We start from the raw sequence: 72089 nt of genomic DNA, 5'->3' as shown, positions 1-72089 counted from the left end.
TGATAAGGTATAAATCAAGATTCCAGCATACAAGGAAAACAGCACTTGCACTACGCCAAATAAGACCTTCAATAACGGTCCGATAATGCAATTACCGTTATTAGATAGAACACGGAACCGTTATTGCAACGACTGTTGTTAAATATATACCACGGTTGTATACAAACACGCGACCATTATATAACATCAATAACGGATCTATAATACCGTTATCAAAACTCAAGAACCGTTATAAAATTGTTGTTAAATATGTTTATGGCAACGGGTATACTTTTAAGAAACCGTTATTAAATATTAATAACAGTTTCAAACCCGTTGTCCTAGTTTACTATTGACAACGGTTTAGTGGTTCCAAAACCATTGTTAAATATTATATATGATAACGGTTCATTTCGTTATCTTATTTAATTAAATGTCAAAATTTAACAACGGTTATATTGCGTGCTAAACCGTTGTTATATTTATCAATTGACAACGGTATTTAACCGTTATCTATTTTTATTGATGAAACTTTGACAACGGTTCTTCATAAATAAACCGTTGTAAACGTTTTGAACTCGACAACGGCTATCTTTCGTTATCTTATATTTTTGGCGGTTTGAATGGGAGAGAAAAGATGTCAACGGTTATTTATCTAAATAAAATCGTTTTTAATTTTTTTTTTTTTTTAAATGTTTTTAGCTTGTTCTAGCAGCTGCTGAAATGCTATTTTTTCAGCAGCGTTTGTAGTAGCTGTTGGAATGCTATTTTTCAGCTGCTGCTGAAAATAGCATTCCAGCAGCTGTGCACTGCAAAAATTCAATCATGCATCAAAATATTACACCACAGTTTCAAAACAGTACAAACGGGATGATCAAAAGCCAAAACACAACTTCCTCAAAAAAACAAAAGAAGTCAATACACAATGGCTCTATATATACACAAACACACACGTACATAAAGCATGAGCAAACTATTGAGACTCCGCTAATGAAACAACATAACTGACCCACATATTTCTCATCTGGTTGATGTCCTCCGGCGAATATTATGGGGCTTTGTTGAGTATTAGTGGAAACTACAATTCAAAATATACATAATCAAAATAGATATAATACATGGAAGTATACAGAATTTAACTCAATTTATGTCTAAAATAGTTTTTAAATCACACTAACCTGTATCGGAATGGTAGAAAGTTTTCCGTTGATAACCTTCCACATGGACTGGCAAACGTAAAAGGCGCATTGTTTGTCGTCTGGTGCTTTAGGAGACTATTATATAAATCACACACAAATCAGCTGAATTAGATAATCAACCTCTCGCATAAACATTAATTAAATGATACGAGTAATTATTAAGAATACACTTACTAATGGTGTGATAAAATTGGGAACAGTGTTGGTTTCATATTTCCCAAGTGGACATGATCTTTTTTTTTTTTTTTGCTTCAAAAACACAAATTCATAAATATACACACATGCCATTATTATTTGCATATATATGGCTCAAGTCATACAATAACAAATGACATTATTGAAGGTTGTAAACTTACTCAGTTATCATCCTTACACAACTGTCAGAGGGTTTGCCTTCGCGAGAGTCAATCCAGTACACTGTTTTTGTTTCCACTTGGATTGCCAATAGCACCTAATGCTTCCTATTCAATTTGGGACATTGAACTGTTAGTTCATTTACGCACATTTAAGCATGTTAATAATAAATTTCTAGAACCGTGATTCATTACAATAATCACGTACTATACATACATATTCTCATTATAGGGGGCAAGCCATAGTTTTTTGGACGACATCAACCGACGAGCGATACTATTGATTTGTTCTTCGTATGAAATTCTGTGCACAGAGAACGCCTTAGGACTCAAGAATCCGTAGGTCAGCGAACTGATTATTGAGGTACCTATTATGCCACATGGAACAAAGATTGCATTAAAATTGATATTTTAAACAAACATCATTATTCGTAAATGGAAATGACTAAATAGTTTTATTAATAAAACATACTTCATCCAAATCAAAATGTGAACAGCATCTAAATTCTCAAGGTCGAAAAATTCCATCAGTTGCTTCGGGTCCAGTGTGGCTATATCAGTTGCGCCCATAATTTCCTTTTCAATGTTAATCATGACTACATCCCCTCTAGGTGACCTCTTTACAGCCAGGTTGTGCAAAGCCTTCAGCGAAGCAGTTTTCATTTTTTTCTTATATTCACACGATTCATAATAAGAATCATAAGCAGGCTTGACTGCAACAACTTTCGTTGACGTAGTAGTAATTACTTTAGCTGCCATCATAGCTTTGCTTAACTTCTGCAAATGTAAATATTAAAGTACTTACGATATGTTAATATTTGTACCCTAATATATTTAAAGAACAAGTAATAATTAACGTCTACATATAGATACCTCGGGGATGACAACATTGATGAGGTTGTCAAGCTATTGCACGTAAGAGATTAGGGCTTCTTTCAAATAAGTGACCTCCTCATTAGGAAATGGTACTTTTACTTCCTCATACTCGTCTTTATATAATTGGGACACTTCCACTTTCCTGCATTTGTCACGAAGGGGTATACCATGAACCTTAACTTGTTAAAGCCGGTCGTAATTGAACACGTATCCCCTGGCAAGAACAACTTTCTGTTTCCCCTGTAAATAGGACAGAGAACAAGCCACCTTGCAATCACCCTTCATGTCAGCTTTAATCAATTAGTACACATACATTCACTACCTTTAATAAATTTCATAAGTAAAAAACGTGTATAATATGAATAATTATAAACTAGTTGTTATTACCTTTTTTGGTGTTGAGAAGAACATCTGATCATCAACTACCTCCACTTCATCCTGTGTCACAGCCTTCCTGGCATCCTCTTCCTTTTCGACAGCCTGATATCGATCCTCGGCTCCCACCTCAGTCTCCTTTGCCATTTCCTTCTCCCTTGACATGTCATCCTCGGCTTCCTTCTGTACATTAACACTTGTCCATATAACACGTACTGATTTTCCAAATCATATAACACACTGTATATAAGACATAAATATTATTACCTCTTTTTCCTCCTCCTCCTTCTCCTCCTCCTTCTCCTCCTCCTCCTCCTCCTCCTCCTCCTCATCCTCCTCCTCCTCCTCTTCCTTTATGACTTCTTGAACCATATCCCTCTCTTTTTCTGATGGCTTTTCCCCAGTTTCCAACATTCTCAGCATCAACCTAGCTATTTTCTGTAGCTACGTAGCAGAAATTAATGTCAGCATATGTAGTTATAAATTACGTTAGTTCAAATACAGTATTTATACGGTTACCTTATTGGAATCATCACCACTCATCATCCTTCGAGTAGTTTTCCCAAAATACTTAGTGATACCAACATGCGTCGATACCCCTCTCACACGACCTGGATGCTCTGCTTTGCCGATTGCCTTAGCAAGAATGTCAACACGTCCTTCAGGCTTCCATTTTCCTTCATGTACCTCCTTCTCATAGATCCTCTACATACACATAAAACCATTAAGCAACTCACAATTATATAACTCTGACCACCAGTGGTAGGAGTGACATATTTATTCAAACTTACAATTTTCTCTTTGATTTTCTTATCATATTCAGTTTCCGTCTTTCCATTCTTAGGAGTGTGACCTTCCACCCAAGCGTCGTGACGACTGAATTTTCCAAGCTTTGCCAACAATCCATTCATCACATTGATATCCTCTCAAAATATGTATGATTACTATGAACATATATAACATCTGACTAAAACACATAATAGTCTAATACTACTTACATGTTTCATCTTAATCAATCTATAACCACCTCGGGAGCCGTAAAAGACGGTCTTTTTCTTTGAAATGTTCGCCTTGTTCCTCTCACTCATAGCCTTCATCAAATAAATTGTATCAAGAAACGTAAGCATGACCAAACACTAAATTAAGTATACTTCTTTACTTATTATTATTAAGTTACCTTAAACTTGTCAGACTGCCTATAAGCGATATAGCTATCCCAATGGTCCTGACTGACATACGGATACTTCTTTTTTGGTGGTTTCTTGTTCATCTCCCCGGTTTCCTTGTTGAACAAGTGACTTTCAGCAATCTTTAACTTCCAAGATCTGAGGGCTTCCCCTGTCTTTTTTTTAGGTACTTATCATACTTTTCGGGGACAACGTAAGCTAACTTCATATATGATGAGCATAGTTGGTACAAGTGTTTTGGCTAATACACATATCAAGTAGTAACTTAATTTCAGCTAAAACATTTATTATTGTATATACATACCTTTATTCTGTTTATTAGCATGGTGTTCCGTATTTTGCTCAGTTCACTGATATGCGGCGTACCGAGAGGCATATACTGTCTTACACAACAACCAATCCAACTCACAAAATACCCGGCATTCTCACCATATGGCAGCCCCGTATCTTTATCCCATTGTAAAGGATTAGGTATCTTTGAATTTATTGCTTCTAGGGAAACCCTGTAGCGCATTCGACCCGCAGTGTGTTGCAAATTATTCTCATCACCTGAGTCATCGTCTGACGCATTTCCATCGTTTCTTTTCTGCTTTTCGCCATATCTAAAGCAGAAATTAATAAACAAATACTAACAATGCATACTTATAATAACAAACAAATCTCTAGAGAGGAGGGTTTATTACTTCTTTAAAGAGGAGAATCTGGATTGATCTAGCGGCGGCAATGGCGATGATGACGATGACTGCGACGGCGATGGGGTAGACTGGTGGTTGAGGGGAAGCTCAGTGTTTGAGGATATTATGTGGGGGAGGGGAAGCTCAGAGTATATATGTGTGAATAATACAACATTTGCAAGACCTTGTTTATTGGAAAGTAATAAACAAGGTATAAGAAAAACCGTTATATTTTGTTTCTAAACATACTACGGTTTTGTTTGAAACCGTAATTGATTAGTACTATCTACAATGCGTTAGAAATAACCGTTGTCTGTAATATTTTCATTTTGTTTGATTTTCCCGCCAATAAATAAAGCATCATTTTTATATACATAACAACGGCCTGAACCGTTATAACTGTACACGTCCTGAACAACGGTTTAGGTATAACCGTTTTATTTTATATTTCATTTTGTTTGATTTTACCGCCAAGAAATAAAGCATCATTTTTATATACATAACAACGGCCTGAATTGTTATAACTTTACACGTCCTGAACAATGGTTTAGGTATAACCGTTGTATTTAATAATTCATTTTGTTTGATACGATTGTTGCCTAACCCGCTCGCTGCAACAGCAGAAAAAGTTGACAATAGCAGTTTGATATATAACAGCAAGACAATAATTACACATGACGTAAGATATCTTGATTGGATTGCTGATATTTTCACGGTTGCCGGGAACGTTTTTTGTATTTGCTAGTCTCTTCATTAACCCAAATACCTTCATCATGATCATCCCGTGTATATATGTTTGGAATGTTAACATTTTCAACATCATTACCAAATTACGATATAGCACTGTGATCAAGTCCTTGAAATTCGACGTCTTCATCATCTGGAATTCGGCGATGGCAAGATAGAACAACTGACCACTTCTTATCCATAGGATCGGTAACATAAAACACTTTTTTTGCTTGTGACGCTAATATAAAAGGATCGTCCTTGCTTCCAACCTTCTCAAAATTGACTAATGTGAATCCTAAATCATCCTTTCTAACACCATTGTTGTTGTCAACCCACTTTCACCGAAATAGAGGTATCTCAAAATCCATGTAGTCTAAAACCAATATCTCTTGAATAACTCCATAATATTGCATTGTACCCAAAATAGGATTTTTATCCTTTGAACTAGCAAAGTATATTGCCTCAGAATCTACGCAAACTCCACTGTTTTGTACTGTGCTCATCTCATCTTTAATGCGGGTGTAGAAAGTGTACCCATTGATCGCATACCCGCTATAAAAAGTTGCACGAGCATCAGGACCGAAAGCGAGATGTCATAGGCTGGTTGAGCAATCATCAATTGGGTTGTCATCATCGTAAATAGTATTCTTAAACCAGTCGCTAAATTGCTTGTAATGCTCATTTGCATACTACCTTTCGTTCTTATGAGGCTGTTTTCCCTTAAGGTAACTTTGGTGTTCCATACAGTAAGGCTGGACATGATCATCATTAAAAAGAACGTATGTATGAGCTCTATGTCGCATGTCAGATGACATATCCTTGGAAACACGACCCCTTACACCTTTCCCATTCATCCAGTCACTATGACGATTCGTAGGAGCTCCAATTAACTCATCCAACGAGAGGTACGCGTAACAATACGAAAGAGCTTCATCGATAATTGCTCGCTCAGCAATACACCCCTCTGGACGATACCTATTAGATGTGTAATCCTTGTAAACTTTTATCAATCGTTCGAATGGGTCCTGATATCTCAAATACACTGGCCCGAGATACAAAACCTCTCGGACTAGGTGGACAGTCAAATGAACCATGATAGTAAAAAATGAGGGAGGAAAATACATTTCAAATTGACAAAGACTGGTGACGAGGATGTCCTGCAAAGTTTCCGCTTCATCGGGATCAATGACTTTACTGTCGATTGATTTGAAGAAATAGCAAAATCTAATTATAGTATGTCGAACCTTTGGAGGTAGAATGGAACGAACGGCCACGGCTAGTAGTTGTTGCATCAATGTATGACTGTCATGTGACTTTAAACCAGTAAGTTTTAGGTCCTGCAACGAAACAAGGCTTCTAATATTAGACGAATAGCCCTCAGGCACCTTAATACCATGCAAGCATTTGCAAAACTCTTTTTTCTCCTTTTTTGAAAGAGTATGAGCTGTAGGCGGCAAAAAAGTCCGATTTCCTTTTGTTTTAACTGCCAGCTCGGGCCTAATACCCATCTCAACCATATCATCCCTAGCTGCCTTGTTGTCTTTTGTCCTACCCGGAACATTCAGCAGAGTATTGATTATATTATCACAAACGTTCTTTTCAATGTGCATAAAATCTAGGCAATGTCTAACCGGGAGGTCACGCCAGTACGGAAGTTTGGTAAACAATATGGTTTTTTTTATAACCACGAGTAGATAACTTAGGTCCCTTCTTCCCATACGTTATCTCAATATCTTTCACTTTCTCATACACTTTATGACCATTCAAAATCTGAGGACACCCATTAAACGCCTTGTGAAGCTTACGATAATGATGATCAGGGCATAACCATCGACGATTTCCCCTGTACACATGCTTGCGAGAATGCTTCAAATATTCTGATTCAACATTCTCCCCACACAATGGGTAAGCCTCTTTCCCATGTACAGTATGTCCAGAAAGATCGTCGTACGCCGAAAATTCAGTTATTGTACACAATAACATAGCTCTCAGATTGAAACTTTCCTTCTTATAACCATCAAACACTGGTATCCCTCTTTCCCACGGAATCTTCAGATCATCTAGAAGTGGTTCCAAATACACATCTATGTCATTTCCAGGTTGTCGAGGGCCAGATATCAACAAAGACAACATCAGATACTTCCATTTCATGCAAACCCATGGGGGCAAATTATAGATGGCCAACACAACTGGCCAAGTACTGCGTTGGGTACTCATGTTTCCATGAGGGTTCATTCCATCTGTGGAGAGCGCTAGACGCAAGTTCCTTTCTTCTTTGGCGAAGTCAGGATATTTAGCGTCAAACTCTTTGCACTCTTGACCATTCGCTGGGTGTCTTAACTTTCCATCTTCAATTCTTCCACTATTATGCCAAGTCAACATTCTTGCATCTTCTTCATTCAAATAAATCCTTAGGAATCTTGGAATTATTGGAAAATATCACAACACCATAGCTGGGATCCCTTCCTTAGTCTTATAACGCCATACAGAGCAGCGCGGACAATATGATAATTTCTCATAATCTTTACGGTACAATATGCAGTCATTGGGACAAGCATGTATTTTCTCATATTCCATGCCCAAATCATTTTTTTAGCCTCATATGTCCGACTCGGAAGAACATTACCGTCAGGAAGCATGTCACATTGCAAAGCTAGAAGATTCGTAAACCTCTTATGACTCCACCCATTTGCCCCCTTCAAGTTATATAACTTTACCACCGCGGATAATTTGGTATACTTCTTACAACCAGTAAATAAAGGCATTCCAGATTGACTCAACTTCTCAATTAAATCATCGGCATTTATTTCCCCATCACCGGTAGCTTCAAAATCATCGAATCCATCATCTTCAGCAAACTTCTCACCTAAAACAACTTCAGGTGTAGGTGAACGAATGTTTACACACACATCATATGCCCCATCCCCTATGTCTAAACCAGCAGCTTCAGGTGTATGATTATTTACCTCTACATCAAATTCCCCATCCTCATCCTCTAATTCTCCATGAAAAATCCAACGCCTATAATCTCTACTGAAACTATTCTTTTCTAAGTGTATTTTGACATCTGGGATAGGCAAAACCCTAATATTACCACATCTATTACAAGGGCAGGGGATTGATGAGTGGAGATGAAAAATTTCACTAACAAAATTGTAAACTTCAGCAATTCCATCATTATTAATGGGATCACCAATTTCACCATCAATCATCCAAGTACGACCCATATATAAGCCAGTAACTATGAAAATGAGATTACCTTTTTTAAGCTATAAAGATTAATGACGCGGCACGGCAAAAGATGACTTGTTCACCATCAGTCATTCTATTATTAATACCTTTGAAATTTCATTTATTTTTAGAGTTGCATAATCTAAGACGGTTCTTATAAGAACCGTTGTAATTGTGCATGCATGCATAAGGTGAATAATGGTCAAACAACCAATAATAATAGGGCATGCATTGGTAAACAAAAATCACAAACTTTTCAGTTTTCACAGTGGATCTGTTTTTACAACGGTTTTAAGAAACACTGTTGTTAATTGGTGTAATATGACAACGGCTTTAAAATAACCGTTGTTGATATATGTAATATGATAACGGCTTAACAAAGAACCGTTATCATTTTGTCTTACTATTATTATAACGGTTCCAATTCGTATTATCTTATTATGCCGTTTCCATTCTTTTTTATTATTATTATTATAAGTAGAAAGTTAGTCATTATAATATTTTATTTGGTGGATTGCCTTTGAGTGTAAGGACTTAATTAAAACGTAACAAATAACATAAATAATTAAACTTTAATTCAAATAACCACCATAATCAAAATACAACTCATAATGTCAGATAATAACTAAAGACTTAATTAGAATCTGATGAAGAATTAGGATAGTCTTCATGCCCAATTTCGGCACAGATCAGGTCGTAGACCGACTCATCATCACCAGCGGGCAGCGCAGGTGGAATGGCCTCTTTCTCCCATGACATAGGCACGATGGCAGAAATGTGCCTCCTGTAATGTGTCAGAAGATGATGATCAACATCGGTCGCAACCCATAGATAATGGCCTTTTGTCTAGCATCCGAATAGAAGTCATTTTTCCCCGCATCTTTCCCCGCAAATCTAGCCCCTAATTTTCTTGCCTGGCGAAAACTATCATGGCAGTTGGCTTCGTCAAACTCGATAAAAGCGAAGCCTACAAAACCTTGCTTGGTTGTAGACACGGGTACGCTTTTTTAACCGCAGTGAAACCGGAGCCATGAAGCATTTGCGTCAACCACCCAAAATTAGGGTTTAAACCCTTTCCATTCCCATCATAACGAGCCGGGAGATTATGGAGAATGCAAGTAAAAGGTTGTGCGTAACGATAACGTGATTGTAGCTCCGATACACCAGCCATATTTTTTTGAGAGAGAAATTAAAGAGTAAATGTTTGATAATTTAGATTTTGACCTAAAACATTATGAAGACATATTTATTGAATTATTTTGGTCAAATTGAATATTATTGGTCAAATTGAATATTTATTAAAGTTCTGATAAAGTTTTGCATGCAGTGGTCAAACTGAGAAATCTAATCAAATAGTGACAACGGTTGAATTGAAAAACCGTTCTTTCATAATTGAAAATCATAACGGTTACAAGAAACCCGTATCTATAACATAACAACGGGTACCACAAACCGTTGCTGGTGCTAATTTAGTAACGGTTTTTGAAATGCCGTTTTCTTAAACAGGTAACGGATGTCTAACAACCGTTGATAAGAGAGATTTTATAACGAGCTTTTGGAAAACGTTAAACGTTTTTTATAACGGTTTGTTAAGTAGTCGTTGTCACATTATAATAACAATAGTTTTTGTGCGAAACCGTTATTCTCATTATCGCGGTCTAGGTTTCCGCCAATATTTGGAAAACGGTAATCTAAGTGTTGTTATTAAATGCATTAAACCGTTGTGATACGCTCCTTATTGATTGCCAGATTTGGCGTAGTGTTGGTCGAATTGGCATCTACTCGGCCAAGCCATGTTAAGCTCACGCCTTATCTCACGCCAGTCATGGCTCAATTGTCTTTTCTATTATTCGTTATGCCACTAATCATGTTGTAATTTGAAACAAAAGTTTAAAATATACTTGTAATCATATATTAGCTTAGGGCAATACGTTTCTCAAATCACTATACATGCATTCTACTCACATATTCGACATAGCAATTCATTCAATTACATACACATGCTATTAACATTAATCATATGACTTTATATTCTAACAATGCCAATCTATATATAATTATAATACAAGAACCACTATGACACGTGTCACTCTCATATTAATTTTTTTTCCCGCCTAAACAATGCCCTTAATATTATGCTATGTATGTAAGCCCATCCACATATGGAAAATGATAAAATTCGTTTCCTAAATATCTTCATCAACACATTTTTTATTCATGGTAAACACAATATATTTCCATAATCTTTCCTCCCTTGCTCCTTGATAAATCCATAGCCAATAAGAAATTGTGATTGAGCATCAACTTTGCCGTATATGAGCCTCTTTATAAAAAAAATTTGAGCTTTTTTATAATCATGTTTTGACGTAAATAGTTTGTTAACATTCATTTTCAAGCGAGCACAAAATTTTACGAAAGTAATTGAATTATCCTTGAAGAGTTATCAAACAGTAATATGTTAGCTAGACTTATATAGTTTTTTTAATATGTTTATTGCACTTCTTAACTGTTGCGATTAATCTTATTTTTGTTCCATTTACCACAAGTTTTTGATGTTTATAAAGTATTTGTTAATGGTAACACTTAAATTTTTATGACAACAAATATACAACATTTATTCAATTGCTCAGGGTTTTCGATTTTAGCACTTATTTTAGGAGACGATAATGTGGACTTTTACACTAAAGGATCGTTTTACCGTACAAGACCGTCTTATTCTATAATTTATATTTCAATTTATAATCAAGTCAATTTTTACTTTTATTAGCAAAATCAACAGATTTCCTATTCAATAGAGTAATGAAAAGTGACTATTTCTTGATTGTACACCAAATTAAAGGGGATTAATGCAATGCCATGGAGGTAAAAAGGAAAAAAAAAAAAAGGAGACTAGAGCGATAGGTTGGGAATTATACGTTCATATCATCACTAGGTTCGGAACGAAGTATTCTGTGTGTATACTATTTGTGTTAAATTGTAGAGTGGCTCTAAGATTCTGTTTATCCTCATTTAAACATTATGGTTTCTCATTATTATGTTCAACGTATTCCCATCCACACCTTCTTAAACTTGCATTATTGTAAACATTACAATCACGGTGTTCTACGGTCTTATATAAGTAATTTTTTTGGGTCAAATGAGGCGTAAGGCCGGTAAATGAGGGAGAGGTATTAGAACCGAGACCCATTATCACGATACCTTTGCATTAATCAATAGGCTAAGACATCTTCGGTTACGTAAATAATTTGTTAAGTAAGATTATATATTAGATAACTAACTTTATTGTTCTATAACTCATGATATTGATATAAACATCCTTTTTATATAATATTTATATGAAACAACTTTATTAAAAATAATCATTTAATCATACACGTCAGATATATGAGTAAATTATACTTGGATAAATAATGAAAATATAAATGGACGTGATCATGGTGAGCTTTTGGGGTAAGTCACTATGCGAGATGACTTTTTTTAATTATTTTTAATCCGACGAATATCACTAAAATTTATCTAGGGTTTTTTGTCAAAAACTACCTTATATTTAGGAGTATTTGTAAAAAAAGCTACCTTTTATTATTTTTGTTGCTTTTAACTACTTTTGTTTTCTTTATTTTTTGGCCATTAAATACCCATGCTGAAAATCTGACGAGATTTGATCAGTTTAGTGACATTAACGTATCTCACATAACTTTGTTAACATCAGACAACAATTACCAGCTACGACCAAACTGTAATTTAACTTCAGACAAGCAAAAGTTATGTTTACATATGTCAATAACAACTACAAATATTCACTAAAGTTGAGTGTAAGTACATCTTGACTTCCTGAAATCGGACCTACGCAAGATTAGAGTAAGAAAAGACTCTTGTGAGATAAGTTAATGCCGTAAAATTCACCAAATATGTCTAGAATCTTGGCGCAGGTAGTTATTAACCAAAGATAAAGAAAATAAAGGTAGTAAAAATAAAAAAATTAATGTAAGGTAGCATTTTTACAAATACCCCTAAATATAAGGTAGTTTTTGACAAAAAAAAACTCATTTATCTAATATACATTCGCAACCATAATGAAGATCTTCATTAAATTTCATAGAGTAAGTTTAAAAATTCATTTAACTTATATTTAAGATATGAATCACCTAATATGTCATACTTGATCTAATCACTAAGCTTAAATATATCCCGTGCAATTTTGCACGGGTGCTAAGCTAGTACAATTAAATAACAACTTAATTCCACATGATTAAATCACCATAAAAATTATATATATAACACAATGAATTATCAAACACTTCCATTCATACTCAACGCCATTCGGCCATCTCCACACCTCTTTGCACACATTATTTCATACCTGCAATTTCATCCATTCATCTCACAATTCAAGAGAAATTTATAACTAATAGCACAAAGCATTCATCCACTCTAACTGACTCACTCTCCTTAAATCTCACCGCGGTGACCGGTTCAAAACTAAAAGGGTCATAACCCGAATTAAAGACGTCTTTCTAACCGAGCTAAGGGGACTCCTAATAGTTTCTACCAAGCGCTTGATATAGCACCCCTAGCCCAACGTTCTTCTGCTTGGACCACGTTTATCTTCTAAATGGAATCAACAAAATTTGGCGCAATTGCTTATTCTTTAATTAATAGTCTCACGTATCCTTTAAATAATAAATTTAATACCTTAACTAAACTAAGCGCTAACAGACATTCATTTATACCCGCCTCAGTGACTTCCGTACTCGCCTCTCACAAAAGCAGCTAGCACATGTACTTTATCCGGTGGATTTGGAGCTTCCTTAGTTAAATCGAATACCATCACATAGCATCATACGTGATTGCAGAATAAATTAGTAACAATGACACCCACTAATTAGTAGTTACGCATGATATTATATCTTGTCGCGCTATAGGCATGCTTTCAAGACATCCCCCTCAAACATCCTTCTATAAATAACGAGCCTTTGCTTTAAGTAATTCTTCATAATTCCATACTACACAAAGAAAGTACTTCATAATATGTGCAAAGAAAATATGGAGCAACCAAGAGACACCAAGTCTCAACAAAGGCCTAAGGGTGGCCTAATTACTATGCCCTCCATCTTCGGTACTCAGTTCTATTTATCTTTAATTAAAATATATTTTTGAGACGGAACAAAGAAAGTACTATGTACTTTATTTTGAGTTTATTCAAGGATAAGTTATTATAAAATATTCTAATAATATATATATTTATTGTATATTATTGTTTTGCAGCAAATGAAATATGTGAGAAGTTGGCAGTAGTAGGATTTCAAACCAATATGATAAGTTATTTAACGCAACAACTTCATATGCCGTTGACGAAAGCAGCAAACACTCTTACAAATTTTAGTGGAACTTCAAGCCTTACACCTTTACTTGGTGCCTTCATTGCTGATTCCTACGCCGGAAAGTTTTGGACTATAACTATTGCTTCCATCATCTACCAAATTGTAAGTAATTATAATCATACTAGCACTTATGATGTTTTAAATCTAAATGAAACTTGCAAAAAAGTTTAAGTTATTTTTATGATAAAATACTACTCCCTCCAATTCACCATATTTTTCCCTATTTCCTAAAACGGTTATTCAGGTTTTCTTCCCCTTTCTATTTTTGGTAACTTTTTACTCTTATTTTATTCATACCTCTCTCCTATTACCCCACCCACCCACCTCTTTTAATCCTATTTTATTCATTACTTTACTATTTATGGCCCACAATTCATTATTTAACTCTTAATTATCCATCCATCTCTCCTATCACCAAACCCCACCCAACTTTTTATCAATATAATACTCCATTTCTTAATTCTTGTGCCAAAAGTAAAGAGGAAGAAAAAGAGGATTGGAGGGAGTATTATTATTATTATTATCATCATGAGCTTATCTCGATCATAAGCAAATGTGTGAGTAGGAGAGGAGTGAGTGTGACTGGTGAGCGTCGGGTCCAAGACCGGTCGAAACCGATGGTCGAAAATGTTAATAATATGGACTGAAGACCAGACATAATATTTTCGGTCATGGACCGAAAACTATGATTCACGTGTACAATGATTAATCTTAAATTTCACCAATTTTAAATATAATAAATAAACAAGTTGTCATTAGATTTAAATAACCACTAAATATTAATTATGTAATAATGTCTTTTGAATGAATTATTCAATGGACATAGATTTATAATGATTATCTTGAAACATTAAATGAAGTTTATTCGGTTCGGACCTAAGTTCAGTCTTGGACCGTACCGGTAGAGCTGGCAAAAGCTGACCCGACCCGACCCGACCCGTCCGAAACCCGACCCGATACAACCCGAAAATTGAGTGAACCGAAACTGAACTGACCCGAACCAAACCGACCCGATAACCGATAACAGCCTTATTTTCTCCAACCCGAACCCGACCTGAACCGACCCGACCCGACCTGTGATCCTATATTTTCTCAACCCGATAGATGACCCGATAATGAACTAGCTTAATAATGGTTTAAATAACACCAAATTGACATTCATCTTAATTATTTTCACTTAAAATACAATTAATACTACACCTACCTATTATTTAAACATAAAATTACCATCTAAAACGAAATATATAAGATAAAATATATGCTGATAACCTGACCCGACATTGACCCGCTAATGACCCGACCCGACTTGCCACCCGTTGATGACCCGACCCGAAGACGACCCGACATGAACCGAACCGACCCGAACCCGTTACTGACCCGGCATAACCCGAACCCGATATGACCCAACCCGCTTTGACCCGACCCGTAACCGACCTGAGTGACCCGATTGCCACCTCTACGTACCGGACCGAATACCGTAACTTCAAAAACTGAGGACCTCGAACCAGAGGCTAAACAATTTGGTGTGGATTTAGTTCGTCCAGACCTAAACTTGGTCAACCCTATGTATAACTTGTGATTATGTTACTTACCCGTAAATAACATTGTACTCCCTCCCATTCAAATCAAAGGTTACATTTGATCTTGACACACTTGTCGAGCTGTGTTTTGCAACGTGAATATCTTTAGTCACACATTATTAAAAATTATAAAAACTTGATATTCTTATAACATTCATGACGATAAATCAAACAAGATCTCACATGACTATGTTTTCTCTTATATATCATAAATAGTATCAAAGATTTTGTACAATTATGAATAGTGTCAAAAAGTCAAATGTAACATTTGATCTGGATGAAATGGAGTAAATAATATGATTAGTAGCGCAATGAATATTTTCTTGGTTAGTCATGATTTTGGTATGAGCCACGATTTATTTTGAATGACTGTGAGAGAGTAAAAACACTCTTTTTTCACTCCGTAATCCTTGCGGGAAACATGACTATATTGCATGTACGTATAACGTACTATAGTTAAGGTGAATTACTAATGTGCTTTGATCAAGCCTATTATACAAGAATTATACAATTGCATGATTAATCATAAATTTAATTTAATTCCGTATTACTAGTAATCAATTGTGAGATTTTTGTAATTCGGAAAATAAAAATAGCTCTATATCGAATTCACAATATCAAATCTGGGTGTGGCCGCGTTATGACAATAGCTTTAAATGAACAGTAGTTAGTAGTTCATGCTTAAGACGGTCTTAAGTTAGGACCTCTCACAATCCTGATTTCATAAAACATCTAACACAAATTTTTATTTTAAACAGTCAAGTTAAGATATGGCGCGTATCATATATATATATATATATATATATATATATATATATATATATATATATATATATATATATAAATGAAGTTTAATGAGTCCACAAAATGGTGAGTCAAAACTAAGTCTAATCCTACCTTTGATCTCTAAAATTGATGGTTGAGATTTTCTGATTAAGATGAAAACTTTAATGTTTTATAACCTAAACTTTAATTTATTAGTTTAACTTTAATTCTTTACAATTATAAGTTTAACTTTTTACGAATAAACTTTAATCTTTAAAAATTGAAACTTTAATTTTTTTAGCTAATTTTTAATATTAAACTTTGAATTTATTTATTTTTACTGATTTATAAATATAACTTTAATGTTTTACGAATGAAACTTTAATCTTTAAAAATTGAAACTTTAATTTTTTTAACTAATTTTTAATTTTAAACTTTAAATTTATTTATTTTTACTGATTTATAAATATAACTTTAATGTTTTTTACGAATGAAACTTTAATCTTTAAAAATTGAAACTTTAATTTTTTAGACAATATAAAATATAAAAATTTGAATTTAGTTAATTTTACTTGGTTTATAATTTTTTAAATTGTCATTTTTTTGAATATAACTTTAATGTTTTAGAATTTGAAACTTTAATCTTTAAAATGTGTAACTTTAATTTTTTTAGACCATTTTTTAATATAAAAATTTGTTTTTATGAAATAATGTACTTGGGACTAATATTTATTTAATTTAATTTCATTAATTTATAAATATAACTTTAATGTTATAGGAGTGAAACTTTAATGATAAAAATTGAAACTTTATTGTTTTTTGCCATTTGTAATTTTAATGGTTATGTAACTTTAATACCTGATCATGAAACGTTATTCTTTTACGAATGAAACTTTAATCCGTGACTGATTTTTTATATTAAAAATAGGGTGATTTTGGATATGTTAATTTGAATTTACATAAATTTAGTCCGTTAAAAATTTAATTTAAGTCCTTATCCATGTAATTTCAGTCCATATCGTTGAAACTCTAATCTTAACCACCCCGCCTTTCACTAATAATTAACAACCACCACCTTTAATTCTTGGGAGTCGAAACTTTAATGCGAGTCCTTTTATATATAGGCAATAACCACCACCACCGCCAACAATAAAAACTCCTTTGTCGCTACCACCGCCAACAATAATAACAACAACCGCCAACACCACCCTGACTTCACCAAAAAAAAAAAAAATTTAGTAGATCTGAAAAACGAGTCCACCTACGACTCCTCCAACCATCGACACCCACCACCCTCGGCTTCTCAAACCACCACCAACAAAAAACAACTCCTTTGGCTTAGATCTGAAAAAAAAAAAAAAAAAAAAGACCAACAGTGCTAAACAGCCACCGCGCGACTACGACCACGGCCACCACCTTCTCTCCCCGTTCGCCATCAACAACACCACCTACATCTTAAAAAAAAAAAAAAAAAGGAGGGAATAGGCGGCAGAACTACCGCCACTCCATTACCCACCGCAACACCAACCACCAACAACAACAACAAACTTTTTAAGATCTGAAAAAAAAAAGAAAAACAAAAAAAAACGAGAAGGGGAAAGAGGCGGCGTCTGGTGGCGGCGGTTGAGGAGAGGAGAAGGGACGACCACGACGAGGGAGAGAGCGGCGTACTGTAGTGGCGTGCACTGTTGTGGTTGTTGTCGGTGGTGGTAGGGTGGTTGTTTTGGTGTTTAGGGTTGGTTGGTGAGTGAGGGATGAGAGAGGCTGAGAGAGAAAGAGGGAGGAAGAGAGAGAAGTGAGAGGCAGTGAAATGGAAAGAAATTAGGTTTTGTTGTCTTTTATATAACCTCATTATTTTTAGATTTAATCTCAACCCTTGATTTTGTTACAATCTAAGGGTTAATATTAGGACTTATGGACTTTCCTTTAAGAGAGGTGGGTCATTTGATCCTAATTACATATATATATATATATATATATATATATATATATATATATATATATATATATATATATATATATATATATATATACACACACACAATTAACTCTGTTTTTGTTTTTATATTTTGTCCGTACAAAAAAAAAAACAAAAAACAGGGCATGATAAGTTTGACTATATCAGCAATATTACCAAAGCTAAGGCCATCCCCAGGACAAGAAGCAAGTGACTCACAGCTAGCAGTTTTGTACCTATCTTTGCTCTTGGCAGCATTAGGGTCGGGTGGGATCCGACCCTGTGTCGTAGCATTTGGAGCAGAACAATTCGATGAATCTGATCCAAACCAAAAGAATGTGACATGGAAGTATTTCAATTGGTATTATTTTGCAATGGGAGCATCCATATTGGTAGCTGTTACGGTCGTGGTTTATATCCAAGATAACGTTGGGTGGGGATGGGGCCTTGGTATACCGACTTTGTTAATGTTTCTCTCAATAATCACGTTTGTTGTTGGGTACCGGTTTTATCGACACCTCAACCCTTCGGGCAGTCCGTTTACCCGACTTGTACAAGTATGCATAGCTGCCTACAAAAAGAAGAAAATGATTATGGTAAATGATCCTAAGCTACTTTATGAGAATGAGGAGCTTGATGCTTCTATTTCTTTGTATGGGAAGCTCATTCACACCAACCAATTGAAGTGAGTTCTCTTTTTACTTTTTCTCTCCTCTCCCGACTATTATTTTCATTATTGTATTAATTATTTACCCTGGAATGTTACCTTGGTTTCACTTGCATGTCTTGTGGTCACTTTTGAGACAAAATGTTAGAAAGTGATCCGTAACTTGTATCATTATTCCTTGAAATAATGGAGAAGACCAATCGGGTGTATCATAGTAGAATGTATGCAATATGTTTAGTAATGAGTACTTGTGTTAACATATGTACGTCAAAAATACCCGATTGTTCCTAGCTAATAATCTTCTACCTTAGGGGGGGTGGGCTTGTAATTAGGCCCGATAAACGAGATAATCTGTTGGATTTGAATTGTACTCAGTAAAAGCTGGGTTTATCGAGTTTGTTATATAATCAGGTTAGATTGGGTTGGAACTCGGATGTGGCGGGGTGGGTCATTTAATTTCGGGTTTAAATTATTTATTCGGGTCGGTCCTTGTCAAGTATGAGTCGCTTAGAATCGGTTCATTTTCGAGTTAGTATTGTAGAAGTTATTTTTTTATCTAAAAAGGTCTTTTGTATAATTATATACATCTAATTGTTTTTATAGTTGATTTGTTTTTTTTTTAAATGTAGATAATACAAAATGTGATTTCAAATTATCTATTTTAGGTTAGCTCGGTCATTTCACATTGAGTCATTTTTGTGTTGGGTGGTACTGGTATCGGGTCAGGTTGGGACAAGTTTGCTCGAGTCGTTGCGCGTCTAGCTACTAAGCCCGGGTCAAGTTCAGGTTGAACAGGTCATTTAGGTGTTTAGGTTATATTCAGATGCTTCGATTCGGGCAGATTTTGGGTCTCATGCAAGTCTTCTCAAGTCAGATCATTTGTGTCGAGTTGGCTTTACGAGGTTGGCTTCTAATATTGTATAAAACCTTCCAGCTATAACTTATTATATTATTTACAATTTCCTTTAGTGATTTTTAATGGGTGAGACCGATCAACTAAAAAGTTTCTTTAGCGAAAGTAATCTAAGATGAAAAAGTTATTTTTCATAATGGGTGTATTACTTTGAATTTTTTCTCGAACCATACACCTGGTGTCCGCTGGTCAGAAACATGATACCGTACTTTGACAATATTATCAATTTTTAAAACTACATCATTTTTTTTTTAAATTATCAAATCAATGCAATTGACCAAGTAGTTAAGTTGGGGCATAGAAAATGCATCGACCAACAAAGATTTGAAACCTTCTCATTTATTTATTTTTTTTCATTCCACTTTTATTATCCTTTTTTTTCAAAAATTATTTCAAAATAATTATCCTAATTCTAAATTTTACTAAAATGAATAGAATACCACTATTAATCTTTTTAACTACTAAGTAGGTTTGTGACCCGTGAAATTCACGGGTTTATCTGTTTTAGCTTTATTATTTTATCGTATTGTTAAGATTTGTCCGAGCAATTAATTGATCCATTTAAAAAGATATAGTCTTGAAATACATAAAAGTTAGTTCGTTAATGCTTTATTTCTTTGACAACTTTGATTTATTTTCAAAATTATATATTGTACTTTAATTGTTATTTTGATTGATATATTAATAGCATGTGGTTTTTTTTTTAAAAAATACCTTCAGTGAGTCCAGTAATTCATAACACCCATGTGGAAACACATTCAACAAATTCATGAGTAACCCAATCAATTGATCAACATCCGAGTAACATGCCCTAATCAAATAGATATTGTAAATTAAATAAGATGTTAAACTTGGTTCGGATGATGTTTATGTTACTAAAATTGCTAAAACTACGCATATTGTACCGGGCCGTCGTCACATCCCATCTTTTAATTGTTTTGATTTCTCTCTTATAAACTATTTATATTAAAACGCCTTTGAGATAAGAGTTATTTTAACTTGGCTTGAATGAGAACGTGCCAATAGCCATTGAAACTTTACATTATTGATTCTATAATTATAAATATTCTTCATGTAGATCTCTTTCTCCAATGAACCAACCCTACAAAAATAATCCATTGAGTGATTAATAACAAACAAAATGGTGGAATTTAATTTATGTAATATTAACCTTAATATTATCGTTATTATTTTAAGTTTTCCATTAAATAATGAAAGAAATAGGGCATTGAATCATAAAAGATGTAAGTATATTTACCTTGAATAACACAACTCTACAAATCTTGATAACCCCTAAATAAGAACAAAACAACATATATATGAAGTTTAAAAGTGTGATGAGTACTTCATAACCAATGGAACTTAAAAATAAATAAATAAATTATTAATTTAAAATATTAATACACTTACCTTGATACAATGATAAGAAAGATTATTGACACATACAATTCTCTTGGTGATGTGGGTAAACGAAATATTGGCTTGAATTTTGGCTCACAAATATTGCCTTCTATTAAACATTTAAAGTAAGTTGAGGTCTTGAGGATGCGTTTTATGACTTTTCGATGTCTCTTTTTATTATTATTATTATCAAATTTAATATATTCATAAATATGTAGCAAAGTTTTATGACTTTTGAGCATCTTTTTTCTTTATTAACAAATTTAATATAGACATAAATCCACCTTGCATGAGAGTTGTTTAGGGAGTTATCTTATGAAACTAAAAGATGGTACATACTTTTCCTTGCCTTATATATATATATATATATATATATATATATATATATATATATATATATATATATATATATATATATATATATATATATATATTTAGGATCCGGTGAGAACGAACATTCGGTGAAAACGGTGAGAACAAGCTAACTATATAAAATTTATAAACAAGTCACGTGCAACTGCCATTTAATCTCAAAGGTAAAACACAAATTATCACCAAACAAACCAAATCTCATCCTTGTCCACCATCAGTCATCACCACTTGAGACCTAAGCGACACCACGAACAAAGCCACCACCACCGCGACAATGCCGACGAGCACCTCGACCACCACCACCGGACGCCGGCGACTTCTCCTATCACTGTTTCAGTATCTTTCGCTTCACTTTTTCCCCTTATTTCGTCCCTTCCCTTCACTGGTGATCGCCAGACCACAATCGGCGGCAAATATTCGTTTCGTCTCCGAGTAATGACTCAATTGACGTCGTGGATTGAATTGTTGTTGTTGGTCGTACGCTAAATCAGGCGAGAGAAAGTGGGTGTACAAATTTGGAGATCGAAAATGGGTATGATGGTTGTATTCACTCAACAACCTTTCGTCTTTGAGATTTTCTCGTATCGCCTATTTCAATTTAACTACTCTAATTTTTGATGTATCTCACCAATATTTTAATGTATCTAAACATAGATACGCAAAATTACTTACTAGGTACACTAAAATTGCTTTGAGATACATCATTGTGAGCAATAGTTAAAACTAAATTACTACGGAGTATTAGATTAATAGAACGTGTCTTGACAATGGCGTTTCCTTTCTCGAAGCTGTTGTTGGTACACCCTCCCCCATTTCTTCATTTTTTTTGTTTGTTATTAATCACTATTTGATCTTGTCATATCCTGTTAAAGATTGATTGTTTATTTTTTCGTGTTTCGCCGTTTCGGATTATACTGCGTGGTTTAATTGAGGGCATAGGTATTGATGGAGTAATGGGTTAGAGTCGCCAGTCTTGATCCGTTTGCCGTCGGGATAAGCAGATGAATATTGGGGTGTGAAAATTTACGGTTTGAAGTGTGATCGAGAACGTGTGCTTATCCCAGATTTGTCATGTCGGAGATGCATGATGGTGGTTGAGCTCAATTTGATTTAAACAGAAGTTAGTGTATCTGATTACTATCTTAATGTATCTCAATTCAATTTTAATCTACCCGATAACTAAATTCTTTACTTTCCCAAGCCTTTGGGATTTGTCATGTCGAGCCTCATTTACTAAGGATTTACGGGTTTCGAGGATAAACTGAAATGCAGTACTATTGCGGGTATAGGAAGTTGAGGCAAGTTCATATTAGGAAACAAGTCGTGAAAAATTGGGCATTTCCGAAACTGACTTTGGGATAGGCAGAGACGAGAGGTTAGGAAATGGTGGCCAATTGATGCCGGATAATCCCGACATTGTCGGCAGTTCAGATTGAGAGACTGCTGCAAAAATATCAGTTAAACGACAAGCTAAACGGAATTCGTGTTTGATATGGATGTATCTCAGATCAATTTTGTTGTACCTACTAACTGATTTTGTGTATCTATGTCAAGATACATCAAAACAGTAGTTAGATACATCAAAGCTTACTGTAGATACATTGAATAGATGAGAACAAACGAAGGGTAAGGATCCACTGGAGTAATGATTTGTCGGCGTTTATGGAGTTCATTGTCGACAGCGACAACAAACGATAATTAGTTAGGTTTGGGTTAGATAATTAAGACACTATTAAAACGGGTATGGTGATGCGCCGACGAAAGGTCGACGAGGACGATGATGTCGCCGGAGTTGCGCTGGCGTCAGAGGGTGCTCGCCGTTGGTTTTACGTTTCTGGTTATTGTCGGCGGTGACGATGACGGGGCGATGGGTGGTAATGGATGGAGATGTCATATAGGTGTCTGTTGAATTAAAATTAGAGGAGAAGAATATGGGCTGGGCTTTTTTATTTAAATTTGGTGGGTAAAGGGTAATTGTGTGTTCAGTTTGCTGGGTACTTCCTATTTGGTAGTGCGTTCTCACCGAGTGATCGTTCTCACCGGATCCCACCTCTCTCTCTCTATATATATATATATATAATATATATATATATATATATATGCAATTTAATGAAATTGAGCAAGTTTATAGCAATAAGACTTAAGAGAGAATTGCACACATAAACAGTTTAAAATTTGAGTACATGATGTAAATTTTTATTTGTCGTTTAACCTATTCTAGTTTTAAAAATTAAAAGACCAATGTTTAATATTAAGTATGTTATTATTTGCCCTTAATATTTACAAATTATTTATTATTTTATAAATGGTGTAAAATTAGAATTAGGGGATATTTATTTGTTGCTTAAAATATTCTAACAAAAAACTTCAAAATTTAAAATTTGGTATTAATTTTGATTTTTATTTGTTGTTTAATTTATCTAGAAATTTAAAAGGCGAAAGTTTAATGTTTGTTAGCTATTTGCATTTAATGTTTCGATTTTTTTTTTCTTTTTTCCTTTTTAAATAAGAAATAATCATATACTTGCTAGGATTCTAATGGTGAAATAAGATACTTTTGGCTTACCTTTTTATTTTATTTATAAATGAATGAATTAAATCAATGTCATATAATAAATTGATAATCCATGTCACATTAACAATGTCATGTCACATCAAAACTTGCCATGTAACATTATTTTAGTTAGCCTTTTAATTAAATTTTATAGATTTTACCCTTATTCCTTACATCTTGCAAAATGGAAACAAGAGTAATAAAAGTGAAATGGAGGAAGTATATTTTATTGTGAATTTGATTTCTCAAATGTTTTCTATCATATTTTACACTCAGTTTTTTTTTTCCAATTTTCAGTTTTTTTTTCTTTTTCAAAAGAGTATTTATATAGCGGGTGAAAATCAAACCGCCAACTTTATAGTTTGAGAAAAAAAAACCCTCTTATTTTCAATGTTTTACTCTTAGGAACGTCATTGGAATAATCATGGTTTCGTGGTATTAGGCAGATTATTTTCGGTGTTACTTTTTTGCATACGGGCTTTACTCTTTCACATACACTTTTTCATTAAGTTTTCGTATTATACCCTTTTCCTAAATTTAAACAAATTAGGTTTTAGCTATACTTTTTTCCCTAAAATTGAATCTACTTGTTCTTAAAACTTGAATAACTAGTATTGGTGTCCGGCTTCGCCCGGGCTACCTCTACTTACCATTAAATTTTTTTTTCATTAAATAAAATTATTTAAAGTTGTATAACCCATAAATTTATCATTAATATATTTTTCTATGACATATCATAAAACTACGATGAAATAAATTTTGAGACAAATTCACTACTCCCGCTAATAATATTTTACTCTTATTAATGAAACAATAGTAATAACATTTCACTACTTGCCCGTAATCATTGTTATTTTCACTACTCCCGCCGTAATTATTGTTACTGTCACTACTGCCGCATTAATATTGATAACTTCACTACTCCCGCCGTAATTATTGTTACTTTCACTATTGCCGCATTAATATTGATTATTTCACTACTCCCGTTATTGTTTCTACCACTTTCACTAATCTCGCAGATAATATTGTTACTTTTACTATTCAAATGAGTGATTACTATCATATAACTATATCCAATGTTACTGCAATTCTTTTCTTTACTGGCGAAATTACTTTTACTACTTAGGCATGCAATTTTAAGAGGATTATATATTTATATAAACTAGTATTGGTGCCCGGCTTCGCCCGGGCTACCTCTACTTATCATTACATTTTTTTTCATTAAATAAAATTACTTAAAGTTGTATAACCCATAAATTTATCACTAATATACTTTTCTATGACATATCCTAAAATTACGATGAAATAAATTTTGAGACAAATTCACTACTCCCGCTATTAATATTTTATTCTTATTAATGAAACAATAGTAATAACATTTCACTACTTGCCTGTAATCATTGTTACTTTCACTACTCCCACCGTAAATGTTAAATAATTAACATCTTTATACATCTAATAAACTATAAAGTTTAATAAAATTGAATAGATTTTAAATTTTAAATTTAATATATAATTTTATGATTTTATGATGATTAATAATTAATACCATAAGTGTGCTCTATGCATCTAGTCTTTTATACATATTTAGGAAAATTACCAAGCATCTTCTTTCTTTTAGTCTCCTTGAAACTGGTCATCTTAATTAATTATTTTATTTTAAGGAAATTAACCATCTTAATTAATTAATTATTTTATTTTAAGGAAATTGATCATTTTTTAGTCTTTTACAAATGTTTAGGAAAATTACCAAGCTTCTATATAATTTAATTTTAACCTAAACTATATAATAATTGATATCCCTTAATCAGGTCCATCACACGGTACTATTGATTTAAAACTATATAATATAATTAATTTGTATAACTTTCTTTAATTACATTGAAGTCCCTTGGTTTCTGGATTTAATATATAGTATTGATTGATGGATTATAATTCTTCAAGTAGTGAAGTAATTATTTGTTTAGCAATTATTAATTGCTTGTTTATCAATTATTTTGTCCTAAAATTAGGGTTTTTAATTGTCCAAGTTTTTCAATTAGGTTGATGATTTACCGGCGAGTGAACCGACCGGAATTGGTTAAAGAGGTGGTGTTGGTAACAAAACACACGATGCACATGTACTAAAAAAATCATTTACATCTAATTAGAATTTCATTGTTTAATTGCTTAATGTTCATACTTTAGCAATTACCATCAAATTGTAAATTAAAGATTGGCCTAATTATAATGTCGGTAACATCACGTACTATATCAATGACTCCAAAGGAAGAAATTGTACCTCACAACCATCATCCTGGGTCATGATTAGGGCAATCCCACCCCAAGTAGGTGTTATGTTATTTTTGTCATTAAGAAAGTTTGTCCTTGAAACGTAGAGATAATTCCGAATAAAAGTCACATAACCCAATGTCATAATCATCCTTCTTCTCAGTGATGAAGAGAGATGAGCAAAGGGTGAAAAAAAAATTAAGTGGTGAAAGTTGAAAAAATAATAAAGGTAAAACTGTAAATGACTATATAAAATAATAAAATTCGTATCTGAAAAATCAATACCTTTAATTTTTTTTATTTTTTGTTTTGAGGTATAGAGTTGGACAGATTTTGGGTACTACTTTTACGTAGGCGGTGCCCACAGAAGTTTTGTTGGGTATGAATGAATTAAAAGGGAAATGTCAGATTCAAGTATATCCATGTCCGCAAACAGTCTAAAAGACTCGTAAGTCGTAACGTGACACACTTATTTTTCACCCACGGATCCACCATCACATACGTCTAAACTCTTTCTGCATAAATCAATCACTAAACTCCAAAATAAATTCGACCCATAGATGTTCTTCTTAATTCACATCCATATGATTAAATGGGCCATGTGATATGCTTGACCTTAAGCCGTAGCCCACACCAGACATCCTTAACAACTGACTTGGGACCATTAGAAAAGTATTACAGACTCAATTATTGTACTCCTTACACTTAAAGATAATACACCAAACAATAGGTCTTGGTATAGACGGGTGGGGCGCATTGACGGGTATAGACCTCTAATAAAATGGATAGGGGGGATAAGGTGGGGCACCCCCATGTGCTTCCCACTTTATGGCAAATGGGTATTTTATGAGGAGAAATGGTATCCGTCTATATGTATAGACGGATAGTGTCCGTCTATAATGAGAATTTGTGTACACCAAATGAAATACTCTCTCCAATTCATCATAATAATCCCCTTTGAGATTGCCACAATACTTAAGAAAAATGAATAAAAATGAATAAAGGACAAATGTGGGGTTTGTTGATAGGAGAGAGAGATGAATTATTAGGAGTTAAATAAGGAGTTGTGGGGCCAAAACATTAAGAAAAGTAATAAAATAAGAGTAAAAGAGTTGTATGGGGTTTGGTAATAGGAGAGAGGGATGAATAAAATAAGAGTAAAAGTTACCAAAAAAGGAAAGATGAACATTACTTGAATAATCCGTTTCGGAAAAGAGGGAACATTATAGTGAATTGGAGGGAGTATTATAATAACTCAGGTGTAAGGAGTACAGTACTCGCGGAGGACACAAGAATTTTTCATTAAAAAATGTGGTTTGATTACATGTAGGCATTGTAATTTAAGTAGGCATTCTCAGTTATCCATAGGGCTTAGGTAAGCATTTTCGTCCATTATGGAAGAATTGATATCTATGTAGGCATTGTAATTTAAAACTTGGGTGAAATTTCAAGGGTTTCACGTTCAATCCTCCCCAAGAGCAATCTTATGGAGTATTTATGACCTGAGGCTATAACTTACCTGGTATACATGGTGTATGCTCTACTCTCGAGTGTTTACCAATGATCGCCCAAGGTAAGAGTTAAGATACGGTAAACAACTTAATGGGACACCCAAAAATGAAATAGCTAAACAAATGCTCGGGACGAAGGTAGTAGCAAATAGTATGTTACTAATTACAAGTAAATTGCACCAGATTTCTGGACAAGGCAGCAATAGCAAGTGAAGAAGACGACAGAAAAGCACCCAATCTATGGAAGCTAAACACAGTTCACAGGGTAGAAGAGTTGAAATCGGTGATCCGAATGGGACCGATATGGGCATCAGGAATAATATTAATCACAGCATATGCTCAACAAAGTACATTCTCCCTTGAACAAGCTAAAACCATGGATAGGCATCTCACTATATCTTTTCAAATTCCTGCTGGTTCAATGACTGTCTTTACTTATATCACCATGCTCGTCACCATCGCCTTTTATGATCGTCTTTTCATTCCCATTGCCAGGAAATATACAGGCAAGTCCCCATCAAATTCACTCTTTTTTTTTTTAACTCAATTTGTACTGTGTTTTTAACAACAAATTTACCAGGTCTAGACAGAGGAATCACATTCCTCCATCGCATGGGCATAGGGCTTGTGATCTCAGTTTTAGCAACCTTAGTTGCAGGATTTGTCGAAATCAAACGAAAACAAGTAGCATTAGCTCATGGACTAGTTAACAATAGCAGTGCAACAATCCCAATCTCTGTGTTTTGGCTAGTGCCACAATACGGGCTTCATGGTGTAGCCGAAGCCTTTATGTCCATTGGACACCTCGAGTTCTTCTACGATCAAGCACCAGAGAGCATGAGGAGCACAGCAACCGCGTTGTTTTGGACATCAATTTCGTTTGGGAATTACTTGAGCTCGATGTTGGTGTCAATGATACACAAGTACTCGGCTGCTAAAGATGGTTCAAATTGGTTACCAGACGATAACATCAACAAGGGAAAACTAGAGTACTTTTATTGGCTGATCACGGTGTTACAAGTTATTAATCTTGTCTATTACTTGATTTGTGCCAAATTCTATACTTTTAAGCCAGTTCAATTACAGATCAAGGATGAAGCTGACAAGAGTGTCGAGGAATTAGAGCTTGGAAGTAGAGGGTAGCTTGTCTAATACACTCCGTAACTGATAATGTTCGAGTGTCACACACAAATAATGTTCTGTATCATGCTATACATTTGTATTACTACCTCGATTAGCTGTGTATATATTACGGAGTATAAATTAATAAGCTCAATGTTTCATTATTTACGCCAAAATTCAGTTACAAAGGATCTAAACATTCCTCCAACTTATCTAAGGAATAACAAAGGATCTAATAAACATTCTTTTTGAGTTTAAAAAAACTTGTGCAGCAGGCTATCTTTCAGGCAGAAGAAACATGCCAACTTATCTAAGGAATCTCTGGAATTTAATATATATATATATATATATATATATATATATATATATATATATATATATATATATATATATATATATATATATATATATATATATATATATGGAGTAGATGCCTAGGAAATACGTTAATCAGTGGAGGAGGCTATGATATTATTATAATCTAAACCAAGTGAGATTATTGATTAATAATAATATAAATCTGCAAATATATAAAACTTGTTTCTTAAATATAAGTAGAATCAGATTCCGAAACGAAAACCTTGTAACAAAACAGAATATATTTGATATTTATCAGCTAACTCTAAGCCTCTTACATATGACAGACATATCATTATTCATTTGTTCCTTAAAAAAATAAAGAGCAGAAAAGTGCAGGCGAGATGTCTATGTCGACAGCAAAGGCAAGATTAAACTTTTTCACTCTTTAAATTTTGATTTGTAAAGTTTCTCAATCTTTTAATTCAATTTTGAATTTTGCAGTATTGCTGCATGCTTATGAGAATTTCAATTGATTGCAAAGGATGTTACAAAAAACTAGGAAGAACTCTTCTCAACATGAAAGGTGAGTTCATAAAATGAGTTCAAACAAACGTTTAGCCAAGTTACGGACGTGTTACCTAGTACGTTACCCAAAAAGCTTCAAACGACCTTTTTGTTAATCAAACAACGCCATAGTGAGAATTAAATTGAAGGACACGTGTCTTAATGCGCATAATTCACAAGTCATGTTTCTTTATTTCGTCATATATTCCATAACAAAAGAATGATGTCTGAATTCAAACCTGTTGAAGAGGTGGAAACTCATATGATAGAGAGACAGTACAGCAGGGTAAGCGCGTGTGGAAGGTTCACGCCATCAGATGTAGCCATAAAGCTCAGGAGAAGAATGAATCGACGAGTCGAAATACTGGAGATTCAAGAGTTTGGTGATCAACAGTTTCAGCAGCCACCTCTTGTTGATGCTCATGCTCATGCTCATGCTGCATAAACCCAATTACTTGTATATTTTGTATATAAACGTTCATGATTGTGTTGACATATGCATTATAGAAACGAAAATTTGTAAAGCAAAAAATTGGGAATTCGGAATTGTGTAATGTGCTCAATCCAGTGGAGTTAAAGTCTCGCCAGTTTTTGGCTTTCAAACATATACTTCAAACTGTGCATTTTCTATATAACGAAATCGTTGTTGGTCAGTGGTCGATTCAATTTCGACTCATCTGTGGTATTATATCTCGGTTTGAACTTATTAAAATTTAAATCAGTCTTAAACTCTTTATGACATGTTGGTTATCGGGTAATCCTGTAATAGTGTGTGTTCAAGGCCGGCCTTAAGGGTGTGTCATGTGTGAGCGTTGAGGTTGCAGAAGCCCTCACTAGTTGTTCTATTATCGAAACTTTCAAACTTTAACCATATAAATATACTAAAAACAATATATACGAGTATCATTTTCTGTATAACAATTACATAGTTACATTTGTTATCAAAAAAATATTCTGTGAAACTATTTTCAAAGAAATTATAATAATATACAATTTATAATCAATACTATATATATATTCCAACCAAAGTTGGTTGGTGTGACTTGTGAGTAGTAAGGGCTCTCATCTCTTAAACAAGTGGCAGGGCCGTCTCGGAGTTTTCGGGGCCCCTGTGCGAAATCTAAAGATGAGGCCCTATATAATATTTTACGAAACTATTTTATAAAAACAATGAAAAAAAGGGGCCCTATATATCATTTTACGAATCTGTTTTATAAAAACAATGAAAAAAAAAATACATAAATGTTGGTATTGGGTTTTGAACTTGAGTCTTGTGTTTAAAAATCTACTTACTAACCACCAAGACACTAGCTTTCATTAGTTTTCAAAGGCTCAAAGTTTATTTATCCTTACTTTACTTTGGTTTTCTGGGCTAAAAATTTTGGGGCCCTGTGCAGCCGCGCGGCCCGCACGGGCCCAAAGACGCCCCTGACAAGTGGTCAAGGGTTCGATTCCCGACTCTTGCAAATGAAAAAGCCAAGGGTTCGATTCCCGACTCGGAGATTGCCCCAGCTGTCGGTAGGGGATACTTCGGAGATTGCCCCAGCTATCGGTAGGGGATACAAATATGTTATATTTTGGAAACTATTAAAAGGTAAATAACTAAATCTAGATTTCCAAAAAATATAATATTTCATAATTCATTAGATTTGTAATTTAATTTGTAAATAAGAATGATTGCTCTTAAATAATATTTCAATCTAATATTTCGTATTTATTTAAATATATAACTCTAATACAACTAGATAATCAATCAATACTATATATTAAATCCAGAAACCAAGGGATTTCAATGTAATTAAAGAAAGTTATACAAATTAATTATACTATATAGTTTTAAATCAATAGTACCGTGTGATGGACCCGATTAAGGGATCTCAATGCAAATCTTATATAGTTTGGGTTAAAATTAAATTAGCTTGGTAATTTTTCCTAAACACGGCCAATTTCCTTAAAATAAAATAATTAATTAAGATGGTCAATTTCCTTAAAATAAAATAATTAATTAAGATGGTCAATTTCAAGGAGATTAAAAGAAAGAAGATGTCTGGTAATTTTCCTAAATATTTATAGAAGACTAGAAGATGGTCAATTTTCTTAAAATAAAATAATTAATTAGTATAAACATGCACACTTATGTATTAATTATTATCATCATAAAATTATATATTAAATTTAAAATCTATGCAATTTTATTAAACTTTATAGTTTATTAGATGTATAGAGATGTTAATTATTTAACATACAAAAATATAATAAGTAGGTTATAAATAACTCAAGGTAGATTCCATAATATATAATATTACATAATTCTTCCGATTTGATTTGATGCATGTAATATATTTATATAAATATATAATCCTTTTAAAATTGGATGCCTAATTAGTAAAAGTAATTTTTTCAGTAAAGAAAGGAATTGTAGTAACATTGGATATAGTTATATGATAGTAATCACTCATTTGAATAGTAAAAGTAACAATATTATCAACGAGATTAGTGAGAGTGGTAGAAGCAAAAATGGGAGTAGTGAAATAATCAATATTAATGCGGTAATAGTGAAAGTAATAATAATTACGACGAAGTAGTAAAATTATCAATATTAATGCGGCGATGTAGTGACAGTAACAATAATTACGGTGGGAGTAGTGAAAGTAACACTGATTACGGACAAGTAGTGAAATGCTATTACTATTTTTTCATTAATAAGAGTAAAATATTAATAGCGGGAGTAGTGAATTTGTCTTAAAATTTATTTCATTGTAATTTTAGGATATGTTATAAAAAAATATATTAATGACAAATTTATGGGGTTATGCAATTTTAAGTAATTTTATTTAATGAAAAAAAATTAATGATATGTAGAGGTAGCCCGGGCGAAGCCGGGCACCAATACTAGTCAACTAATATGATGGTAACCACCCACCCATGTGAGTAGTAAAAGTAACAATAGCGGGAGAAGTGAAATATGATGGTAACCACCCACCCATGTGAGTAGTAAAAGTAACAACAGCGGGAGAAGTGAAAGTAATAGAAGTCACAACAGTAATGTAGTGAAAACAATAATATTAACAGCGGAAAAAAATAAAAGGTAGTCCGGACATAGCCGGACACTAAACCTTTAGTTAAACATGTAAAAGGATCGTAAATGCAAATAGTAAGAGGAATTTTTTTTTTTTTTTTTTTTTTTGGGGTACTCTAAATAGTAAGAGGAATTAAAAGGGATAAAAACCCAAGCTACAAGAAAACTTGCTCAAACTCGAAGTTCTAGAAGTAAAAACGAGTATTTGATTAAAATAAAATAGTCCTAAGAAACTAGAACTTCCTTCCAACACCACGTTTTACAAAATTTCCTTATTTTCAAACCCTCCCTCTTCTTTATTGTTTTCTTCCCTACTCAGATCACCGATTACACCGTTGTAGTATCCTGTTTTATTCCAACTCTAGGCTGAAAAAACAGAGTGATGGGGAAGATGCTAGATGCCTTTACTAGGGAGAAGCTTCAAACCTTCCAAATTCAGGACTCTCGTTAACCTCGCTATCTCACGCCTCGCTGTCTTTAAGAACCAGAAGCAAACGCGCTGCGTTATCAGCAGGTCTGATGCTGTTCAACTGCTTCATATTGGCGAACATGAGCGCGCTCTCATTAGGGTATTTTTTCATGACTTTTTAGGTTTTATCAAATGCCTTAGTCAAATTTGCTTTCAAAAAAAAAAAAAAAATGCCTTAGTCAAAGCGTTGGAGTAGAGGTTGTGCGATTTATGTTGTGTTGTTAAGGTAATTGATAGGTTGAACAAGTGATCAAGGAGCACAACATGCTGGATGTGTATAACATGATTGAGGGATATTGCATTCTTTTGAGTGAGCGGGTTAAAGTTATCGAGCATGTCAAGTAAGCTGTTCTCCAAAAGTATGTATATATAGATTGACGGTTATTATTAGTGGTAATTACAAACCATAAAGGATTTATGACATCTTCTGTAACAGAGTCTGCTCTGATGAGCGTAAAGAGGCGATCTACAGCATAATTTCCGCAGCATCAAGATGTGGGGAATTTCCAGAGATACAAGAGATGCGCAGAGTTTTTACATCTCGTTATGGGAAAGAGTTTGCTTGTCGTGCCACAGAATTGCGCAACTGTGGTGTAAGCACTACGGTAATTGGCGAGTTTATTACCCTCACATCTCACATCTCAATCATCAACATAAAAACTTACTAGGGTTTTGCTTCTGCAGTTGATCCAAAAGCTATCTACCACGCAACCCAGCTTGGAAAGTAGAATAAAGGCGCTGAAGCCTGAAAGAGATTGCTGCCGAGAACAACATAAAATTGCAGCTTCCTTCAATGATAGCAGTGGTAAAGTAACATTTGGCCTTAATTTCTGGCCTGAGACTGTCCTTAATGATTAATTTAACTTTTACTTACTATCACCACGGCATCCCACATCAAACAACTTTACCCTAATGACGGCTCATCAAGGAGCAGTGATCACCAATGGTTACTTTATTTTGGCAAGAAGTTCATCAAGGACTAGTTGACTTTAGAAACAAATGATTGTGGATTCCCTAAACATTTCTTTTCTTCAGTTTTAGTAATTGGATGGTTTATTATTTATGCTCTGGTGATCAGTCTCTCAGTAAACCTGAAACACTGTTACTGCAGGAAAAAGTTAATGAAGGAAAGAAAAAGCAGCCTGAACTTGTGACAAGCTGGCCAGGTGATTTGGACAGTTACCTTGGGTCGAATTTGAAGAACTTTCCTAATGAAATGGACAAAGCTGAGAGTTTTGCTTATTCGGTGAATAAGCAAAAGCAGTATGAACATGCAGCTGATGCTGCAGAAGAGGCTTTCCTATCAGCAACATACGCAGCTGCTGCAGCAAGGGCAGCTGTAGAGCTATCTAGGCGTAATTCCGGTCATAAAGATCCAGTCAATGTCGAAAAACAACTCTTCAATGCAAACTATGAGATAACATCTTCAAGGGAAACTAAAGACCGGATGCTAGGGCTTGATAAGGCTAATATGGTCGAAAATTATAATGTTCATTCTGAGGATGATGAAGAAACTATCGAAAGTGAAGCCGCTCAAAACATCGGAAACGAGCAAAAGAACTCAAAAAGCTATATGTCCCCACAACATCAGCAACGGAACTTGAAAAGGATGAACAATTTCAACAAGAGGTTAAACTTGATGAGACAAATTATGAGACGGAGCATGATAAATTCAATACAGTCAGCATTAAAGCTCAATGGGGAGAAAGCGAGGTTGGACTGCAACATTATCCACAAGAGCAGACCCCTTCAAGAATTCAAGGTGATTTAAGGACAGATGACAAATAACACTGTTCTGAAAAATCAGCAGTAGAGAGAGCACACTGGCTGAATACAGAGAAAAAACTGATGTCTGTGAGGACTAGAAGATAGCATTGACGATTTCAATATGAAACGATGTTTACTACATGATGAGATCAGTTCACTTGGAACATCTAAAACTTTTTGATTGACAGGATGACAAGATGTGCATGAAGGACGGCGATGAGGTTTACTGAGTGTTTGATGCGCATAGTTAGTTATATATATTGTAGCCTATAGTTTGAGCAATGTTTTCAATCACAAAGCACAGAATTTTAAGTGGAAGTTTGGCGATTTGCACTGATATAATAGCAACTACTCTATTTCAACCAAACGCATAGCAGAATAAATGACGGGTAAAAAGAAGTCTCACAATCAGAAGAAAATGAGTAATCCCTCCGTCCTGGTCAATTGTTGTCATTACAAGATGACAAGTGGATCAAATTGAGTGTGAATGATCAAATTACTAATCAAATGCAATCCTAAAATAGAAAGGACAACAATTGACTGAGACACCCCAAAATGGAAAAGGACAACAAATGACCGGGACAGAGGGAGTAATAGAACAATGGGACAAACACTAAACGAAATTAATAAGATTAGGTATATCTATAAGAGAACTGCAGGATGAGTGAGCAAAGAGCTAGAGTAAAACATGTTCAGTTTGAATGCTTTCTGGCACCTAAAATGATGAGGATAAACTAGGCTTCAACTTATACACCGCGGAAATTATACACAGCTAAATAGTTGGAATGCCTGATAGATACATTAAGCATCAAAGAACTACAGATAAATGCAACAAGCAAACTCCAGAGAGCCTTCAACTTTTAGGGCCTTGTAACTTTTACTGACCTCTAACCCGCTTTCTGTTTTGTGGCATTAGGTCGTCAAATGATTGCAAACTCACACCAGCATCTTCGTCAAATTCAAGACCGAGTTCCTCCTACATAACAAAGTAGAAGTTGCTAAGGAAAAAATATATTTTGAAGTTTAAAATATTAGCACAGAAGGAATGAAAAAGGAAATACCTTAAAATCTTTTAGGTTCTTTGGCATATTCTCAGTTATAGAGTCCCATATATCTCTGAACATTCTCTTGCGTTTTCTCCAATGACTTATAGCACTCATGTACTGATCTTGAATAGCCTTTTTCTCCTCTGGTTTCACAAGGGTTACTCCACCACGCAGTTTAGTTAATTTGATCTCCATTTCCTCAACCTGGCACAAAAACAGTCAATTGAATTTGTTGTAGGTCTACTCTCGCGGAGCTATTACACAACTGTTTGTAGTACACATAGTCAGACAATTCTAAATATATTACCTCCTTATTCAGTCTTTCCAGCTTGGCCTGCATATCTTCTAGTGTCAGATTTGAGTGTAAAGTTTTGATTTCTGGAAGTAAAGGAAGAAAAAAAGCCATCAAAATTTAACCCAAACAAAAAAGTGATGTGACAACATCATGCATCTTGTCTCTTCACTTAGTTTTTCTCTTCGTCATTTTGCCTTTCATATCAAACCAAGAAGAACTAGCCTTCAAAAGATAACTGTTGATAAGGTGTGATCTTAGCATACCTCCCTCAATCTCACTATTTGCTCTCTTCTGTTCACTGATTTGTTCCTGTAACTTGGCATTCACATCCTTCATATGAGCAAGCTCATCGCTGTTTGGAATTTCGAATTGGTCCTGCCGTGCAATGTATATCTTCTGCTTACCATACTCTTTGAATGAGATTTTACCACTATCAGAAAGTGAATCAAGTGCTTTCTGAACAGCAGTCTTCTTGAGGTTAAACTTTTGCAATGCATCAGCAGCATTCTGAGTATTTAATGGCCTATTTTGCTGGAAACAGACAAGAATACTTAAACGAGTTAGATAAAATGTACTGGTTCCCACAGCAATGTGGCCATTTTGGGATAAATGAGTAGAAAAATCGATAGTGAAGACAGCATCTCTAAACAATCTACTTGTTCCCGGGGAAAAAGTCCCAAAATGCAGTTGGAAAGTAACTATGGCTATGTTCTTAACTTTAGTGAAGTGGTTTTAAGCCGTCTGTTCATCATTACAATACACAATACCATCATCATCAGCCCTCAAAAATATTGTGAAATTCCCATGCATCCGAATCCAACATGATATTGATGCTTCAAATAAGTATAAATTAGACAATACCTCTCACTTTTTAGTCGCTTTCAGTGAGCTTTAGTAACTTGAGTTTAAAAGCTACGAATTGTGAAGCCAACCACAACATCACACCAGTACCTCAAATACATTTATCTTTGAAATTGTAAGAGAGTTAGATGTACACAACTGTACTCTTTGTGCTGTGCAAGTGTGCATACAAAATGGTTAAGCAAAATATGAGCAGAACTTGCTCATTTTTAAGTCCCACTTCAACCATGGTTCCATCTAGCTTCACATTCAGTGTTCTTCCCATATCACGGAAACAAGGAACAAATTCTACTTCTCAGTAATTTAATTTATTAAGCTAAGGCACCATAACTGTTGCTTTTGCTCAGGGGAAAAGGATCAATGTCTAATAGCTCTATAATGCTGCCGACATTCATTGTTTGAAATGTTAGAATACTTCAGTTATCCGTGTGAACCATATCAAAGTATATGCTTACATCAAACACTTAGTGAGATTGTCACACCTAAAACCATCAACGTCCGTGTAATAGCTCTATATGAATGCTTGTCTCATTTGTAAAGTACTCTCAAGAACAACAGCAATACAACCGCATTCTTTTCAACCACTCCCACCACATATAAAACACTTTGGGCTCGCTTGGAATGGGAATAATTATTAAGGGAGTAATAGAGGCTAAAATAAGAAGAAATGGAAGGAGATTGGTGATTTGTGGTGGTTGTGGAAGGGGGAAAGAGGTGGTGAGGGAGGAATTATTACCTCCATATGGAGGTAATGCATTACTTGAGGGGGGAGGTGGGTAATTATTACCCCTTAATGGATAGACTATTATACTATCTTCCTCCATTTCTATCTCCAACCTCCATCACTTTCCTCCATTTTCTAGTTCATTTAAGCTCTATTACCCCTTAATAGTTATTCCCATTCCAAGCGAGCCCTTTATATATAATATCACCACGAAATACATTTAAAATTCCCAGTGGAGCATCTTAGCTATGCCAGGAGGGGGCCTGGCCACAGCCGAAAATTGAAGTTTATATACGTATAAGTGATTAAATTACCATTCGGGGCCCCTTGACTCGGTCGTTGAGAATAACTATTCACCTGTGAAATTAAGTGTTCCAATCTTAACTTCCTTATTTTTTATGTCAAGATCCGCCACTGATCGAATTTCCGAAACAAATTCAAATTAATAGCTATAATCTTCAGCTGCTCAAGACTAGGGTTCTTAACTTGTATCATGAAAAACGAAGATTTATCCACACACTTTACACTATTATACAGATATAATAAGCTTAAAAACAATGAAATTGAAAAAAGAATTGCAGTAACGCTGAAAATAATCGATTATTACCTCGTTGACGAAGTTTAGCACTATTCCTGTAAAAATAAAAATAAGATGTATTAGTGATATACTGAGATTAATTAGAGCAAGTATCGTAGTAATTCCATGACAGAAATTTAATCAAGAAATAAAAGACGAATAATAGCGTAAAATCTGAAAGGAAACCTTCGGTGTTGTCGGGTTTAGGAGGCATGGCGACGGAATAATTTGTGAAGAGGAGAAGTGGAGAGAGTATAGAGTTGGGAGAAAACAAGAAAATGTTGTACTGGATATTCGATAATGGAAACTCTTTTCACGTATGCGCGGGAAATTGGCCTCCATAGTCCATTGATTATTTTTGGGAGGAGTAAGTCTTGTTTAAAACGGGTCGGATTTTAAGACGGGTAGTTGTGTGAGAGGAAATGGGTAGAGGGGACAAAGGTGGGACCCTCCATGTGCTTCTCCACTCACCCTAAATGGGTATTTTGTGAGAGAATATGGTATCCGTCTTATTAATAAGACGGATACCTTGGTCTGAAATAAGAATTGGGGTTTTGGGAGTTGTGGGCCGCCAATTGACCCTGTATGAGAATCGATCTGAACCGTAACCGACTTATGATAATCAATCCGATCTCAATATAAGGTCAGAAGACACGGACACGGACACGTGACACGGCATTTCATGAAATTTAGGACACCGAACACGTTATTTAAATTTAATAAAATATATATTATATAGTTATAAATTTTCGATTTTATTTTTGTAAAAGTATTTGATATTAAATTTAAATAAGTGAAGTAAAACTTGCGCTTGATTATAACTCATTTTCATTTCCCATCCAAACCCATCTTCTATTCAATCTCTTTCGACAGCTTATTTCTCGTCTAAAGATCATCATTCATCCCAACCAATGTCTGAATACCACGGACACACGTCGAACACCGCCCAAATACCACGGACACGCGTCGAACACCGCCCAAATACCATGGACACGCGTCGGACACGTGCCCAAATAAATGTAGAAAGTTAGACATGGCTTTATAGGTATCCGACACATTTCGACGTGTGTCCGACGAGTGTCCGTGTCGGACACGGTATCTGACACGGGACGACTGATTAAGAGAAGTGTATGTGCTACCTAGGTCATAAGTTAAATCCAATTTTTAGTAAAATTGCAACTTTTTCATTATTTCTACTTCTTAGGTTATACTCCCTCCGTCCTGGTCAATTATTGTCCTTTGATTTTGGCACAAAGATCAAGGAAAGAGGAAGAGACCAATTACCAAATGACAAGTGGAACTTATTGAAAGTGAATGATCAAATTGTTCATCAAGTTCACTCTTAAAATAGAAAGGACAACAAATGACTGAGACACCCAAAAATGGAAAATGACAACAAATGACCGGGACAGAGGGATTAACCTATAACATACTTCTTTTAATAAAAGTATATTAAGAGGGAGAGAAAACCTTCTACTCGCTGGCGACTTCTCCGGTAGGCTTTTTTTGGTCGCTGAGAAGGTCTCACTTCACTTTCTATTTCTATTGGCACTTCCCCTTTCCTTTCGTACTGACCCAGTACCCAGTGGATTTTGCTCGATTTCGATCGAATTTCTCCAAACCGAATCAGGTTTGTTCCTTGTGCATGTCGCTGTTTTGGCCTCTTTGATTTAATCGGATTACTGGTATGGATCTCGCGATATTTATAGATCTTTTAATTTATAATTTATTATTTTATTTTTTGGGAAAAATGTAAGATTATCATTAATATATTGAAGGAATAACTACATATCAGTTATCCCTTATGACCTCATGATATTTTCTATCCATTGCCTAACTCCCCTAGATTTACATTTGACATTACAACTAGTTCTATTACCCGTGAAATTCACGGGTTGTTGAAATGATATATTTTTATTTTTCTTTTGATAAAAACTTTTCATTTTTTTTAACCTATAGAGAAATACTGGTTGAGTACCCCTTCTTATAATCCATTATTAATTATTAATGCAAATATAAAATGTAGTAACAATAAACTCAAAAAATCCGTTGAATCTGGCTCAAAATGGTTATTTTAAGGATTCTATTAAGCAAGTAAATAAGTTTAACTTCAAAAAAAAGGTGACATATATAGTTTTGTATCAAATTCACAAAGTCACTCAGCCCTCCTAAGGGTTCGCCTGGAATGAAGGAAAAAATTAGTAGGGTAATGTTTAAAGAGAAATAATTAATGGGGAATTTAGTCGAGAAAGTAATATGTTCCTTATTTTCAACTTTGGAATGTTAAGAGAATTGTTACTGGCGTAATCTATTTTCGGGTTTGGTAAAAGTGTAATTAGTGCATTATGTACAAAATTAATTCATATTTGTTCAATATTGGGGCTTGCTTGGATTGAGGAAAAAATAAAGGAGTAATAATTTGGGGTCATTTAAGTGAATTTGGTATGAGGGTGACTATTCATCTAGGCAATTCATTACTTTCATCTAGGAGCAATGTATTACTCACCATCCCTCATGGGTAACTATTACTGGAGTAATGTATGTGAGGCGCCTCCTTGGTATCTGTGGTATAGCGTGCATTGAAGTTTATATCTAGTTGATTTCTATGCAACTTACTTTGGAAATTATGACTACACATTGATTACATTATATGAATTTTGTTTAATTGTAAGTGGCCAGAAGTTCACATGTAAATGATAGTGGCCAGAAGTTCACAACTGTGATTATATGAACTATATTTGAGTTTAAAATGGCTAAAGCGGACTTTATTAAAGAAAATTTATTTCGGAATTGATTTCATGTCCGCCTTTAGTTTAACAAATTAATGAAATCTAATTGAAAAGTCATAAATCCTGTCCAACTAAATCTGATTCATTCCCAATAGTGAATATGATATCTTATAAAGACTCTACATGAAGTAGAGATAGAAGATGTGGCTTAAGAATGAGCCTAATTAATGAGGCGGCCTTAATTGAGCCTAATATTGTGGCCTTTGGTGAGCCAAATAAGAAAGCCTTAAATGAACCTAATCATGCGACATTTATTGAGCTAATTTCGTCCACCATTGAAAGAAAATATTTCATGAAAGTAAATATCTCATGAAAAGTCATGTGAGACTCATATACGCTGGAAGTTCGGTATGAGAAATACTATATACGAGTTAAAATTTGAAATTAATACGATGGCCTGAAATTCATGGTATTTAAAAATATTCAAACTATGACCAGAAGTTCATTGTGTTTATAGATATATATTGAAACTGTGACCTGAAGTTCATAGTGTGTACAAATTTTTCACTTTTCATGTAATGAATATATTTTGAGCAATATTAACTCGGGATTATACATGTATATTTGCAAAATATGAGATACTCTTAAAACTTGAAAATCATATCAAATCGATTCAAAATCTTTCCTTGTAACGAATGAGATATCATGTTTTGAGGATGGAATTATTTTATCTTTCATAAAAATAATGTAGCCTTATAGGCGCATTATATATGGTGTAAGTAGCTTAAAACAGTTTTTGTGAAATCTTGTTTCACATGTGGCTCGGCAAACTAATGAGATATTATAGTCGTGGGCCTTGTCCTATTGGTTACCATCATTATTCCTTGAAGTGAATATGGAATTGCCCGTATAATAGATATGATTGGACGAAATATACCAATGACAGTGGTTAAGTATGAGCATGTAGATATTTTCATGAGTTATGTGTTCATTTGAAAACACTGCCTTTTCCCACCAGAAGTGGATATTACTTCACTCTTGGAATAAAAGTGATAATTTGATCAACTTATGATATATTATGAAGTAATTGGCTGAATAATACAATTAATTTGAAAGTTGTTGAATATTGCATCACCACTACAGGGAATAATTGATTCGTAAGTTGGATTATAATCAATTTACATGAATGTGTATGTCATCATTATATGTTGATGATTATAATTGTTGATCTTATGATAAAATTACCCCCCCCCCCCTTTATATAAAAGTCTGCAAAGGTGTTTTAAGGGTGTGCATTTTTTGGCAAAACTTGGTGGGATGAATAGTTCAACTTTTTTTGTCTTCTTGTGCTCTTGTCTCTTTGTGGTTTGGTTGGTGTAATTGGGCCAAATTTCATATTGTTTTACAATGGCCTTCCATATTGTATAGTCCAAAGTCCATAAGCATTCACAATTTTGTTGTTTCATCACTACTTTGCAGGATCCTTGCAATTTATCATTTATCCTTTGTACACCGTAATCCATCCATAACCTTCGTATGAAACCTTCTTCGTCCCCAGTATGAAACAGACAACATAGTGCTTCAAAAACTCCAATTCAACCTTAACATGAGCTTCATACAACTGTAACATACCTTTAGTTTCCTCAACAATGGTATCGAGTTTCTGCTTATTCTTGTGTCGATTCTAAACAGTCCATTTTTGGGTCTCTTCATCAGTTATAAGATCATCCAAATCAAATGGTTGAAGGTCCACAGGATTCGAAGTAGTCTTAACAACACTTGAATACGGTTTGGCAATAGATAAATCCAAAGGACAAAGAGAACCTATTATTATTGAACATTCACAATTTCATTTTTCCCTGCTGTGTAAACTTATCAACATACTTCAGTTCACATATATTATTATTCTTAATTCAATTTCCCAACAGTGGATTGATTATACCTCAACTGAGCTCAGAGGATGTTGTAGCTTGTGCTGACAAGTTTTGTTCCGATGAATGTGTTATGGATGTTATGCCTGGTACCGATGAGCTTATTGAGCTGTTTAAGATGATGATGGCTAACAATGAGCTATCCTCTTCCACTTAGATTTATCAATTTTCAATCCTAAGTGATGATGTATTATTCGTAATGATTTTATGTCACGGTTTGTATCGTATCTTATTTTTATTACTTTTCGATTTTTACAAATTAAGACAATGTTAGACTTCAGGCTGGTGGCGAGGGTGACGGATGAGAGGGTGAGGTTCCTTGATCCCATGTGCAAATTGGCAATGATCTCCATAAGGGCAGTTCCCAGTCTCCTGCCATTTGTTGCATAGCTCATTGTTGAACATTCCTTGATTGAAAACCTCCATCTCTATTGGACTGTCTTTCTTGCCGCCTCAGCACCTGGTTATGAAGAATTTCTTTGCATTGCGTGATTGGTTGTAGGACATCAAGTTTATGAATGATTGTTCATCAATATCAATGAACACCAACGAAAGGCAAAAATAGTTCAGTTGATGTATAATGCCGGACATGTAATTCAGTATATCGGCCTCAGTGATATTATACAACAATATGACATTTTGAGGCCAGTTAAATTCTGGATGAATTCGATAGTCTGTGTAGAATGTGGTTATCAGGCGTAAATCAGAGACAACTCGCAATTGAAAATAGCTGCCAGCTTTACAATGGCCTTCCAGATTGTACAGTCCATCAACATTTGGGTTTGATTTTTGTGCCACGCATTTCCCTTACTGGACTGTCCATGCATGCACTACTACAAAAACAGACTAAGAAGACGGTTCAAAATCGTCCTTAAATCATAAAACAGCCGTCCTAAATTTGGCTGTCCTCGTTGCCTAAGAGGACGGTTGGCGCATAATTAGATTTTTGAAATTGGCGCAAAAATGAAAATTTTGAAACGGAAATTGTTTCATTCATACCGTATACGACAATAGTCGTATAGGCGTAAATATTATATCCGGCTACAACAAATCTAACAATTCTTACATTTATAATCTAAATCCAACCAAAACAAAACAGAATAAGTTTGATTCTCCAAAATACAAACTAACGACAATTGATTTTTTAACACGAGTTTTTCCATCAACACACCATCACTTAACCTATCTAGGTAACATCCGAGCATTCACCCTACATACTTTAGACGTTGTCATCAAATACTTGCATCTTAAACTTCAATGCATATTCAGCCCAAATTTCCCGCACCTCATCAATTTGCTCAACTGAGTATGTCTTTGGAGCTTTAATCATGAACTACATACAAAGTAACAAAAAAACACAATTACAATTATTTACATAGCAACAAGTGAAATTTATATAAAATGAAGTAAATATTGAATCAATAGAAACAAATGAAATGACGTACACTTGGAATAATATTAATATGTCGTCCTTTGATGATCTACAACATATATCGGCATACATAATATCCACATAAGACGCTTCTAAAGGGCTGCGTAGGACACTAAAATCGAAATCATGTCAATTACAACGTACAAACAATAATATTTAAGATACACTATATAATTTAAGAGATAAAAATATTATTACTTGAAGATGTACCTTTATTGTATTCCATTCAAGCTGTTTTTGTTTGTTGACTCTCGAGAAGTGGATCCATAGAGTTTATCTTCGTAAATGTCCTATGTTAAATATACTATAGACTTAGCTTAATTATATTTATTTTACTAAAACTAATGTAAATTAATCTATGAAATCATTGTAATTTCTTAAATAGTATAAATGCTCAACTTACATATGAACTTACATACTAATTGTATCCTTCAGAAATTTACGAAGCTCTAAACTTCCAGCTAGATCACACCAATATATTACACTTTCCTTTGGACTAATGACAGCCAACATCCAATGTTTACTACCATTTATAAAATAAAGCAATCAACATATCGTATTAATAAGTAGAACTAAATAATATAATTAATAGTATTGCGGAAAAAAAGGTACATACCCTTCATAATATAAAGCAAAAACAAGCTTTCGACCCCTTTCACAACCCGTACATATCATAGCCTTAACAATATAGTCGGATCGATTATCTTCATATTCAAAACTAATCATTTTAGACAATGATGCGGGGCACAAGAACCCGTACATGTCCCTCTGTTATAACTAATTATTGCTTTTTTTTTTTCCTTTTCATCATTTTCTTATTTTAGTCTCTTAACTTTTGATACATTAAAAATAACTTTAGAAGAAGTAACTTTTTTTTTTTTTTTTTTTTTAACTTTGCATTTTAGGTTAAACAATTATGGAAACAAATATCCATAATTTGATTTTTCTAAGTAAAATTTCAGGTTCTAAACTTTTTTCCAAAACGCACCTACCCACACTACTAGAAAAAAGGGATATACAGACGCTTGACTTGCTACGCTAATAAAAAACTGCAGACTTCCTACTAATAAATTTCAAAATTGGAATGCTTTTTGAAAACGTAACATAATATATAGCACTCCAACAATAGAAAAACAACCAGGCGGAAAATGAAAAACTTTCACCGCCTTAATTTACCTCTGAGAAATATCAAAGAAACTAAGATAAATCATATTGCACTTAAAAGTTAAAACTGCTCATCTCCATTTAACACCAAAGAGGTATCCAGCCCATGTAGTGATTTAGCTTATGTACGGTTCACTTTGCTTTCGTAGTTTGTAATTGTTTCATTTTGAATTTTTTTTGCATGCGTCTATTAGCCTATGTAGTGATTTAGCTGCTAGCGAGTGTGTGACATCTTTGTGCTAGGTTCACTTCCCATTACTTTGCTTCCTACATTGTTTACTCAATAATGAAGATCATATAAATGTTCTTATATTCAAGTTTATAAAGCTACTACCTAACATAAGATTTTCCTCTATTTTCACATTACAATCAATGTCAGCACTTTTAATGGACTTCCTTGAAGATGAGATGCCTTGCTGGTGTATTCTTGTAGAAACTTGAGCAAGTGAATATTGAGAACTCATAAGCGACTTTTTGCTTGTACAAGGTCACGGCAGATCCAGGAAATAAAATTTGGTTGAGCTAAAATTTTAACTTATAGAAATTAATATGTCAGGTAAACATTATGACCCATTTTTTTATATTCTGCAGAAAATTTTACAAAGGACTAAGAGAGTGAAGGGACTGATGAGTCTTAATTAATGATTTAAAAATACAGAAAAAGAAAAACATGGGACAAAGTATGTCAATGTCCATAGAAGGATGAAGAATTTTATTATTAACATATGAAATAGCGTTTTGTGCAAGATAAACTTATAATTTGAGACGTCTAGGAAAGTTGGTGTAAATGAAGGTAAAAATAATACTCCCTCCAATTTCATTTATTGTTCCTCTTTCCCTTTCCATCCATTTTCCTTATTGTTACCTCTTTCCTTTTTTGGACAACTTTGTGTGGTCCAAAATCAATTTAATGTGGGGTCATGTGTATTGTGCGGTCCAAATTAATTCCCTTATTTCTTATGCCAAAAAGAAAGGGGAACAATAAATGAAATTGGAGGGAGTAAAACATTAAAAAAATGTCAATGTGAAGGTTTGAACATGGCAAGGCGCAGAACTACGAACTACAATATAGCAAGGACCACTAGACCAAACAGAATGTTATTTATTATACTAGAAGAATTATTATATATTCTTTTTTCAGAAACTGGTTGGGCTTGAGCCAGCTACCTGAATCCGCCCATGTACAAGATGCGTTTCACCACAAGAGTTTCCTCTAGTCTTGTGTATATTCTACCCATTAATCATGTGTTCGTGAATAGTTGGGCACCTCAACTTAGAAGGGTGGGGTTCTGTCTAGTAGTCGATGGTTTGGATTTATAAGCTACTAGTTTCATGATAAAGGAAGGAGAGTGAAATGGTGCCGATACTGCAGAAATGGTGGATCTGGATTAGTTTAGCTGTGGATTTTAATTGTACTTTAGATACATGGATGAAAATGATGAAGCATAGTATAAGGACAATGACTATACTAAATTTTTCTCTCAACTACTTGTTGTAGATTACGGTTTTGCAGAAAACGAGATAAATGGTAATGCGCCGCCAGCTTAGGAAAGGACAAAAAGTTCGATATTGGATATTTTTTTATCCTTGAACACATTTCTCTATTAAAGATTTTGAATTAGAATGATTGATATTATATCTTTATATTATTGAGTTTAATTATCTTACTGAGAAATTGTGATGGTGTGTATTTATTACATTTTAAACAGATGATAATAAGAATGCAGCTTTGAATTTCAGGTTTATGAATATTTTTGTGATTGTGATCAATTAGCAATAGACAGATTGGTGATTGCGGTTAATTAACAATACACAAATCCCATTGTAACAGGTTCACTAGCAGGGTAGGTATCGCTATCGTAAAATCTCAGAACAGTTTCTAAGACCTTGAAATAAGGTTACTATGGTGCTAGAGGCTCTAGTTCATCCTCCAACCATTGGTCAAAGGGATCAAACAAATACGAACATCAAATAAACTATCAGCCAAACATGATGATGGTGAGGCTAACATGTCTGCTACCAGGGGCGGAGTCAGGATTGAAAATTTGGGGTAGCGAAAGTAGCGTAAAGTCGTGAACACAATAAGAACATAAATTTTTTTTTATAAACAATTCTCTTTTTTTTTATTGTCAATAAGAACTAAACTTTCAATTTGAAAATACGAAAACAAATGTTTTCGCGATAATTGACGTGGTTGTTGCTGACGGGAATGACTATGCCTCAAATCCTAGGTAGTTAAGACCTTTCATCAAGCATTTGTTTTGCGAGAACAATTCGTATGACCATCAAACGTAACTAATTAAAAAAATGATACAATATGTAATAGACTAATGCGTAATAATTTATATAATCTAATGAGCTGAGAATTTTTTTTTTAGGGAAATGGAGTTGGGAATTAGAGAATAGGATATTATGAGAGATATTATTTAGGTTAAACGATAATGTGGGTACCATATACAAGTAATATACAACTCAACAGGTGAAAAAATTGCTTATTGTAGAAGTTGAACTCGCATCCCCTGAGTGACGTACTTCTACTTTACCACTAAACCTTGTACATTCTGATGCTACTTTAGAAACGTATTATTTATTTATCCTTTGACAATTATCAGCGATATATGGAGTAGAAAAATTTCATCTTCTTAGTCAAATTTTCGGGGTTTGGGGGTAGCGGCTGCTACCTCATGCTACTAGGTAGCTACGCCTCTGTCTGTTAGAGCATCCCCAAGCAGAAGGTCACACTAACTGGGTCACCAAATTTTTTTCTCTTAATCACACCTTATTAATTTTGACCCACTTTCACCCTCCCAAGCAGAAGGTCACGACCTAGGTTACCAACCCAATCATTTTTCCATTTTTACAATCATTTACCACATTCACTACCCCACCAAAACCTCTCTCTTACTTTTGCAATCATTTTTCCACTTACTTTTACAATTATTATTTACTACTCCCTCCATTCAACTCCACATTACAAGTTTGCTTTTTCACGTTTGTCAACGCGTGTTTTACGCGATAAATATCTTTAGCTACGTATTTGCAAAAAATTATAAAAGTTAGATATTCTTAATGTGCTCCTAAAGACGAATCAAATAAGATCTCACATGAATATATTTTCACTTATATATCAAGAGAAAATTGACATTGAATGTTCACTTGTGAATAGTGTACAAAAGAGAAACTTGTAATGTGGAGTTGAATGGAGGGAGTATAATTAAGTTATTTTTGTCATTTTAATAAAATAAAAACCACTAAAATATGTTAAGTAAATTAATTTTGGAAAGTGTACATTTAAAAAAAATCGAATTAAAATTGACGGTTTTATTTGAAATATTAAATCTAAATGTTACGATATGTGGAAGGTCACCAACCTTTAACCTCTTTTTTTGGATTTTCCTATCATTTATTGTAAGCTAATGGAAATGCGACATGCGGAAGGTCACCAACCTTCAACCTCTTCTCAACTCAAGGGCACCAATTGGCCTTGACTAACTCAAGGTCACCAATAACAACATCGATTTACTCGCAAATTATGTCATTAGCATGACCCAACAAGGTCACGACCCGGTTGGTGACCTTGCTTGGGCATAGTCTTACTGCCAGGAAAGCTGATGATGGTGAGGCTGACATGTCTGCTGTTATTGGGGCAGCCACCAAAAACTAGAAAATATTATGAGGATGGTACTCTAAAAAAAAGGGAGACAGTGAATATGAACTGGAATGCAACTTTGTAGGTATGTTGAACTGTAGCAATGCCAATTTCAAAATACATGCATGGATGCTCACTGATGTTAAAGAATTGATTACTAAGCCAAATATCAACCTTCCTAATTAGGATGTAGCCTTTGTGACACACAAAGGAAGCCTAACCCTTAAGATAATGAGGGTATGTGTTCTGGAATTGCCTTAGTTAATCATTTTATTTGAATTTTATTCATTTCAATCAAGAGCTTGAATCCCATTGGAGAACCTCTTCGAGCAATTTATTTATACCCTTCTGCTCAAGGCACATCAATAATCTGACATGATATGCAGAATTGATAAATGTTTTCCATTATAAGGGTCGGTCTCCTGATAATCTAACTATAAAACCATCTCACGAAAGAGCGTGCAGTAAGAAAGCTTGATAAATTCAGCAAGATCAACAATTACACAGAAAAGGACAAGCAGATTAAGGGGATTGGGGATAGCAATATGAACGAAAAAATGGAGCAGCAAATTAAGTTAAATAAACGAATTAACAGGAATTAAATGAAGAATATGATATGCAAATTGATTTCATTGTTCAATTATGGTATTTACGAAATCATTTTGTACTAAATAAACAATTTATCAGGTAACAAATGAAAAATATGACAATTGACACACACCTCGGTAAGGAGATGAACGACAGGCGGTGATCGGTGGTATGGTGTTGGCGTTAGGGCGATGATGAAGGAGAGTGTGGTGGTTGTGGTTTGCGAGGCACTGGCGGTAGCGTCAGAGATGAACACGACGGGCGGTGATGGGGTTTAATTCTTTAGGGTGTAGCGAGTACTACGTGTAGTGTTGTGTTTGAATAAGGAAGGAGTAATGTAGTGGGGAATTTGGATCATCATCACTATTAAAAATTAAGAAGACGGTCTATTAAATAACCGCCTTGTATTTTAATAAGAAGACAGTTTTGTTGACCAACCATCCTTGTTACTTTTATAACGAGGACAAGTGTCTTTGTGAACCGTCCTAAGTATGTAATCCCAAATGGCGCCAAATTTATTGACTGATATAAGACGGTTCCGTCACAAACCGTACTATATGGGGCGTCCTCTTAGAGTAAATTTGTAGTAGTGATGCAATTGACGTAATAGTGCATAGTTTAGCAATCGCGCTTTTATTCATGCCATGCTGAAATTCGTTTTAGTTGAATTAGGAATATCTAAGTAATTCCCTTCGAAGCAGCTATAGCGGTATCCTTTAGGCCTTAATTAAATGAATTTAAATTAAATTAGTGATCTTTTATTGTGTTGCTTCATGCAAAAAAAGGTTCAGAGGAAAGTCGTGCCGGCATACGTTATTGTCCGCGCCCTATCTGGCTAGCCTCTCTGTTTCTTGTCTGTTTTGGCTTGTGTGATGACCCCTTCTCCTCGCAAATCCCTTACTGGGCTTGTTCAATGTCTGTGCATGCAACTGACGGTGTGGTGCAAAGTTGTGGTTTAGTTTATTAGAAAATTTAGATAAGTTGAATAAGCGGGCAATAATACTGGTCCTTGTTAGGGATGTAATGGTTTTAGTTATTTTGGAGGACCCCTCATATATGGTTTAAATAGGCCATGGTGAGTTCTATTTGATTATTAATATTATTGTACTTGTAGGACATAAATGTAGTTTAAATTTCATAGAAGAGGATCTTTATTTTGTAAATTTTTTTATTTTGTGATTTGACCTTGCAAACTAATTGCCTTTCTTGGGAGGTCCATGATTTAAGCTATGTTTATTAGGTCATCATTTGTGATTTTAGTAGGGCATGGTGGGTTGTATTTGATGGGTAATACTATTGTACTTGTAGGTCATAAATTAGTGTTAGCTTGAATAGAAGAGGATCTTTAGTTTATTTGGTTTACTATAATGTGATTTAACCTTGTATGATAATTGGCTTTCTTGGTACGTTTATGATTTAGGCTATGTTTAGTAGGCCATCATTTGTGGTTTTAATAGGGCATGGTGGGTTGTATTTGATGGTTTATATTATTGTACTTGAATGTACTAAATCAGTGTAACTTGGCCACAAAATGAACTCATCCTTTCTTTCGTGTTTCATATCTTTAGTTTACTGCGCTGTGATTAGTCCTGCCAGGCATTGGTTAATTTTTGTGAAATTAATGATTTAGGCTATGTTTAGTAGGCTCTCATTTGTGAATTTAATAGGACATGGGGAGTTGTAGTTGAGGATTAATATTATTGTACTTGAATGTAAAAAAATAGTGTTATTTGACCACAAAAGCATCAATCATTTAGGTTGCAATTGAAACATTAAGTTAGTAATATATTAGTTCTTGTTTTTTGTTGGTCGCCTAATGGTCTATGGGGAAAGGTGCGCTAGAAGAGTTATTTTTTATAGACCGTGTATTTGTATGAGTTGTATGAGCGGGATTTGAATAACTTAAGATGAGTTTTTATTTAATTAATTAATTAATTAATCATATATTTAATTTAATTAGATTAATTAGTAATTATATATTTAATTATCGTAATTAGGGCCCGACTTCTGCCTCGCCTTCGTATTTATTAATGTCATTTCCGCTTATTGATTAATTTGACGTGTTTTTTTTTAATTGCGCGAGCCGTATGTTAGAAGGACTTGTTAGGCTGATTACAATCTGAAATGATTTGGAAATATATTGTGAATTAGGGTGCCTTTTAAAGCACGAAGTAAACTTCGTTTGAGGTGATGCGTGATCTGAGATGACTGCTAGAGTCCGGTTGTGTGTATGGTAATTGAGCTGTCGTGGGGTCGACTAGCGTCTTGTATGGCTGGTATGGCTGGTACATACTCTCTTAAATTGAAGGTCATCCACAAGTCCGAAGTGTACAATTCACTGGTAGATGCATCACTGGACTACCAGCTTCTCACGTTTGAAGATGAAGAGGTTAGTTTTTAATCCTTAAGACAAACAAGATCGAATGCAATATGTCATTAAAATTTGATAGATTATTAAACAAATAAACTTGCGGAAATACTACACAGCTTTCAGAATAACTAAACTATAGCAAATGCTCTCTTCATGGGTGACTTTAGTGTACATGGAGACTGCTTTGACCCTGGCCTTCTACTCTCTTCCTTGAACATATAACGAATGTTTTCATTTGCTTCACTAATACTAGAAATAAGTTCACCTAGGATAGCAACCAATTTCCATCATTAATATTAATAGATGAACTCAACGTAGCTTAGGTCATTCTTTCGTGCCTAATGCAGCAATTGAGGATATACAAATCAAAAATAGTTACTAAAATACATAATCTGCTTATATGGCATATAATTATACTTCTGTCAAACATGTTATCCATGCATCCCCTACCATATGCCGTTTAATCTAACCTGCACATGTGGGCCAGTCTGTTAAACAATGTATGAATTAGTAGCTACATAAAAGTTCCACAATTATTACAGGGGCGAAGCTAAAAACTGTCATGTACGATGAGTCGCTAGCAGAGTTTGAAGATGCCATGGAGGATCACATGACGTACGAAATTTCTAACACCAAAGTCAGACTCATACCTAGACTAGACTGGGAATATCCTAATGATCAGGTGTCCGAACTTCATTTCAACATTGACACACATGTCGAGCCTACCGTCGCACTCAGAACCCAGGAATTCACTAAAACCTGTTTACTTGAATCTATCCCCAGGTTTGGCTCAAGCAGTGGCCTTTATGGTGAGTACTAGTAAATGAATCAACGAAAAACAGAAAATAAAATCGTTCAGAAGAAATTATTTGCTATTAGTAAGATGCTAATATTATAATTGTCCATCTACAGATGTGATAGGAATTCTCATATATGTAGACTGGGACTGCAGGATTACCAAGACAAATGGCGATACTCAGAATATTTGTGAACTTGTCATCATTGATCAGAGGTACATAATCTCCTGTCAAAATTAACAACCAGACTTAACAGGCCCAAAAAGGGCTAAATATAACAACTACAGGCTTGTACATGTATGTACCGGCACTCAAATCAATCTATGTTTTTGTACACAGCTCAGAAAGGATGACGGTAGTACCAACATCGCAGAAACAAGCTATTGAACAGTGCAATATATAATTTACAAACCATTGCCGCATCATTTCCTGTGCTGGGGTTCACAGCTCTCCGACGATCTTACCGAAAAGATTATTCATACGAACAAGCGTTTACCTAAATTTTAATTCGGCCCTGACAAGTTTATATTTGTAAATAACAACGCTATGGCAAACATGTAGGGTTTTCCCTAGAAATGACACGCAAAACATCTATCAACTTAGCTCCACCGGGTGAAGAAGCCACAGCATTGCGGGCTTGGTAAGAAATCTGAAACTCGGTTAATGTTTAATTTGTTCAACTTAGCAATCACTAAATATAGGCCTTCGTAGGGGTGAAACAAAAACGGAGCTGCTAACTGCAAATAGATGCCGCGTCTCTGAAGTTCGACATCCAGAAACTGCCCGAATAATAACCACAGTGGAAAAGCTCCTTCAAAAGAAAGTATGCATTCAGCTATCTATACCCAAAAGTTGTTTATTATGTTAGGCAAATTCGCAGAATTTCTAATCAAATGACCACGATTCAATGTGGCAAATTCTAACACTGAAAACACTGATAGCTGATTCATCAGTTATACAGGCATACACTAATTTAACTCATCCTCTACCGTCACTAATAACTGTACCACCAAACAATAACAAACAGTCTTTAAAACATAAATACGCAGACTTCGTTTCATTGTTTTTAAACATCGCTCTAACAATATATTTACAAATTACTGCACATATTAAGCATACTCTACAGGAAGAACGACACTGGCTACGTCTGCAGCTAAACACATCTGACCTAATTCATTTCAGCTTATATCTGGGTTGTATAAACTGCAATGCACGTAGCAGTGTAGACATTTGTGTTTCATACACATGCCATGTCTGCTACAAAGCAGATGTCATCTCATATCCAAGGTCAATATCCCTGGCAATCACAGCTAAATGCACCAAAAAATATGGACTCCTTCGTCTTCATTTCTGTAGATGCAGGATGCCCTAATAAAAGGTTCGGACTTACACTTATTCTAATTCTTCAAATAAACAACTACAGGATGAGTCTGACTGTAACACCCCCGTACACCAGGATGCCTTACCAAGGGCCGTCCCAGTATATGAAGGTGTTACCATCTCGGTTACCCGAGGTAGTAGATCAAATAGACAATGAAAGAACATTTATAATACATTATCGTACTCTTTACAACTCGGTACAAATCTAATTACATATGATGATAGAGACTACTATAGCTCGTGATTCTGCACTTCTAAACAGGTAGCGTGATGACTCGATCCCTCCAAGCCCAGCAGCCACAAACCAAAAGTACCTGCTAAGCCAACTGCTCACCATCCCTGAATGGATCACAACAGATACCACAAAACAACAACCACGGGGTCAGAACTGTCTAACAAGATAAGACAAACAAACAATGTAATCGGCTGATCATCCTCTACAGTAACTGACTACACACCGAAGTGTGCAGCCCTGTCGGATTACCCATCGCAACTGGTAATCCACTCCGCCGGTGGGGGACCGCAGCCTATCCCCACCTAAATCCCGCTCATCAACGAGCGACAACCCTGTCCCTTAATGTGCACATCCCCTCCCGTGACGGGTTCCACGGAGGGCGAACTAGGGTGTGAAGCCACTCCCGCAAGTGACTCCACCACAATCAACACACACATCACAGTACCACAGCATCACAGCTGTCACAACATCACCACCGTCACAACACAACCACATCACCACCGTCACCACACACCCATACTCCGATGATCAGCATATAACAACAATTACAATACAAATACAATCTTAAATCAATGAACAATAACTGAGTAGGGAAACCCTACCTCATTGAACAACCACGAAAAGCATCCACATATAGCCAAGCAAGACTCCGTCATGCATCCTAATAACGCGAATCGACGGTGACACGGATGATGACCACACACGGATCCTTCCTAAGCAAATACTGACCTTCCCATGGTTGAGGTGTAGGTTATAAACATGAGAGTGTGTTGAGGTAAGGGTGTAGGAGAGAGTGGTAGGTTAGGGTTTGATAAAGAGGAACTGTCGAGAAAAAGAAAAATGAAATGAGTCTCGCGAACTTGCATTTTTATATTAACGTGTCAACAGCAGCCATACTCAGTCGAGTACTGGCATACTCGGCCGAGTAAGCTCTACTCGGTCGAGTATAAATAATACTCGGCCGAGTAGCCTCTGCTAGGTCGAGTAAACACTCCGGTAAGGTACCTATTCCAACCTAGTCTCTCACCTATTCCTTCCTAAGGGCATTCATGGTAGGCACAGTCTCAACATACTCATCCCCCGAGGGAGGTGGGGCCTCAAAATCAGTCAGACGCTAAGCTAGGCGGGTCACTATGGCCCCGCGAGCAATGTGCCGGTTCGGGGACTGTGCCATGCGCTCAAGACTGGAGCACACTACCCCCAGAGCACTATAATAGAACGGCTTCCTACGGTGCAGGTTAAGGTAAGACACAAGCAACATGACCTCATGAGAATTAAGCTTGCTCACGTCATCTCTCGCATACAACAAACAAGTCATCATCCTCAGAAACATACAAAGGGAAACATGCTGCACATCATTTATCAGCATAGCACTAGCACTAGAGGCAGGTCGACCAGTCAAGTAAGGAAGATAGCTAGTTGCTCCACTATTCTTAGCCACATCACTAAGGTATCCCGTCCCCTCAGCCTCTAAACCCAAATGACCCGCAAACGCATCCAAAGTCAGCTCGTGATCCTCATTCATAAGGCGAAAGGAGACAGTCTTCCCCTTCGCATCGTACTCGTAAGAGCTGAAGAACTCCAAAGTCAGGTGGGGGTAGGACTTCTTCCTCAAATGGTATAACCCCTCCATTCCCAAAATCTCAAATATATGAGATATGTCCTCCTTAATCCCCAAGGTCTCTAGAACATCGGGATTTATACAATGGGTGGGTCGAAAAGGGCGGCTCATAAGAGCTAGGAAAGCCTTGCGCTGCTTAAAATCAAAGAAAATTACCGATTGATATGCCTCCACCAGTGGAACCACAGACTCATTGCTAGACTGAACCATCTCGAATTGAGCATTAGGACGGGTCCTCTTGTTTGTTAAACCTCTGGTTTTCACCATACTGCAAAAAGACAAGTTTTAACAAGGGTACTTGACACACCAAAATTTTGCAAAAGATGGACTGTTTTTCGATTGTATACAATTTTGAGACGAACATTTAAGACAAATTTTCTCATTAAACACCAAGTATTTTGCCCAAAACATCATTACCAACATCAAGAAACTTGAAACAGTATAGTAATCAAACAAAGAATGAAAATTTTCCATTTTAGCTAACCCTAAAATTAAAAATTCCAATTAAATCATGAAATTGCTCTAGTAGTCGGTATAAACGATGTTTATATGCAATTAAATCCAAAGAATCACAAGAAAGAGGCTTGATTTCAGTTACTCATGATGGAATTTCGAAACATAGGCAAAATTATACCATAACTTTGATAATAACGGAAGAAATTGAGTTAAAACCTTACCTTGAATAGATTTTTGGCAAGTAAGAACAATTTGTTGGAATATGTGCCCTCCGACAATAATGCGATCACAACTGTCGATCATGATGATCACATGTTTAAGTCTCATTTTAAGAATACAATTGGGAAGTAATATTTTACTGTCAACTGGTCCACACATATCGGTAATGATTGGCTGGCTAGAGTTTGACATTACTGTCGTGCGACGGTGGTGATCAGTTGATCCCCTTAGGTCATACCTAAAGGGTAACACTCTTAATTGATTATTTAATTGATCGTATGACGATACGGGTTAATTAAATTACTTAAAATTGACGGACGATTTTGGAAGTAATATTTACGTATCTCATTATAATTTGATTAAATAAGATACGGTCTAAGTAATCGAATTATTACTTAGATGAAATTGTTGTTTACGGAAACAATTGAAAGGAATGAATTGATTATTATAAATACAGAATGTTGTATTTTATGACTCGGGAACCCATTACGGTACAAGTACTTATGAATTACTAGGTTAACTTTATAAGTGACATATTTTATTAATATGTTGATTTTTATTTGTTAAAAATACATTTTATATATCTAATGTCATGATACATGTTACATGTGACAAATTGACAAAATAATGTGTAAAATGGATTTTCCATTTTACACCCAAATGTGCCGAAATAAGGAGGGTTATTAGGCTTATTTTTGTGTTAATCATATTTTAGTGGAAAACACAATTATAACCTAGTCTCTTAGCCATGCAAGCCTAGTCTTTTCTTGGGAAGAATAGAGGCTCATGCATTGGTCTTTCTCTCCCTCCCATACCCGGTTTTCCAACCCACCAAGCAAAGGGTTTTTGTCTTATTTTTGCATATAGACTACTCTTGTGAAGAATTAATCCATTCATTCATTTTTACACATCTAAAATATAGTTTTAGAGAGATAAAAAATTTCTTCCTTCTTCTTCCTCCTCTTGACCGAAATTCCAAGAGGGCAAAAATATTTTGGGTCAATTTTATTTAAATTAATATTGTTCTAGTATTAATAATATTAATTTTTATTAAGAGGTTACCTTGGGTATTATTCCTTGGGAGGGATTCTATACTTGAATCCTTTGTTCTTCCATTTTAGGAGTGCTCAAGAACAAGTAAGAAGGAGATCTTACTTGTGCCCTTTGATCCGAAATATCAATGTAAGAATGATGATTTCTCCTTAATATTTACTTATGTTTGCATGCATAAGATCTAATTAATTTTATGACTAAATTAAATTTGAAACATATATGAATATATTAAGTAATGAGATATAGATTTCCAACAAGTGGTATCAGAGCGCCTTAGGTTGTTTGCATGCAAATCGGTTATAGTTTTTCCGAGTTATACGATTAACATATAAAACTTATAAATTTGTGTTTATTATGATATATCACGAAATCAATTTTGCATGTTAAATTTTCTGATCCTAAAATGAATTTAGGATATTTTTGTTAATTTATGGATTTTTATTGTTCATTTTATATTATAATGGCATTAAAAATGTGATTTTATGATAAAAATGTCATTTTCGGACTACAATTAGCTAAACTTCGAATTTTTCAGTGGTTTTTTTGATATGTTTTCAAATATATTATTTTTAGATGACCTGTAAATTTTCATAATTTTTGGAGTTTTTATGCTCGAAATATGGATTTTTCATGATAAAAATCGAATTTAAATGAATAATGGGTTAATATGAGATAATTTTTGAATCTGGTCATAGAAATTTAGTATGTTGTCACATGAAAGTTTACAAGATGTGTGTAAAATAATTGGCTATAATGAAGTCTTTATGCATGATTTATGAATTTTTGATGAAAAATAACATAAATAGTGATTTAATTAGTGAATAATTGCTAAAACATACTTCATGACTAAGGAAAAACGTCACAAGTTGCATTTTATTACCTTTTTCAGATCTAAAATTGAACAGTTGATAAATATAATTTTTCTTATATTTTTATGACAATATTTGATAATTCCGATAAATCACAACATAGTTTTTCCTTGATAATTTTCGAAATTTTTAACCTAAGTTTTTGAACATTATGAGTGTCATGGTATTTTTCCAGAATGTTCATGAGTTTAAATTTCAAATTTGAATTTATTTGAAATTTTTGTGATTTATTTGGAGTTTATGGCATTTTATTGTAATTTTGAGTCCATTAATGAACAATTTTAAGAAATATAAGTTAATTATTGTCATAAGTTAGTGGAGAATAATTTTGAGTCCTAAGTTGGTTAGGGTAATTAACTTGTGCATAAATATGATTTTATGTAATTTATTGTGATTTTAAAAGGTTGAATCACGCAAATCCGTAAAAACCGTTTAATATACGATATTGGCTCCTTAAAGGCGATTTAGCATAAAATTGGGCATGTTCATACATATTATAATGCTGCATTTTATTTATGATTGTCATAATTTTATTTTATGTAATTTTATTTTGTGTAATTTTACTTAGTATGGCCTTAGTTTTTAATTGGTATTACCCGAAATGTATGGGAATATCGATTCGGTTGTAATTTATTGTGATCTCGTATCACCGTTTTGTAATTTAATAGATTTATTTTAATTACAAATGTATAATAGGAAATTATGTAATTTGTTATGTAATTTATTTATTCCGGAGTTCCTTGAAGACAGTGCCACTCAAGAAGGCGATACATTAAAGACGATGTTACCTCGAGATGCATGCCAAAACCGAAGTTCAAGGGACCAATGAAGTTGGTTTCCGAATATGTAATAGTTAATTAGATTTTCTATTTTAGGAAGGCCATACTAGGATTTAATTTATGCTTTGCATTTTATTTATATGTTGCATGCATCGCTAAATCGCCATAACTAAAACATGCATTGTCATTTTATCGAGTTTATCGACCGTGTCAATTATAATTATCGTAGTTCACCGCTTTAGTTCACTTAAAACGTGATAGATAATAAATTGACATAACCTCTCGCTAAAAATAAACAATTGAGACTTAGCCTTACCAAAAAGTAAAAACCATGAAAACCTATTTCGCGAGGGAGTGCACTCGGCCACCCCGGGGTACAAACCTTGTTACGTAGGGGAAGTGGGTGATAAATGTCTATCCACCGAATTCATGTTGATGAGGGTTTCATCGGCTACCCCGTGCCCAAGTTAATGCGAATTTGGATCATGGACACATTTATTTGAAATTTGGATTGACCTCAACGGAAGTATTCGTGACCGTAGTCGCATGTGTTCCGGGCTATAGATAAATATTAGAGTAATTTTATCGACCGAGAGTTCTAAAAGAAGAATCGACTAAAGAGTTAGTCCACCGAGTTATATTGATAAGGGTTTCATCGGCTACCCCGTGCCCAAGTTAATATGAATTTGGATCTTGGAATCATTTATAATAGTTGGGTAGAGGTCACTATATAAATGCTCATATCTTGTTAATTTATTTACAAGTATGATATTAAAAAAGACAAATGTTAATATTTCCTTTTTCTCCATACTTGTAGTTCATTACAATGAATCCATCAAACGCTACCGATAACTATTGAGTCTTGCCACAATGTTTTTGACGACGTTTGCTCCAACAATGATTTCGACACTACTAGAGAACTTCATTTTGGGATAGGTTCGGATGGAAACCTAAACTTCATCACTTCTTCTAAACCTCCTACAAGATCTCTTGTGAGTCGGTCTCCGGAAGACCGCCTCATAAAATCTATAGGATCTTTATCCTTGGAAGATAAAGATGCCAAACCTAGTGGGAGCTCAAGCAATCAAGTTCTTGCTTCAAAGGGCAAAAGGTTCAAGAAGAAGGGAAAGAAAGGGAAAAACTTCAAGCAAGTTGAAGATGAGTGCCATTATTGCTATGGCATGGGACATTGGCTTAGGAATTGTCCCGTATATTTGCGAAATATAAGGGAAGGAATCATCGTTCCAAAAGGTAAAATTCCTAAGGAAATTTATGTTATTGATATAAATTATACTTCCACTACGACATGGGTACTGGATACCGGTTGTGGTCCTCACCTTTGTAATCATTTACAGGGTTTAAGAGACGTGAAGAGGCTTAGCAAAGGAGATGTGGATCTACGCCTTGGAAATGGAGCTCGAGTAGCGGCCGAATCCAAAGGAACTTATGTATTGGCTTTGCCTAATGGATTTAAGTTGTATTTACATAATTGTTTTTATGTGCCTACACTCTCTAAAAACATTATTTCTATCACTATGTTAGACATGGACGGATTTTGTTTTGTCATTAAGAACAATCGTTGTACAATTTCGAGGAACGACTTGGTTATAGGTCAAGCTTCTTCCATTAATGGCATTTACATTTTAGAAACCTTGAATCCGACTAATGATATCTATAACATTCAATCAAAGAAACTCAAATCAAGTGATCCAAATGAATCGTTCATTTGGCATTGTCGATTAGGTCACATAAACGAGAATCGCATCAAAAGATTAATTTCGACTAATGTGATTACTGATACCCGTCGTTGTGAGTACCAAAAATAAAATTTATAATCTCCTATTAAGACTAACCTAGGCTAGTGGTAACAGGGTCGAACCACAAGGAGGCAGTTGTAAATTCTAGTTGATTTATATTCAGTCAAAGGTAACAATCGTGGGGGTTGGTTTGAATTGGTCTACAGCTAACAGTAAATAAAGACAATAAACTAAAAGACGGATTAAACAGATAAAGAAGGGGTACTAGGATGATCGGTTCATTATAGCTTCGGCGGCAGCAAACTAAGTCGGTCTGAGTCAACACAGGTGAGGCGGGAAATAAGAGGTCTTCTCGGTCCACTCTTAACAAATAGCATCTTTCGATCTCGCTATAGGTCCCTAATATCACTAATACTAACTTTCGTTCTGAAAAGTGACTAACGGTCAAAACTATACCTATCTTTCGATCTTAGCACAGTCTAGTCGATTTAATTGATGGTCTAATAACTTCCCCTATCTTTCGATCTAATGGGTCGGTCACAAAATAGGTGTCTAACTGGTCGCATGCATTCGATTCGTTAAATACAACAATTAAAATCAATTAAAACGAAATAAGCTCACGAGGCCAGTCGATCGACCGGGTAAGGTGGTCGATCGACCAACACGCGGGTTCAGGCCGTGTCTAATCTAATGCCGCCTATGCTACAACTCGCCTACATCCTAGCACAAGTTATTTAGCTACTCATGGCAATGATGGAAACTATAACAACATTAAAGATTAAAACTGCGGGATTCATGCTTGAATTGACGATATAAAGAAATTGCATAAGATGATAATTACGGCTTTCGGGGAACTAACTAGCAGATCTATTTCTACGAAAGCAATAAAGATGAACTGAAAATAAAAGTAAATTGAAATAGGGCAGAGTAATACCAAGATTGCAGAGGAACGATTAAGAACAAGAACAAAATTCCGATGCTCACAATATTCCAAACCCTAATTAGTAAACTAAAACTAAATCTAATTTCTGATAATAAAGCTTGAATAAAAACTCCGGTCCCTAAACTGAAAGTTTGTGTTACGTTATATAGCAAATAAGCGTAACAATTATTCCAAAACCTAAACTTCACGGGCTTCAAGATTCACGGTCTTTTAATTCACGTCTGAAATAGCAATCTGGTCGATCGACTGATATGACTGGTCGATCGACTGCTTGGCAGTGAACAGTAGCTTCTGGAACCCGAACATTGGTCGATCGACTGATTGGACTGGTCGATCGACTGCTGAGCTGCTACTTGACTTTCTATAGACTCGTGGATTTGTCTTTTGGGCCTTGAAATGCGCACCAAGCTCGTTCCTTAAGCAAATACTTCTCGTCACATGCAATGCAGGATACTCGGGGACGGATTTAGCTTGATTTCCGCTGGATTCTTCACATTTCTGCAATAATGTACAAAATACGGAAGTAGACGGAAATAGGGAGAAATGCAGCATAAACTACACGAATGAGCTCTGAAATGCGTGTAAAAAGGGATGTAAAACATCATATAAAAGACACGCATCAAACTTCCCCAAACCAAACCCTTGCTTGTCCCCAAGCAAGAACTAGACTCGACCTAATGACCTAATGGAACGAGTTCAATCTCAGAGCGAAATGCAAACTGTTAAGCCTAAACCAATTTAATGCACAATCAACAATCAATTAGTAAATGAATCATGCAAACGAGTTATGAAGCCGTCAAAGACATGTTGAACCATCAACTGTAGAGACTTATCAAATTAGGCTCTCACGGGTCGCTCAAATCACTCAATAAGTACAGGTGATTATATGTAAGATAGAAAGAATTAATTTTGTAGTGACTCTCACCTAACTACGACCTATGAAGACATGCCAGCAATGAAATATGAAAGAAATCTCTATGACCGTACATATGCATTCCAACCAAACAGATGACCAATGACACATGCCGAGGTATATATGGGATATGTGAGGTATGGGTAAGAAGAGGCAAAATATTTCATGGTAAAGTGGAGGTACAGGTGATCAAGCTAGTACCAAAATGGAACCAAGTGGCAACATCCAACTTCTTGCTCATAATCAAACGAAACAGTGCTATAGCAAGCACAAAACTCACAATCTCCAAACTACTAAATCAATAAACTCCCCATAGGATATAAATGAATCATGGGAGCAAAAATCGTCAAAAGAAAAGGATCGAATTATGCGAATTGACTTTTTCCTCGAATCTCAGTCGATCGACCAAAAGGGGCAGTCGATCGACCGCTATGAACAGTGCAGAACCTCTTTTTTTCTTTCTTTTTCGAATCATTTTTTCAATTTTTTTTCTTTTGTTTCTTTCTTTCCTTTTTTCATTTTCCAATCATCATATCAACAGAGCAAATGCCACCAAAAACGAGTAACAATCCCAAGAACACAGACTACTAGCTTGACAAAGGACAGGCTAAATGTAGGATGTAGTAAATGGGACAAAAAAGGATATTTTTGGCAGTGTGGAGTTTATGGGCAAAAATGAGAAAAGGAAACCTCTACCACATGTGTCAACAAACCACAAACCGAATGCATACAGGTATTAAGTAGATCAAATTCATATTTATGCAAATTAAGGAAACATGTCTCATAAGGAGTACTCCTCACATTCCTAAATAAATCGGTCATAGATGTCACCAGTTATAGGCTCTAAATCTCAGAATGTATGATGTAGCTTGCCAATTATTAAAGTCAAGTCTCAAGTCCAGCAGATAATTAACGAAAACTCGTAGATATGCATAAACGATTCTACTAATAACATGTTAATTTAGCAAGGCTCAGGCGTAAACAGATGCAAATGCAATGTCATCATTGAAATACTACCGTTCCGACTCGACCTATATGCTAAAATAAACGTGCAGTTTATGGGAATTTTTTTTGAAATTTTCAAATTTTTTGGAATTTTGTATATATAAGAGAAATGAAATGAAACAATGCAAAACAAAATTAAACGTGAATGCAAACAAATGATATGCGACGCAAAACCCTTCCCCAAACCAAATCACACAATGTCCCCATTGTGCAAAATCATATAATAAAGAAAAGAGAAATGGGAATTTGCGAGAAATAAATAAATATGACATGAGGTAAAGAAAGCAGGAACTCACAAGACTTTAAGCGCAAAGGAAACCTCCCCAAACCAGCGTGAGCTAGGAGGTTTCAGTAGCTATCAGTGCCACTAACAAGAGTACCTGAAAGACAGACAAAAACCACGCATAAAACCGAGAAAGACAATAATGAAGCGGTAACATTGTGTACAAATGAGAAAATCAGAAGAAATAAACAAAACGACGGAAGATAAAGTGGGGTAGAAAACTCCCTCAAGTCCGCAAATCGACCAAACACAGCAGGGGAGAGGTCGTGATCAGGTACAGCAGTGTCAGTGGTCGATCGACCAAGAAGACCAGTCAATCGACTGAAAGTAATGCGGTACTCCTTATTTCTTCGTATTTGCTCAATGATTTGAGCTTACAAGCTCTAAATACCTGCAAGTACATAATAATACGCGCCCAAAATTGCGCAAAACCCAGAATAAAGTCTAAAGTACTTAAGAATCCTAAACAAGCAAAATAAAATGCGAAGTTTTCGCGCACACAAAAGCAAGAAAAATTGTTTTAACAAAAGCAAATAAAATGAAGTTTATAACGAACTCGATCAACTAATAGTTGATCAAGAAGGACCACGGTATGGCCCACTTCGTCGGCTTCTGGCTACTAGAGGTAGCCTCAATGGTGCTCATCTTATCAGCTGCACCCTTCTCAGCTTCAACAGTCGGAGAGCTCAATGGATCAACTTCGTCATCTCCCCAATCAAGGACTTCCTTGGAATCGTCAGAATCCAAATCAGCCCATCTCACCTTGGCTGGCTCATCTTCCACTTCCTCATCAATCCCATAGCTCAGGCATCCAAGGCCTCCTCTTTGAATGATAGGCTTTGTTGCAGCTAGAGTGACCTGCAGCTCATCCTTCCCCAAACCAGCTCCTGCAATGTCTAAAACAACAGATTCGTCCTCCTTTCTGCTCCCAATCTGGGGCGGAGGGGTTAGCACAGGAGTAGTAATAGAGACAGGCAATTCAGGAAGCACAAAGTACGATTTCTTTTCAGAAACCGTATTACATGTAACAGGCCACATGGGGTCCTTCTTTTTTAGCAGTTGGGCAAAAATGATAGAATGTTTCCCAACTTTGAAGGTCAAAGTTCCAGAGCCCACATCAATAATCGCACCAAATAGTGTGCGAAACGACCTTCCTAGGATGATCGGTATATGGGCATCCTCAGGCATGTCAAGGACAACAAAGTCAACAGGGAAGAAAAACTTCCCTATTTGGACGGGTATGTCCTCTAGGACTCCTATAGGCTCGACCGCAGATCGGTCGGCCATCTGAACTGTCATGTCTGTGATAGCAAACCGGGTCAACTTGAGTTTCCTAGCTAAACTCAAGGGCATGACGCTTATACTAGCCCCTAAATCACATAATGCCTTCTCAATAGTGAAGGTACCTATTTTGCAAGGAACAGAAAAGCTACCCGGGTCCTCTAACTTATGGGGCGCAGTGTGAGACAGATAAGAGCAAGACTCCTTAGTAAGTGCGACAAAGTGCACTCGCTTCAAGTGACCGCTTTTTGGACAAAAGTTGTTTCATAAATTTAGTATAAGCGGGCACTTGGTTAACTAACTCAAGGAAGGAGACTTGTACATTCAGACTACGGATAACCTTTTCAAATTTGCTGAAAGATACCTGTTCCTTGGTCGGCACTAGCCTCTCCGGGTAAGGGGCTGTAAGAAGTACTTTAGCCCTCTCCTCCAAATCACGCGCACCGGCATCCTTGGACTTAGGCTGAAAGTCCGTCACCTTCTCTTTGTTGAAGCTAGACCCCTCCTCAGACCGTCTCAAATGAGAACCATTAACCGTCATTGGGTCGAACTTGGGACCGGGATCGACCCATCAAAGACTCGGGTCTTGTCCTAAAGTCTTCGGGACCGTGGTACCCCGAAACAAGTGGTCTCGCAGATTATTTGGCATCAAAGGACGAAATTCCTCAGCATCAGCAGCGATCTCAGTCGATCGACCACCGTCCTCAGTCGATCGACTGAGTTGTACAGTTCCAGAAGCTCCTGTAACCCGTGCTTCAGTCGATCGACTAGGTATATCAGTCGATCGACTGAAATACCTGGTAGACGCCTTTTTCTTTGATTTGTTCGTTGAAGCTTTCTCTTGACTTGTTTCCGGCTCATCTTTTTCAACAGGCGTCTCGACCATGGCAGTCCCTCCCGAGTGGACCCACTCCTCAAAGTGATGGCATTTAAAGTCTCCTTTTGGTCGGTTTGAGTCGGCAAGTGTCCGAGAGCTCGAGTGTTGCTTTTGCTAGCCAATTGAGCAATTTGGCTCTCTAGTAGCTTCATCCCGGCCTCTCTTGCTTGGGACTCCTTTAGCAACAGGTTCTTAAGCTCGAAAAATTCAGAATTCTGCGATTGTTGCTGCTGCGGCACATAAGGAGGTTTCTGATATTGTTGTTGCTTTTGATGAGGGGGTACATAGGGTTGTTCTTTGTCATGGAGCTTGAGTTGGATTTAGGACATTTTGGCTTCTCCAACTCAAGTTTGGGTGGGTTGGCTCGTAGTAGGTGTTGGTCCGCCTATAGTGTTGGAAGGCGAAGACAAGATTCAAAGGGGCTAGGGCAATTTTTTTCGAGACATGGCCCTCACCTCCACACCTTTCACGAGACGAAAGGACCGTCGACACAAAGATTGACTTGGTACATCCCACCTTTAGAAGCTCCTCCTAGCTCATACTTGTCAAATCTCGCAGTGAGAGCCTCAAGTGCAAAGAACAGAGGAGGATTCAAAGAGCTCTCCTCTGGTTCCCTCTAGAATTCCCATACTCGGCCTTGTGGGTAGCTAGATCGTCAATGATCTTCCACCCCTTGGTTGCTCCCAAATTTTCAGCGAATCTTCCATTGGCTGCAGCATCCAAAATGGCCCTCTGATCGTCGTACAACCTATTGTAGAAATGATTGCACAAGCTCCACTTTTCGAACCCATGGTGCGGTATGGTTCGCACCAACTTCTTAAATCGGACCCATGCTTCGTGGAAATTCTCATCCGGCCCTTGTTTAAAGCCCGTGATTTGAGCTCTAATAGCAATCGTCCTTGAAGCGAAAAAGTACTTCTTGTAGAATGCCAATGCCGGTGTATTCCAATCGGTGATCCCCCGAACGGTTCGGTCCAAATCTCTATACCACTCCCTTGCAAAAGATCACGAAGGGAGAAGATGAACATAGTCTCCTTGATCCGGTCCTGGTCACGCCACCGGTGGGGGTATGGAACAGCAGTAGTCAATAAAGGTCTCTATATGCTTAGCTGCATCTTCATTTGCAGCTCCCCCGAACTGGTTCTTCTCAACCATGCTAATGTATGAAGGCTTTGGTTCGAACTTCCTGGCATCTCCTGGTAGTTCGAACCCCTTGTATAAGTTTTCAGCCGTCGGCTCAGAATGACTAGCTATACTCGCTTCCTCGGCCATGACTGGAATTTCAGGAGAAGTAACTGTCTCGGCTGAAGAAGTGAAAACGGGTGAAGACTGTGGGTCTTCGTCGAACAGATTGTGCTCGTAATAGCTTGACAGAGTACTCAGCTCTTCCTCTGTCGGTAGTACTCTTTGTGTTCATCTCAACTCGCGCAAGGATTTCTCTATCTCGGGGGTCAAATGGCACTAGTTCACCACCCCGTGACTGCGCGTATAAGAGGAAACTACAAAAAGAATATAAGAAAAGTTTAAGGAACAGAAGTCCCTTAAACTAAGAAAGACTAAAAAATAAAACAACTAAAATTAGGACTATTGCCTCCCCGGCAACGGCGCCAAAATTTGATACCCGTCGTTGTGAGTACCAAAGATAAAATTTATAATCTCCTATTAAGACTAACCTAGGTGGTAACAGGGTCGAACCACAAGGAGGCAGTTGTAAATTCTAGTTGATTTATATTCAGTCAAAGGTAACAATCGTGGGGTTGGTTTGAATTGGTCTACAATAACAAAATAAAGACAATAAACTAAAAGACGGATTAAACAGATAAAGAAGGGGTACTAGGATGATCGGTTCATTATAGCTTCGGCGGCAAACTAAGTCGGTCCGAGTCAACACACAGTGAGGCGGGAAATAAGAGGTCCTCTCGGTCCACTCTTAACAAATAGCATCTTTCGATCTCGCTATAGGTCCCTAATATCACTAATACTAACTTTCGTTCTGAAAAGTGACTAACGGTCAAAACTATACCTATCTTTCGATCTTAGCACAGTCTAGTCGATTTAATTGATGGTCTAATAACTTCCCCTATCTTTCGATCTAATGGGTCGGTCACAAAATAGGTGTCTAACTGGTCGCATGCATTCGATTCGTTAAATACAACAATTAAAATCAATTAAAACGAAATAAGCTCACGAGGCGGTCGATCGACCGGGTAGGGTGGTCGATCGACCAACACGCTGGTTCAGGCCGTGTCTAATCTAATGCCGCCTATGCTACAACTCGCCTACATCCTAGCACAAGTTATTTAGCTACTCATGGCAATGATGGAAACTATAACAACATTAAAGATTAAAATCATGGATTCATGCTTGAATTGATATATAAAGAAATTGCATAAGATGATAATTACGGCTTTCGGGGAACTAACTAGCAGATCTATTTCTACGAAAGCAATAAAGATGAACTGAAAATAAAAGTAAATTGAAATAGGGCGAGTAATACCAAGATTGCGGAGAGAACGATTAAGAACAAGAACAAAATTCCGATGCTCACAATATTCCAAACCCTAATTAGTAAACTAAAACTAAATCTAATTTCTGATAATAAAGCTTGAATAAAAACTCCGGTCCCTAAACTGAAAGTTTGTGTTACGTTATATAGCAAATAAGCGTAACAATTATTCCAAAACCTAAACTTCACGGGCTTCAAGATTCACGGTCTTTTAATTCACGTCTGAAATAGCAATCTGGTCGATCGACTGATATGACTGGTCGATCGACTGCTTGGCAGTGAACAGTAGCTTCTGGAACCCGAACATTGGTCGATCGACTGATTGGACTGGTCGATCGACTGCTGAGCTGCTACTTGACTTTCTATAGACTCGTGGATTTGTCTTTTGGGCCTTGAAATGCGCACCAAGCTCGTTCCTTAAGCAAATACTTCTCGTCACATGCAATGCAGGATACTCGGGGACGGATTTAGCTTGATTTCCGCTGGATTCTTCACATTTCTGCAATAATGTACAAAATACGGAAGTAGACGGAAATAGGGAGAAATGCAGCATAAACTACACGAATGAGCTCTGAAATGCGTGTAAAAAGGGATGTAAAACATCATATAAAAGACACGCATCAATTACACCATTTGATTTTCAATCATATGGAACATGCGAATATTGCCTTCTTGGCAAAATGACTCGAAATCCTTTTAGTGGTAAAGGGACACGAGCAAGTGAACTATTGGGACTCATACATACCGATGTGTGTGGACCAATGAGTATCACCGCTCGTGGAAATTATGACTACTTCGTAACCTTCACCGATGACTTGAGTAGATATGGGTATATCTATTTAATGAAGCATAAAAGTGAAGCGTTTGAGAAATTCAAAGAATTTCAAAACGAAGCAGAGAATCAATTGAACAAAAAGATAAAGGCACTACGATCCGATCGTGGTGGAGAATATCTTAGCCTTGAATTCGATTCACACTTGAAAGGTTGTGGTATTATATCACAACTTACTCCACCCGGTACACCACAACTCAATGGTGTTTCCGAAAGGAGAAATCGAACCCTACTTGATATGGTTCGATCCATGATGAGTCAAACCGAGTTACCGAACTCGTTTTGGGGATTTGCAATCTAAACGACAATTATATCTTTGAATAATAGTCCGACAAAGGCAACCGAAAAGACTCCATTTGAAATGTGGAAAGGAAGAGTTCCTAATCTATCCTACATGAAAATTTGGGGATGTGATGCTTACGTCAAGGCTAAGACCGACAACAAGCTTGCCCCAAAGTCCGAAAAATGCATCTTTGTAGGTTACCCCTTGACCTCTCGAGGATACTACTTCTACAAACCTCAAGAGAACAAAGTGTTTGTGTCTTGCGAGGCTGTCTTCTTAGAAAGTCAGTTTATTTCTAAGAGACAGAGTGGGAGAAATTTTGAACTTGATGAAGTTCAAGAGCCACAAACCGAGATAGAGACGCAAGAAGATGTTCCTTCGTCGTCTAACACGGTTGTCTCTCCTCCTCTTAGAAGAACGGGCCGAGTTATTCGCCATCCCGATCGATATATGGGACTTATCGAAGAAGATGGAACACTCGATGTGTTGCTTTTAGAAAGTGACGAGCCCGCCACCTACAAGGCCGCAATCTCTAGTCCTAATTCCTCCTTATGGGTTGAAGCCATGTCCACAAAGCTAGGCTAGTGGCAAAAGGATTTACCTAAGTCCAAGGTCTCCATTATGACGAGACCTTCGCCGCCGTAGCCATGCTAAGATCCATACGGATTTTGTTAGCGATTGCCGCATTTCATGATTATGAAATATGGCAAGTGGATGTCAAAACCGCTTTTCTAAATGGGCATTTAGAAGAGGAAGTGTACATGATACAACCCGAAGGTTTTGTTGATTCTAAGAATCCTAACAAAGTGTGCAAACTTAAGAGATCCATTTATGGTCTTAAGCAAGCATCTAGAAGTTGGAATCATCGATTCAATCATGTTATAAAAGAGAATGGTTTCACTCGAAGTGTTGAGGAACCATGTTTATACATGAAATTTAGTGGGAGAAATGTTGTGTTCCTAATCTTGTATGTCGATGACATACTACTCATTGGAAATGACATTCCGATGTTATCTTCTGTTAAGAAGTGGTTAGGTAACCACTTCCAAATGAAGAATTTAGGAGAAGCACAACGCATATTAGGTATCCGGATCCATAGAGATAGATCCAAGAAGATATTGGCACTAAGTCAAGAGTCTTATGTTGATAAGATTCTTCGACGGTTCAGCATGGACAAATCTAAAAGGGGATTGGTACCTATGGTAACTGGGACCATATTGAGCAAGTCTCAATCTCCCTCCGAACCCCATGATGTTGAACGCATGAGGATGATCCCTTATGCTTCCGCTGTTGGATCAATCATGTACGCCATGATATGCACACGTCCTGATGTCTCGTATGCCTTGAACATGACGAG

At 35.7% G+C, this 72089-nt stretch overlaps 2 protein-coding genes and 1 pseudogene across 2 annotated transcripts; 2 read left to right on the top strand and 1 right to left on the bottom strand.

Moving 5' to 3' along the window:
* Window positions 1–13413: 13413 nt before the first annotated feature.
* Window positions 13414–29273, top strand: LOC141623496 (protein NRT1/ PTR FAMILY 3.1). The gene is made up of 5 exons (XM_074439597.1): window positions 13414–13719; window positions 13869–14086; window positions 18430–18971; window positions 28159–28481; window positions 28556–29273. Exons 1-5 carry the CDS (start codon window positions 13632–13634, stop codon window positions 29116–29118), a joined length of 1734 nt encoding a protein of 577 aa, XP_074295698.1. The 5' UTR covers window positions 13414–13631; the 3' UTR covers window positions 29119–29273.
* A 3893-nt stretch (window positions 29274–33166) lies between these two features.
* LOC141617990 (uncharacterized) lies at window positions 33167–35813 on the top strand (annotated as a pseudogene).
* A 77-nt stretch (window positions 35814–35890) lies between these two features.
* LOC141623494 (homologous-pairing protein 2 homolog) lies at window positions 35891–39143 on the bottom strand. Its single transcript, XM_074439596.1, has 6 exons — window positions 38966–39143; window positions 38810–38835; window positions 36881–37148; window positions 36630–36700; window positions 36338–36526; window positions 35891–36252 (listed from the first exon to the last, which is right to left on the bottom strand). Exons 1-6 carry the CDS (start codon window positions 38991–38993, stop codon window positions 36154–36156), a joined length of 681 nt encoding a protein of 226 aa, XP_074295697.1. The 5' UTR covers window positions 38994–39143; the 3' UTR covers window positions 35891–36153.
* Between the last annotated feature and the right edge of the window lie 32946 nt (window positions 39144–72089).

Source organism: Silene latifolia, chromosome X (genome assembly GCF_048544455.1).
Source record: "Silene latifolia isolate original U9 population chromosome X, ASM4854445v1, whole genome shotgun sequence".
NCBI lineage: Eukaryota > Viridiplantae > Streptophyta > Magnoliopsida > Caryophyllales > Caryophyllaceae > Silene > Silene latifolia.
Note: the sequence above shows the minus strand (reverse complement) of the source record. Positions and strands in the feature narration are given on the sequence as shown.

Bases quoted from the DNA above. Each gene is read 5' to 3' on its own strand.
- LOC141623496 (XM_074439597.1), top strand. From the start codon at position 13,632: ATGTGCAAAGAAAATATGGAGCAACCAAGAGACACCAAGTCTCAACAA. The intron at 13,720-13,868 runs GTACTCAGTTCT...ATTGTTTTGCAG, and splicing joins TACTATGCCCTCCATCTTCG to CAAATGAAATATGTGAGAAG. The intron at 28,482-28,555 runs GCAAGTCCCCAT...CAAATTTACCAG, and splicing joins CATTGCCAGGAAATATACAG to GTCTAGACAGAGGAATCACA.
- LOC141623494 (XM_074439596.1), bottom strand. From the start codon at position 38,993: ATGCCTCCTAAACCCGACAACACCGAAG. The intron at 36,701-36,880 runs GTATGCTAAGAT...CTTTACTTCCAG, and splicing joins AAATAGTGAGATTGAGGGAG to AAATCAAAACTTTACACTCA. The intron at 36,527-36,629 runs GTAATATATTTA...TTTTTGTGCCAG, and splicing joins TGGAAAGACTGAATAAGGAG to GTTGAGGAAATGGAGATCAA.